At 44.1% G+C, this 60,948-nt stretch overlaps 6 protein-coding genes across 10 annotated transcripts; all 6 read right to left on the reverse strand.

Moving 5' to 3' along the window:
* Positions 1 to 1,916: 1,916 nt before the first annotated feature.
* Positions 1,917 to 13,709, reverse strand: LOC124016088 (ribonucleoprotein PTB-binding 1-like). 2 transcript variants are annotated; one of them, XM_046331615.1, is made up of 15 exons: positions 13,356 to 13,709; positions 11,936 to 12,002; positions 11,320 to 11,789; positions 7,951 to 8,142; positions 7,721 to 7,841; positions 7,009 to 7,109; positions 6,817 to 6,888; positions 6,437 to 6,515; positions 5,906 to 6,093; positions 5,678 to 5,759; positions 5,427 to 5,566; positions 4,922 to 4,993; positions 4,633 to 4,764; positions 3,991 to 4,050; positions 1,917 to 3,888 (listed from the first exon to the last, which is right to left on the reverse strand). In XM_046331615.1, exons 1-15 carry the CDS (start codon positions 13,668 to 13,670, stop codon positions 3,754 to 3,756), a joined length of 2,226 nt encoding a protein of 741 aa, XP_046187571.1. In that variant the 5' UTR covers positions 13,671 to 13,709; the 3' UTR covers positions 1,917 to 3,753. The 2 variants fall into 2 exon arrangements, with proteins under 2 accessions (XP_046187571.1, XP_046187572.1); XM_046331616.1 differs by lacking the exon at positions 6,817 to 6,888.
* A 544-nt stretch (positions 13,710 to 14,253) lies between these two features.
* Positions 14,254 to 30,239, reverse strand: LOC124015684 (non-receptor tyrosine-protein kinase TYK2-like). Of its 3 annotated transcripts, none has more exons than XM_046331086.1 (25): positions 30,085 to 30,239; positions 29,290 to 29,498; positions 24,405 to 24,528; positions 22,100 to 22,232; positions 21,762 to 21,925; positions 21,170 to 21,554; positions 20,857 to 21,042; positions 20,437 to 20,594; positions 20,143 to 20,260; positions 19,822 to 20,005; positions 19,553 to 19,671; positions 18,901 to 19,074; positions 18,542 to 18,629; positions 18,147 to 18,274; positions 17,786 to 17,921; positions 17,258 to 17,409; positions 16,985 to 17,135; positions 16,763 to 16,854; positions 16,411 to 16,603; positions 16,059 to 16,177; positions 15,639 to 15,811; positions 15,412 to 15,529; positions 15,149 to 15,259; positions 14,896 to 15,055; positions 14,254 to 14,566 (listed from the first exon to the last, which is right to left on the reverse strand). In XM_046331086.1, the coding sequence occupies exons 2-24, from the start codon at positions 29,471 to 29,473 to the stop codon at positions 14,915 to 14,917; spliced, it is 3,531 nt and encodes a 1,176-aa protein (XP_046187042.1). In that variant the 5' UTR covers positions 29,474 to 29,498; positions 30,085 to 30,239; the 3' UTR covers positions 14,254 to 14,566; positions 14,896 to 14,914. The 3 variants fall into 3 exon arrangements, with proteins under 3 accessions (XP_046187042.1, XP_046187041.1, XP_046187040.1); XM_046331085.1 differs by having other exon boundaries at positions 14,254 to 14,660; XM_046331084.1 differs by having other exon boundaries at positions 14,254 to 15,055.
* Positions 30,240 to 34,208: 3,969 nt separating this feature from the next.
* Positions 34,209 to 41,091, reverse strand: LOC124016477 (hsp90 co-chaperone Cdc37-like). The gene is made up of 8 exons (XM_046332052.1): positions 40,763 to 41,091; positions 40,239 to 40,520; positions 39,974 to 40,079; positions 39,776 to 39,891; positions 39,260 to 39,382; positions 37,367 to 37,549; positions 35,195 to 35,266; positions 34,209 to 35,011 (listed from the first exon to the last, which is right to left on the reverse strand). Exons 1-8 carry the CDS (start codon positions 40,871 to 40,873, stop codon positions 34,871 to 34,873), a joined length of 1,134 nt encoding a protein of 377 aa, XP_046188008.1. The 5' UTR covers positions 40,874 to 41,091; the 3' UTR covers positions 34,209 to 34,870.
* A 144-nt stretch (positions 41,092 to 41,235) lies between these two features.
* LOC124016479 (hemicentin-1-like) lies at positions 41,236 to 43,750 on the reverse strand. Its single transcript, XM_046332055.1, has 5 exons — positions 43,538 to 43,750; positions 42,715 to 42,981; positions 42,205 to 42,537; positions 41,833 to 42,084; positions 41,236 to 41,563 (listed from the first exon to the last, which is right to left on the reverse strand). The coding sequence occupies exons 1-4, from the start codon at positions 43,587 to 43,589 to the stop codon at positions 41,834 to 41,836; spliced, it is 903 nt and encodes a 300-aa protein (XP_046188011.1). The 5' UTR covers positions 43,590 to 43,750; the 3' UTR covers positions 41,236 to 41,563; position 41,833.
* A 972-nt stretch (positions 43,751 to 44,722) lies between these two features.
* Positions 44,723 to 53,435, reverse strand: LOC124016478 (intercellular adhesion molecule 2-like). 2 transcript variants are annotated; one of them, XM_046332054.1, is made up of 5 exons: positions 53,292 to 53,435; positions 48,051 to 48,326; positions 47,625 to 47,954; positions 47,179 to 47,415; positions 44,723 to 46,648 (listed from the first exon to the last, which is right to left on the reverse strand). In XM_046332054.1, exons 2-5 carry the CDS (start codon positions 48,211 to 48,213, stop codon positions 46,536 to 46,538), a joined length of 843 nt encoding a protein of 280 aa, XP_046188010.1. In that variant the 5' UTR covers positions 48,214 to 48,326; positions 53,292 to 53,435; the 3' UTR covers positions 44,723 to 46,535. The 2 variants fall into 2 exon arrangements, with proteins under 2 accessions (XP_046188010.1, XP_046188009.1); XM_046332053.1 differs by lacking the exon at positions 53,292 to 53,435 and adding an exon at positions 50,023 to 50,480.
* Positions 53,436 to 54,177: 742 nt separating this feature from the next.
* Positions 54,178 to 60,520, reverse strand: LOC124016476 (vascular cell adhesion protein 1-like). The gene is made up of 8 exons (XM_046332051.1): positions 60,208 to 60,520; positions 59,384 to 59,659; positions 58,954 to 59,283; positions 58,497 to 58,847; positions 58,110 to 58,373; positions 57,684 to 58,013; positions 57,183 to 57,425; positions 54,178 to 56,332 (listed from the first exon to the last, which is right to left on the reverse strand). Exons 1-8 carry the CDS (start codon positions 60,269 to 60,271, stop codon positions 56,106 to 56,108), a joined length of 2,085 nt encoding a protein of 694 aa, XP_046188007.1. The 5' UTR covers positions 60,272 to 60,520; the 3' UTR covers positions 54,178 to 56,105.
* Between the last annotated feature and the right edge of the window lie 428 nt (positions 60,521 to 60,948).

Here is a 60,948-nt window from a genome sequence, read left to right on the forward strand (position 1 = left end):
ATCTAAATATTTTAAGGGGGGGGGTGAGAAGGATTACTTTATCTTATCCTAGGTATTCCTTAAAGAGGTGGGGTTTCAGGTGTCTCCGGAAGGTGGTGATTGACTCCGCTGTCCTGGCGTCGTGAGGGAGTTTGTTCCGCCATTGGGGAGCCAGAGCAGCGAACAGTTTTGACTGGGCTGAACGGGAACTGTACTTCCTCAGTGGTAGGGAGGCGAGCAGGCCAGAGGTGGATGAACGCAGTGCCCTTATTTGGGTGTAGGGCCTGATCAGAGCCTGGAGGTACTGAGGTGCCGTTCCCCTCACAGCTCCGTAGGCAAGCACCATGGTCTTGTAGCGGATGCGAGCTTCAACTGGAAGCCAGTAGAGAGACCCTAACCTACCCTAACCCAAAGGTTTGCCCTAAGGCCACAGTGTGCCCTAACCCAACGGTTTGCTAAGACCACAGTGTGCCCTAACCCAACGGTGTGCCCCAACCCAACAGTGTGCCCCTAACCCAACGGTGTACCCCTAACCCAACGGTGTGCCCCTAACCCAACGGTGTGCCCCTAACCCAACGGTGTACCCCTAACCCAACGGTGTGCCCCTAACCCAACGGTGTGCCCCTAACCCAACGGTGTGCCCCAACCCAACAGTGTGCCCCTAACCCAACGGTGTACCCCTAACCCAACGGTGTGCCCCTAACCCAACGGTGTGCCCCAACCCAACGGTGTGCCCCTAACCCAACGGTGTGCCCCTAACCCAACGGTGTGCCCCAACCCAACGGTGTACCCCTAACCCAACGGTTTTCACAAGTATCCCAGTGCTGATGCCCTTAACCTCATCAGAGCCTTTTCTGCTGTAAGACAAAGAAGCAGTAAAACAATTTTATTGGACAAGCTCAGGTAGTGGTACTTCCATGTCAAAACATTTTCACCCAACTGGACAACCATGTCCACAATACAATGTACCCTAAACACCAGTCATAACTCCCCCTCCTATTACCCAGACTAGTCAGAGGGAGAACTGGGCAAAACTAAGAGTTAACATTTCCACACATGTCAGGTTCTCCATTGGGATTTCTCTCCATTTCATATTGACATTTATCCTCACCACAAATCTCACTGGTTTTGTGTTTATTGATAAGTCCTATTTAAATCTTAACCTTTGGAGTTGACAAACACAGCCATGGTTTTGGGAGGCTTTGGGAGTCAGGCTGCGTCAACCAGTGTGATTTTCCAGAGTCACATTCACAGAGTAAAGAGGACTAACATCTGAGTGTCTGCAACTCCAGGACTGTAATGTGCATGTCGGAGAGATTCTCTGTGGCCCAACTGCACAACAGACCCAGAAACAAGAACATAACTATCCTCACAGCCATCCTACACAGAAGTCATGACAGAAGCCATACTTGGTCAGTTTGTATCTGTATTCTGAAGCCATCTATTGGATCATTGATTTACCTCAGTGATTTCAAGGTAGTCAATGAAAACATCAGTTGATGAATAGCAGAATTAGTGGTTTATGAAAGATTGAAAAGCAGTCCTTGTGCATAGGGTAGACCTACAAGCAAAAATGAGTGCATGTCTGCATGCCAACCATCTGGTATTTGGAATTATGGGGTTGCTTTAAGACTGTTATTATAACCCAGTAGCGTTCAGGACTCTAATATGTATTCATTTGACAGTTAAGGATTATGGAGGTAATGTTATTTATAACATAACCAAAACAGGGACTAGAGCCATAGGGGTAACAAGCATTTATTTACAAGTTTGACTTGTGTTCCTCACTTGAGAAGTAGGGGGGGGCTCAGGTGTGGTGGCTGCATCCATGGCAACGCTTGTCAACCAAACTTTGCAAGTCAGTGTTTTCCTGAGTTAACTGAGCATAAAAACGTAACACAAGTGCTGTCTAACAGCCAGCCTATTGACCATGGAAATTAACTGACGACAAAAAGTTTAATTAAATAACATTTACTTGCGCCAAAACAGACACATATGGCAGTACAGATGACAGACAGCATGTATGAGGAAAAACAAAAGCAATCTTGATTCATATCATCGAGCAGCACCTGTTGGTCTATACAAAACATGGGGAAATCTACCACCAGACAGGTGGCTGCACTTGGTAATGGTCACTAAAAAAAAAACACAAAATATTGAGCAGCAGTTTCAATCTTAAAACAGACCAGAGGCCAAAGATATGATTGAGAAAACAAGAGTTTAGGACTCAGAGGAAATGATCAAGCTTTAAAGTATGTACACGGCAAAAACAAAGGGATGTCGTCAGAAAGCCCACAGAGGGGAAGATTAGATGACAGAGGGGTACTGTTAAGGCTCAAGTGTAATTGCAGTTCCCATCAGAAGTCAAGAGGTAATGGTGATCACAATCAAAATGTCAACCAGATTATTCTTCACAGACTAAGAACTCAATCACTGACCACCAATCATAAGCTTAATTTCCATGCAAACCTTCCAAGGCCGACCTAGTAAACACCTGTTAAGAGTCATTGGACACTCCCATCGTATTAACACTTCAGATTGGAAGTCAACTTCTCCTGGACTGGAAAACTGGATGGAAATTCTACCACGTTTCAGTTTGTCAGCCATCAGTGTGAAACTGTCAAGCTTGATTTAATTTCAGTATAGCCTGAGGATCAACAGCGCCCACTGCTGGTCTACAGGGGAGGGACAGCCACAGGGGAGCCAACCTAGCCATGGCTCATTAATAAATGATAGTACAGTTAATTAATGTTTAGGCTCTGGGTGGACAGAGGCCACAGATGTCTCGGCTTACTGTCATAATCTGTAGATATTAAAGTCTGGATAAGGCACAGCTACCATCCCCTCCGAACGAACAAGAGCAAATCAGGTGCCATGGTGGTTGAGATGCAAATACTCAGCCGACAAAGAGCTCACGTCAACACAGAATATACAAGATTCTGCAGAGAACAGAATGGGGGGGGAGAACGAGTGAGAACCGTAGAAATTCAACAAACCTGGAGAATTGTGATCTGCCCGTGTCCTCCAAGTGCAACAACAAAACATTCAGTGCAGAGAACAGGCTCCCAAATGAGACAGAGGGGTAGAAGAGTGAAGGGTTGAAAACAGCATATTCCAGACTAGTTGTGTAAGGGGACAGTTTTTCCAAAGGACAAAAGACAGAAAGGCAGTACTGCTACACAGATCTACGCGAATCAAGGCCTGAATCCTGTCCAGACATAATCCCTGTAGGAGGAAGGCGCGGGGAAAAAATTAAAACATCCCATCAAACAAACTAATGAACTATATACAAAAATATCGGGAGGCAACACTTTTTAAAATAGAAACCCGTTGACACCATCACAACAGGAAGAAAAAAACTAATACAATATAAAAATTAAAATAAAAAGTGCTTAGCCAATCAATGAAGGGAATACGCAGAAGGAAAAAAAAGACCTGAAATCAGATGTTAAGTCTTTTCTTACAGCACAAGGTAACTCCCAGTAAACAAAGGGATTTCCTGATAGAAAAAAAATAAGACATAAAAGGATAAAACTTCATTTACAAGCACTGAAATCATATATTTACAAAAAAAACTTCAAAACTCCCATACACTGGCACGCATTGTTATGTCCCGATTAGCGACAGGCTGCAACCCCAGCGCGCTCCAGGGGGTCGCTGGCAGGAACACAAGTGAGAGACCACTGGACCGCCAAGCCCAAACCTAAAAGCTGATTGGAGGCATCTCCTGGCTGTTAACTGGCATCTCGTACAAGAAGCGCTGATTGGTTTCCATTAGAAGATACGCTTGCGTTTCAGGTAGGAGTCAGCATAGTGGCCCCCAAGGCCCTGGGAGTGTTGTCCCACGTAGCCCCCTTCTGGGCTGGGCTCTGGAGACGGAATCAGACGCTTGTGACCACCAATGGGAGTCTAGAGGGGGCAGAGACATAACCACTGTAAATGTCATGGTGAAAAATGGAGACAGAACAGGAAATGGCAGACCAACCGACAATGACAAAGAGGCACACTGACCTTCATCCCCAGACCAGATGGGTACATGTTCGAGTGGCTCACAGGAGGCATGCCCACAGCCTGAACAGACAAACAGTGTTCAGGGATAAAAACAGCACCACAATGCATTGGTCTCATCTAAAAAAAAGGCACAATGTACGTTTTGATCTTCAGTAAAGACGGGCGGCTTGAGTCTGTGCGCAAAACTAAGAGGAACAACCAGGTACAGTAAAGCCCAATTGATCCCTTCAGCTTCTACACAGTCCACTCAAACAGAAAGATGCAATATCGAACAGCCGCGTGGGACTTCGAAGGATTCTGCAAGACACTCCTCCGCCATTGAGTTTGTCATCGTTCCGCCAGCATGGCTACTGTGGTTATGCAACCACGTACGGCTTCAAGCATATCAGATAATGTGTTGTCCACATTCGTCTGAGTGGACCAAGGACACACAGATTAAGCCAATAATTTCACTTAACATTTTCAGCCCTACTGTTTCATAACTTAGATTGTCCCCAACATGGGTGCTAGGCTAGCCAACAGATGTAAAGACCTCGCCGCTAAGTCTAAATAACAGAGGGCAGCCTTTATATTTTGAGCAGACACTCAACCCTCATTCGATCTGTTGATTACATTGGGAAGGGAAAGTTTGTGTGACCCTACCTTGTTGAGATGGCTGGAGGAGAGGCTGCCGGGGCCAGGTGCCACCGAGCTGTAGTAGGAAGATGAGGGCGGGCTGGGGGGGTAACTATAGCGGGAGGAGGCCTGCTCACTGTAGCCGGGGTGACCAAACCACTAGAGACATTCATCATGTTATTCTATGCTGCATGTACAGTTATACATGTATATATTAAAAAGTCAAAGACGACAAAGTGGAGTGGAAATTGAAAAGGCAAAAGGTAACACAGCTTGAAGCCTGGATGTGAATAGTGGAGATGGTTTAGTGTCTTACCTGCTGCCCGAACCCTGCCAGAGCTCCAGTGTCCAGAGCCTCCTGCTGTTCGTACAGACGGCCCAGAGGATCCTGGGAAGAGAGGAGCCAGACACCATTAAACCTGCTGCTCATGTAACCAAGTTAAGGTCGTACCGTACTCTTACTCCACAGCTGCAAGCTTTTTGGTGGCACATCTGGCTAGTACGTTGTCAAGCGGGCAGTCCCGTGTTTGCGAGGCGAGGACCCTAGGTTCAAACCATTGTGAGGACACGGTGGCCAGACAGGAAGTGGTGCTGATAAGCAGGCCCACTGTTCCGTCACACTAGAAAAAAGTCCATGCACTGAATGGGCAGCCAGGGAGGTAAAAAAAAAAAAAAAACACCAGTTGCCACAATGACCTTAACCAAGACAGCAGTGTCCACGGATATCAAATAAACATCAATGAGCAGGCATTCTATCAAAACATCAGATAAGCCAGGCAGTAGGACTGGACATTAAAGGTTAGAGGATAAGGGGGACCTACCTGGTGTATTGGGGGGTAGTCTGGGGTGTAGGACTCCTGGTAGCGCAGCCTGTAGTTGCAGTGGTTGTTCTGTGTGCGCTGGTTGGAGGAGTTGCCTAGCGCTGGTCTCTTCCTGTAAGGGTGGGGCCTGCAGTTGGCGCCTGGGTGAAGGACGGCAGGAATGGAAAAGGAGAAAAAACCTACGGATCAATACTGGGAAGGAATCGGAGCCAAACTTCACAGGCTGCAGACAGTTGGAAGGGGCAGCTCACCTGGGGATGGGAACAGGCTGTGGACATTGAAGGGGTTCTGGGGAAGATTCCCATCATTGGGAGGGTGTCCTAGTATGGACACCTATTGGAGAAGAAATTTAAAAAAATGTTTACAATGTTTTTAATCTGGGGACTTGATGTTATGTAATGAGGCACAATGAATTGAGCATCCCTGCTAGTAGGGACAATATTAGCAAAGTATACAGAGCATTTCAATCATCATCATACCCCAGGTGCTGTAGGCCCCTCTGCCCCCATCACACCACCCAGGTGGGAGATGGACATGCCCTGGAGAGTGGGGGAGGGGTTCTGGGAGAAGCTGGTAGGGGACTCTCTGCCCAGGGGGTGACCCATAGAGTGGGGGTTTAAGGGACCCATAGGGTCTGACTGGAGGCCCAGGGATGGAACCACACCGCCTGGGGACACGAGACAAACTTATTAATATAACACCCCATCACTGCAATGTAGAGAACCCTGAGATCACACTGAAAATCAATACAACACCACCACAGTAAATAACCTAGATGTAATAAGTACTGCCCAAATCCATGGCACATGGACAGAACCTGCAAAGGAATCAGCAACAGAGCAGCAGGGCTAGCATAGCATGCATATGCTCAGCATCAATGTAGAGCATTGCTCTATGTGATAAATAAGCCAAACTAGAGAAACGGACACTAGGGAGTTGTATAGGCAATACAAATAGACTTTAGACATGCCAATAAAGAATTGTGAATTGCGATGAATGGAAGGCCAAACCTTGAGGCTGGTCTCCCAGCAGATTGACTCCCTGCTGGAGAGGCATAGCAGCCAGAAGGGTGTCCCCCATCAGTCCTGCCTGTAGGAGACACGAGTTAAACACACGCTTCAGTGACCCACAAGATGCTAAAATAGTCTACATACCAGATATTTACTGAACCAAAATGTCACATTAAAGAATTATGTCAATCAGAATTCACAGCAAAACACTTCAAAAACAAACCAGTTGCATATTAATATTACTAGAAAACCACCTCAAAAAGAACACAGCAGAAAGAAACGCTTTCCCGAGGGAGAGCATTTACCAGCTTTGGTTTAGGGGGCAGTCCCTTCACGACAAACCTATATCTACCACACACAAACGCTCAGTGATCACTCACACAGGGAAGTAGTCGATTCTCTTTATTGTGCAGCACCTGAGCCCAGAGAAGATGATTTCCCAATAAGGCTTGCTGATAGTAGAGGAGAGAATAAAGTAGGAGAAGTGTGGTTGAGAGACTAATGAACCAACAAGAGAGGGGAGAGGAGCTAGAGGAGAGTGGTTAGTATGCAGGGCATGGTATGCAGGGTACCTGTTGAACTTGAGCCTGGTTCTGGAGGAGGAGCTGGAGCAGAGCAGCAGAGAGGGCGGGGTTAGCCAGCAGCGGCATGGTGGGAGCAGCACCAAGAAGACCTGCAGAGAGACCACTTGACCGTAAGACCTGACAACCTATTCATTCACCACGCATTTAAGGGTGCGATATGCATCCTTGTTGCTAAAAGTCTTAACAGTTTGCCTAATTTCAGTTTGTGACAAAACAAGCAAGTGTAAAGAATCATTGTGTGATCTTAACTGATGTGAAATATATTTTCAGCTGTTGTACAAAACCAAAAGAAAGAAATAAACACAAAATCCATAGAAATTGCGCACAGAAAATATCTACCACTTCTTAGACTTCCTTACAATGAGAATAACAGAGCTATAACTCACATTTCTATGTGAATTTGGTCAGGTCGCCGAGAAAGATAACTATTGTAGCTTAAAAGCACGTGTCAAACTCATTCCACAGAATTGACGGGTTTTGGCTCCTGCTTTGTACTTGATTGATGAATTAAGGTCTAATTCGTAAGGAACTCACCTCATCTGGTTGTCTAGGTCTTACTTGAAAGGGGGAAAAAAAAACCAGCAGACACTAGGTCCACCATGGAATGAGTTTGACACACCTGCTTTAAAGCATTAACACCAGGGTAAGAGACTCATACCATACATCGTCTTCCTTTAGGAAATGGCATGATCTTACTCACCTTGTTTCCTGCCCTGGGTGAGGGGGTTGAGCAGCATCTTGAGGGTGGCAGGGTTACTGAGGCCTGTGAGGATCTGCATGGCTGTGGGCTCAGGGAGGAGACCTTTACCTCGGTTCAGGGCCTGTGGAGAGAGAAGAGGAGAACCATTCAGAACAGTTGTTTTACCAAAGTAACATAAGGGAGTAATAGTTCAAACATATGGTCTGGTGTTGCAACCAATAAGTCTTTACCATGGTCTGGGCAGCGATGAGGGCAGCCAGCATGCTCCTTCCCGGGGGTCCAGGGGCACAGAAGGAGACGCGGATGTGGGTCCCACCTAGCGCCCTGCCGTCAGCCTCTCTCTGCACCTGCTCAGCCATCTCTGCCGAGGAGAACTCCAACATGGCAAACCGCCGGAAACTGTCATCCTGGCCCTGAGCCAACTGAAAAGGAATATTAAGTTAAATATGCATTCCTTATGCAATCAGTCCAAAACATATGACTACATTTGCCATTTAAAAATGTTTACACATAATTCAGTAATATTAAACAGCTTGACATTTTAAAAAACACCATCCACACCACAATTAGTAGAAAGGAGTATTTGATACAATGGTAGAGACTAGAGGTCGACCGATTATGATTTTTCAACGCCGATACAGATTATTGGAGGACACAAAAAGCAGATGCAGATTAAGCGGACGATTAAAAAAAAAAAAAATTGTAATAATGACAATTACAACAATACTGAACTAACACTTTTTAACTTAATATAATACATCAATAAAATCAATTTAGCCACAAATTAATAATGAAACATGTTCAATTTGGTTTAAATAATGCAAAAACAAAGCGTGGAGCAGTAAAAGTGCAATATGTGCCATGAAAGAAATCTAACGTCGTTCCTTGCTCAGAACAGGAGAATATATATTTTTTAAACCTTTATTTAACTAGGCAAGTCTGTTAAGAACATATTCTTATTTTCAATGTCAGCCTAGGAACAGTGGGTTAACAGCCTGTTGCACGCAGAGTCAGGGTATATGCAACAGTGTGGGTCGCCTGAAAGTTGGTGGTTCCTTTAACATGAGACTTCAATATTCCAAGGTAAGAGGTTTTAGGTTGTAGTTAGTATTTTATAGAACTATTTCTCTATACCATTTGTATTTCATATACCTTTGACTATTGGATGTTCTTATAAAGACTTTAATATTGCCAGTGTAAGAGTATAGCTTCCGTCCCTCTCCTCGCTCCTCCCTGGGCTCGAACCAGGAAAACATCGACAACAGCCACCCTCGAAACAAAGTTACCCATGCAGAGCAAGGGGAACAACTACTCCAAGTCCCAGAGCGAGTGACGTTTAAAACGCTATTAGCGCGCAGCCCGCTAACTAGCTAGCCATTTCACATCGGTTACATCAGCCTAATCTCGGGAGTTGATAGGCTTGAAGTCATAAACAGCAGAGCTGCTGGCAAAACACAGGAAAGTGCTGTTTGAATTAATGCTGATGAGTCCGCTGCTGCCTACCATCACTCAGTCAGACTGCTCTATCAAATCATAGACTTAATGATAACACAGAAATAGGAGCCGTAGGTCATTAATGTGGTCGAATTCAGAAACAATCTCGAAAACAAAACGTTTATTCTTTCAGTGAAATACAGAACCGTTATGCATTTTATCTAACATTGCACAACCTTCAATGTTGTCATAATTACGTAAAATTCTGGCAAATTAGTTTGCAACGAGACAGGCGACCCACACTGTTGGACTAGTTAACTGTAAGGTTGCAAGATTGAATCCCTGAGCTGACAAGGTACAAATCTGTCATTCTTCCCCTGAACAAGAATGTGTTCTTAACAGACATGCCTAGTTAAAAAGATTAAATAAAGGTTTAAAAAAAGCCAAAATCATCCAAAATTACAAATTTCCAATTGTTATGAACACTTGAAATTGGCCCTAATTAATTGGCCGTTCCGATTAATCGGTCGACCTCTACTAGAGACAGTAGGTGGGATTAAACTTAATGATGCCCAGCGGCATTCTGTAATATAAAGTAGAGAAAAACACTTGGGACTTCATGTTCCCAAATCTTCTCTCCAGTTTTCCACAGCTACAACTTGAGTCTCAACGTTTAAAAGCAATTACCAATTAATTATTTCCAGTTTGTCGATCTACAAAAGGCAATAAACAATGTAAGACCAAGTGAGCTATGAAAAAAAAATGAGCTTCATATTCCTGAGTGAACCTGTCCCAATAGTTAAATTGCCTCACTCGCACTATTGCACAACAGTGTTCTGCCAGACCTCAAACTACCGTGCTCTAATGGTATATGAATGACTGTGTGCTTATGGTGCCAAAAGAACACCCCTGTCTCATTCCAGAAAGGCCTGTAGGGCCAGAGGCCTGCTGACTGACACCACCTGGGAGTCAGATGGTCATCTCCATAGAAACCAGCAATGCTCATTGCTATAGAAACCAGCAATGCTCATTGCTATAGAAACAAGTGGCCACAGGAAAAGCAGGTCAAAGGTGAGGACTCGAAAGCCAGATTCATACAAAAATACTCCCACCTATAGCGACCTCCTTTATGTGAACTGCCCAAGACCCTGCCATCACTATAGATGACCCATGTTACATAACACAACCATCTGAACCTTTTAGCACAGCTACCTCAAACACACTTGCTCAGTGTAAACAAAAGCAGTTGCAGTGTTTCCCCTACATGCACTTAGCAGCAGTCCACCACTGTTTTTAAATCATGGCCACCCCTGAAAAATTGTAATTAACGTAATAAAAAATATTTCAGAATGGTCAAACAGTCAGTTTCAACCAGATATAAAGTATGTAGACAAGACAATGGAGCTCTGATCTTTAAGAAATAACAAAAGTAGCCTAGTGGTTAGAGCGTTGGACTAGGAACCGGAAGGTTGCGAGTTCAAACCCCCGAGCTGACAAGGTACAAATCTGTCGTTCTGCCCCTGAACAGGCATTTAACCCACTGTTCCTAGGCCGTCATTGAAAATAAGAATGTGTTCTTAACTGACTTGCCTGGTTAAATAAAGATAAAAAAATATATAAACAGTCCGGGACAGTCACATTTAAAAATGTCATTGCATTGGCACTCCGTTGATTTTGTTATAAGTTTGAGTCACCCAGATAGCATAAGAAAAGGGTATAAGCAATGGCAAAATGTATAATTGCAAGCAATTCTCTAAAACTGCTAATTTCCTCTGCACAACGACAAAATGTGTAGAACTGCAAGAACTTAGATTTAAAACAAAATGGTGTTTAAGTAAAGTAAAGAGGGCCTCTAATACCGTGCCATTAGCCATGTACACACTAACTCTGCCACCGCTGCTTCAACAAAAAACCTAGGGGGAAACAGTTGGAACAGCTTTCATGACTAACAAAGTATAAAGGTGTGCCAAAAGCACAAGCAGGTATGTTCTGCTTGCTACTAGAGTATACTGGAGTCACTCCGATACAAATTGAACTGAGAAAAGCTACTAGATATATACTCTTCATGAGAGCCAGATACACATATTAAATCCTCTGAAAATATCAGTGCAAGTTTGTGTGAGAGGTCGTTGGAGTTCCTGCGCGCATGTTCACATGTGACCGACCTGGCAGAAGATGGGTGCGTGCGTGTCGGCCAGGGCATTGCTGAGGTCCTGGGCGGTCAGCAGGCTGGGGGGCAGACGGTCCACACAGAGACACCTGGAGTGCAGCAGGGGGTAGGTGAGGGAGCCCACCTCAGTCCAGTGGACGTACAGCATCCTGGAGCCCAGCTGCTTCCCCAGCAGCTCAGACTTAGCCCTAGCCGCAGAGTCCTTCTTCATGTACTCCACGAAGCCGTAGCCCTTGGAGTGGCCAGTGGAGGCGCTGTGGACCAGGAAGCAGCGCTCTAGGTTGCCGAAGGGTCTCACCAGCTCCTCAAACTGCTGCTGGGAGAAAGCATGGGGCAGGTTGGCGATGCAGAGCAGCGCGTCGGTGGGCTGCAGCTGCACAGAGATCTCCCGCTCCCGCAGCATGTGCTGGTGGAACTCTTTGATAGCACATTGTGCCTGCTCCCCATGGAGCAGTGTGACAAAAGCTGAGGGGAGAAGAGAGAATATGAGCTAAGACTTTGTGAAGAACTATGTGGAAGGTTACATTGCTCAAAATAGGAAGAGTGTTGAGAAATATGTTTGTCTAGCTCTGTCAGAGCCTGCTGCATCCAATTAGTCTTATTTTACCTACCGGTTCCCTTGTATTTGTCCACAAAGCAGTACTTCAAGTCATAGCTGCGCAACAGCTCATGTACCTCCTGAAAGGGGGAAAGTATGGTGAGCTACAATCAGTGTTTCCCTACAATGTTTTCCACAGAACTCTCCAGACAATATTTTTAAACGCCTTCCTTGGCCAGAGATGCCCTACCAACGGTGTAGTATTGTAGGCATAAATTCTGCTTTCAACTAAGTGTTAGAGACTACAATCACTTGAAAACATGACAAACTAATGTGGTGTGAACATCCCTAATCTAAAGCCATCTGTTGTGTAGCTCCATCTATAAGTCTAGTTTTATTCACTGACCTGCTTTTCCATTCATTTGGCTTTTTTGGGGGGGGGGTCGAAGCATGTTGCTATCAGTTTAAGTGTCCAATTAGCAAGTGCTTTCCATAACAATATTTGAGTATAGACCATCTGTAGTACCTACATGCTCAGAAGTATTGATCAAAACAATTTAGGATGATTGTTTACAGCAGGTGTCTTTGCCAATATGAAACAAAAGCAAAGTCATCCACAGCTATCGGGTAATGGTGTAAAAAAGTTGCCTATTCACTGTGCTAGGAGAAATGTTGTTCCACAATGCTTTGCCTGTTCCACAAACGAATCGCAATGTTGTCTAGCATTTTCTGAAAGCGGCTACGTTGCCTCTACACCTTCAACCCTTTGTCACTGCTACTCACGTTCCCATCTCGAACTCCCAATATGCACCCAGGCAAACAATGAAACGCGCACAGGCCACAGTTCCCCACGAGTCAAGCATGTTCCAACTTTTTTTTTTTACAAAATGTTCCAGGGCCATGAAGTTTGTTTCAATGAGGGACAGTACCTGAAAATAATTTAACGACAGACTTTTGAACCAGTCACATACAATGTATGTCAATCTATAGCCTGACAATTACTGGTCAAAACAAAACAAAACAAAAAGTTTTGCTAACGTTAGCAATTAGCATTGCCTTTCCGCACGAGGATTTTAATTCTGCACTTTCAACTTGTCTATCAACCACGCGTGATGCTGGAATGGGCAATTACAGCCAGGCCGTGAATAACCACCAAACATCACCTACCAAGTAGCAATACTTTGAGAGCGCAAATAGAAGTTTATTGGCGACATAATTAGGAACTACGATTAGTTCGCAAGTCATTGTTACGGTGCTAGCTAACGTTAAAATAAGATAACTAGAATAAAAAGACATCACTAAAAGTCAGCGAACTCCATTAAATTACTGGTATTATAGGTAGATGTCAATTTCATGGCACGGGTGTAGTTATTTATCTTTTACATAACGTTACTAGATTAACGAGCTGCATCCTGGGCTTGATCTGACGAAATTACTGACCCGCGTTAGCTTTTTAACGTTACTGAAAACTAAAAAAAGTTTAGGAAACGTACCTGATTGCTAACATCGGATGGCAGGTTTTTAATTATGATTTTCCGGCGATTGTAAAACTCTCGACGAGTTCTGTCCAAGCGCCTCTCAATCTCTTCAGGGCTAAGCGTCGTCAACTCTTCATCGACCCTTCGCTGACACTCGTTGTCCGATGATGCACCCCCATCACTGGGCTCGAGTTCGGGATCCCTGGACACCCAATTCTCGTGTTCGACAGCGGGGTCATAGTTTTCGTGAAGTGGACGGCTAGCGAAATTGGGCCCTGCATTTGGATTTTCTTCTCTGCCAGCTGCGCTAACGGACACCGCGGCCGCCATCACCTTCGCCTGAAAGTTTTCTGAAACTGACAACACCGTCAGATTTGAGCAGTTTAAACAATACACACATGGGCGGAACTCGGCTTCTAATTGGACGAGAAGATGCATTTTTTTATACCACGTCACGTCATGAGCGGGGCGGGTAGATGTAGCTTGCCTGTCATAAATCAAAACCAGTTACGCCCACTACAAATTCAACAAACCCACATGACCCAGTACATTGAATTGAATTACCGGTATGAACATATTGATAAAATCACTATATAATTTCTGATTCAATAGAAGTTGAGGTGTTTGCATTACATTCAGCTGTGTATGTCCCTGATTGACAGGAAATTTAATTTTATTTAGGAAAAGCTCAACTAATAGGGAAATTATTTAGGCATAAAATCAAATTAGCTTTCGCCTCTAGGCACACTGGACCTTAGCATGTTTATCATACCACATCTGAGTAGAAAGTTTGCTCAAGTTGGCAAACAGAAGTGCTTTGCACTCAACTCTCCTTTTTTAAATAAATACACAATTGATCATTTACATTCGGTTAAAGTGTTACAAATGATGAACTAACAATTCACAACCTGGATTTTTTGGGGCTTTGGTCAAATTTATTAAAACACCGTCAAGGGATACAAATGCTTCATTTTCAACATTCGCCCACTCAAACATTTAATACATACAAACATAGGGAAAAACATGATATGATACAATAAAATCAGTAAATGTTTTATATTTACACCAATACAGAAATAAAGAGAAACGGTTGGTAATATACATGCCTCAATTGAAGTGTTATATTAATCATGTGAACATTATGAGTGACAAATCATGTGGAACGACAGCTCCTCTCCTCTTCTGGATAGTAAATATTTCATATGAATGGGATCCTCCAACTCGGGCTAAAATGTAGAACTTTATTGGATCAGTCATGGAACATGGACCCGGTTCTCCACCCGAGACAGCACTATAGCTGCCATTCAGGGAATTTCACACCTAAAAAAATAATATCTGTCACATCAAAATAAAACAAGTGCCATCACTAAGGGCTCAACTCTATATTAATGAATGGATGAGAATGACTAAAAACCTGAGTTCCTATTTATTAATACAAAGAGCAGTCTACTCCTTCAGAACAGACAGAGGGCACTGTGGTGCAGGGTGTGGTGTAGACTCTAGAGTAGACTTATGTAGCAAAGTGTTGAGGTATACAGGAGTAAGGCCAGCTGACCTGTGAAAAAGTAAGGTTCTCATTGGCTAATTTGGGCCAGCCGCACATTGGGTTGCCGTTCGTATGTCTTGCGAATCGCTTCGATGGACTCGATGAGGGATTTGAAAGATGGCCGTCTCGCGGGGTCAAAGTCCCAACAATGCTGCATCAACATGCGGACCTGTTCAAAACAAAGACAGGTTTGTTTCCCTAGGTGCATCTGGCTTACAGAAATAATGAAGACTGTGTGAGAGTGTTTAGCTGTATGCTTTACCTCGCTAGGACAGTCTCGGGGGCAGGGCAACCTATTGTGTTTCTCCAGCAGCTTGATCAGCACCATCACAGTCATCTGACCCTTCACTATACCCATCATCTGAAAGAACTTCTATTAAAAAAAACACACATACAAAACGCACACGTCACAATTAATACACTCAGCAAACCGCACAGACTGCATCACAATTATGTAAAGGGTTGGTGGCCTTGGATAAATGGATCATGCGGATTTAGACGGAGACAGAGGGTGTCTTTTCGTACCACTGGAGGGCTCTGACGATATTCACAGTGGGTCAGGACCTCATAGAGCGTCACGCCAAAGGACCAAATGTCTGACGAGAAGGAAAATTTGCTCTCCTTCAGACACTCAATTGCATACCTGTAAAATAAAGTCAAAGGTTACCGTAAGATACCTTTTAAAGCACACATCTGGACTCTAAATTAGCAGCGCAGAAGGGAAGTAATTGTTCAATGGCTCCAGGACTCACCAGAACACAGGACTGTCTCCATTCTCACGCACACGGTAGTAAACATCTCCCTCTGGGATGTATTTGGTAAGGCCAAAGTCCCCGATCTTCACCAGATGCTCATTCTCCACCAGTACGTTCCGGGCAGCCAAGTCCCGGTGGATGTATCGCTTCGAGTGCAGGTAATCCATCCCCTTAAAAAGGAAAAAAAGCCAAAAGAGCGGGAGGAGAGATGAGGGAGACCAAGGTGAAAGAGTAGCAGTTAGAGAAGAAAATAGAGTACTTTAATCTATTGTTGTATAAAACAATACTCCAATATTGGATAGCAAATCTTCAACTTGAACCTAAACAGTGTACCTGCTACAGAACTAAACAGAACCCTAGAAGGAATCTAGATTACATATATCTTTATATTACCCCCCAGTGCAGTGCTCATCTCACCTGGCAGATCTGCTGTGCAAAGAGGAGGCTGTGAGCCACGCCCAGGCGGTGTTTGGCTAGGTACTCTCTGAGGCTGCCCAGAGGAAGGAACTCCATAATCAGCTGCACAGTCTGCCCTCCTGTGGAGACAACGAAACAGGCATTTACAGCAGTCACTCATACATACAGACGCTACCCTACACATGTAAATGTGAACAGATGCTGGAAACCACCCACACATGAACATGTCACCTGTAGGAAGGAGCCAAGCAAGAAATGTAATAAACAAGCATCGTATGAAAATGAGACTGCCAGTCATATACAGCAGGTGGATGACAGACAGGTGAGCTTGACTGAATCACATGCCACTCACCCAGCTCAGAGCAGCAGCCCTTGTACTTGACTATGTTGCTGTGGTAAAGAGACTTGAGGATCTCAATCTCCTTCATCCAGCCTTCACGGAGATGGCTGCCTCCCTCATGCTTCAGGGCCTTCACTGCTACATAGTCCCCTGTCCCGTCGTTGGCTGGGTCATACACATAGAGAATCACCTTCCCAAAGTGACCCTGGAGACAAAGGGAGAGAGCACAAAGAATTCTCTCAGTTAGAGGGAGGCCAGGGAATAATGTTTTACATAACGCCAGTAGATCACAAAGCACAACAGAAGATCAAGAGCACAGAGGGGTTTATAAGAGTCATGTTGTCCTGCGGAGAAATTAACTCACCTCTCCTAAGTCCCGGATCTTTTTCAAGTAGCGTTTGAGGAAAACGTTGGGGTCAGCGTCCGGGAGAGACTCCAGGGGGGATATGTCAGGATCTGATCAGAAATCAGGAGAGCAACATTAAAGCAACACTAATCAATAACGAAACTGTGGTCAATCTAAATGCTAGAAGAGGAAACGGAGAAAAACAGACTGTGATTCAAATGATAAAAGGAGAGGACATACTCTTGATCTGTAGTTCAGTGAGGTCTCGAAGCACAGTGCGGAAGGACGGCCTCTCCCGGGGTTCGTAGGTCAAACACATGCTAATGAAGCTGGCCAGTTCCTGCGACGAGGGCTCGGTGAGGCGACTCCGCGTCTCGTAGAAACGCTCTTTCTGTTGGCAGGAGAGAGGTCAGGGGTCAGTATGAATCACAGGCATGGTAAGAGGATGGCAGATAATGAGTTATGATTAGAGGGAGGAGAATTGAAGGACAGTGACAATAGGGCTGTAGGTACCTCAGTGAGCGTGCTGCCACTCATGGGCAAATCTCCATTGTTGCAGATCTCCAGCAGTGTGGCTCCAAAGCTCCACTGGTCGGCAGCGCTGCTGAATGGGGCACCGCTTGGCACACACTCCGGGGCGATCCATGGGATTCGCTCGACACGCTCTGTAGGGCATTGAGACAGTCTAAGTCAGACCAGGCTATATAATACCACTACATTCAGTAGGTTCATGAATCACATGGTCTCACAACACAAACTAAATAACCTCTAAAGCCTTCCTGCTAAGTGTCAATATGATGGCAAGTGCAAGACAACCAGGAAGTGGGCCGCACAGCAACCAGGAAGTGGTTTGCACAGGGCTTCTTGTGACTCAATCTGATCTAAAAGAATGAAGACCAAGAAAAACCACCAGAGACTAAAATTGAGGGTTGACAAAATAACTCACTGTAGAGAGATTCTATGTATCATGTAGTGGGTGTTGCCCAACATGGAAGTGGTCTGGTAGGAACTAACTGTTTTATTGTTCAAGTAGGAACTAACCTTCTCTGGACAGCACGTTGAGGGCAATGCCTGGGTCGCTCAGCTTGACGAAGGGAAAGGTGCCCTCCTCCAGACCACGGCGAGCCACCAGAATGTTTTTGGCACAGACGTTACCATGTACCAGTTGTTTAGTCTCCTGTAGTAACCAGGTGGTATAGGTAACAACATAAAGTACATTCAGGACACTCAATAGTGGGAGATGAGGGTTGGCAATACATTAATTATGGACACAAGGATTTAGAGTTTGAAACGGGACTATCACAGAGGACAGGAGATCAACATCCTAAAAGATAATTGTTTCATACAATGAGTGAGGAGTAATCTTAGTTTGTTGTGATGTGAGGGTATCAGGCTGACTTACGAGGTAGCTCAGGGCACTGGCCAGCTGTTTGGCTACAGTAAATTTCCACTGAGGGGTGACCAGCGCCCTTTCCCTTCGCAGGAATACATCCAGAGGCCCAAACTCCACAAACTCCTCCACCATGATGTCTGCAGACAGGTCAAATACAAGGATTATTATCTAGGATCACACCACTTACTGTTAGAGATGACCGACACTTCACTGTATTGAGTCTAATTTAAAGGCTACAGTTTGGCTGGGAGTCAGGCTTGTGGTTGTACTGTACACCAGTCCTGTTGCCTAGTAATTCAAACAACCAATACAATTAACCTTCTGGGAGGGAAGTGTCAGTGCTGAAGAAGGAAGTTGCACAGCTGAATGAGGAAGTGAGGTTGAGTAGTGCCATGGTGACTTACTCTCAGATCCTTTGACAGACACTCCGTGCACAAAGACCAGGTGACTGTGAGATACTTGGCTCATCAGACTGGCTGTTTCGAAGAACGCCTACGAGAGGACAGGAAAGAGGAAGGATTATCAGGACATTGTAAACAAAGGTTCACATTTAACAGAGTCTACCGTGAAAACGGTAGCTTCGAACCAACAAGGTAACCGTCGTGTGATTGAGGCAAACTGGGTTGGAACCTGGGATGGTGTTATCGCACAGAGCTAAAGTCCAGGCATTATCACACCGAGCCAGTGTTCAGGTCACAGGTAAGGTTACTCATCACGCAATCAATTCCTGTAAGAGGATAATGATACATTAATGGTAACTCACTAACGCTATGTCCTTGTGGCTCTGGTCCAAGATCTTAAGAACCACTCGGATCTCTTTGCGATCAGTAAGATTGTTGTTCCACTTGTCCTCCTCATCCTCCTCCTCGACTCCACCCCACACCAACAGACTGCCAGAGTAGATGTTGGTCCTGGTCCCACGGCCCAGATGCTGCTCCTAAGCACAGGGACAACAAGACATACAGCCATTTTAGAAGTACTTGGGTACAAACCGGACAAAGATAGAGAAGAGCATCAGTGTTCAGTAGGGAAATATGTATTGGAATTTAGTGAAACTGGGAGGTACTGTTGCAAAGGTGTGTCCTACTGAAAATAACCCAGGTGAAACATACACAAAGAAGGGCGCTGACAGAGAGATATATAGAAGAGAATCAAATCAAATGGATTTATATAGCCCTTCGTACATCAGCTGATATCTCAAAGTGCTGTACAGAAACCCAGCCTAAAACCCCAAACAGAGAAACCTAGAGAGGAACCATGCTATGAGGGGTGGCCAGTCCTCTTCTGGCTGTGCCGGGTGGAGATTACAACAGAACATGGCCAAGATGTTCAAATGTTCATAAATGACCAGCATGGTCAAATAATAATAATCACAGTAGTTGTCGAGGGTGCAGCAAGAATGCCCTCTCTCTCACCTGGGTGATCTCCTTGTCTTTGATCTGATGGAACCTCAGCTGAGTCAGACAGAGGGCCACAGAGTCAGGCTGAACACACTGGTCCGCACCCTGCCTCATCACCAAGAGGTTGGACAGTTCTGCAGCACACAAACACTCATTTAAATACAGTATAGGAAAACATGGACACACAACACATCCTTAGAGAATAACATCTCTGTACATATGTTGAGCTGTGGTATGTTAGGGGCAGAACAACACCAATGCACATCTATGAAAAACACACTAACCTGCAGGTCGGGGTTGGCAGCATTTCTTCACAGTGAAATTGTCCGTGCCAGACTTGAGCACAAAGGTCTTGAGGCTGTCGGTGAGCTCCTTGACACTGCAGAACTCCCGGTCCCAGCCTTCCAGAGAAAACACTGAACCACTATGCAGGATCCTGAACTGCTTGTGGATTGCAGCTTGTCCATTCTATAGGAAGCCAGCAAAGACACACACATGCATCCAAATATATAACTACTAATGACATTGTATTGCTTTTCACATTTTCAGACTCTACATTTTCCATGTGCCTCGTCCTTCAGGGCTTGGCGCGGAGGCGCGTTTACCTGACTCTTGTTTAGAACAGCTAATATGATGCGGTGGTAGTCGAGGACGCTCCAGCGCACAAGAAAGGCTCCCTCTTCAACTGCTTCCTTCCTCAGTCTCTGCAGCACAAAGTCATCACTGAAAAAGACAGTCAGAATTGTAGTGGGAGCCAGGGCAGTGTGTGTGTGTGTGTGTGTGTGTGTGTGTGTGTGTGTGTGTGTGTGTGTGTGTGTGTGTGTGTGTGTGTGTGTGTGTGTGTGTGTGTGTGTGTGTGTGTGTGTGTGTGTGTGTGTGTGTGTGTGTGTGTTACTCACTTCATTGGTCCATGGAGACCATTGGTGGCACTGAGCACTACTCTGGGCGGAGCCACCTCGTGACACAGGTAGTGGTGTGCGTCTGCAGTAAGCCGGAAGTACCCGTCCAGCAGGGAGACGAAAGACAGAGCCTCAAGGCTGGAATTCATTTGAACCTCCTGCACACATAAACATATCATCCTCAGACAACACCACCTACACACATTTCAGTCAGATACTCCGCGTCCGTACAGACATCATATAGTAAGATGCAACTTCACACACAAACTTAACTTGAGATCTGCACACTTGACTTAGGTTTTTGCATAAATCATGCAATGTTGTCAATGGGGGATTTGCACAAAACATGGAGCTACGTGTGTGTATCTCAAGATAAGTTTGGGGCCCAACAGAAAGCAGTTGAGAGGCAGGTGCTCGAACCATAGAGAAGTTGTCCTGTTTAATGATGCTGACGTTGGCTCCAGTGATGGTGATGTGGGAGATTTCCGGGAAGTCGCAGAAAGACGTCCATGTGTCAGAGGATTTAGGTTCTTGCTGGAGGGGTGATTGCTTCACACTTTTCCGATTCCCTAAGTAATCGTTCCCAAAGTAACTGTTGGCCTGGGCCTAGAATGGATAGACACAACTTACAGAGCATCCCACAGAAGGCACACTACGCGAAACACACAAAGGCAACTCACAGTTCTAACTAGCAGTCAAAGAGCCTGATAAACATCCAATGGGACAGAAATACCTTCTGCACTGTGATCTTCCTCCACTGAATCCCCTTGGTACCAGACACCATGACCTCATGCATGATCTGAGGGCCAAAGTTCTCAGGGTCAGAGGCCCCGTGGGCGTGGCTGGTGTTGAGGTAGGAGCCGCTCCCGTCGCCCCCGTCCTTCCTCAGCTCCAGTTGGGCCGCGAGGAAGGTCTCGGTACCGAAGCGGGGGGCTAGGTGCTCCAGAGTAGACAGGTATTTATACATGACCTCCTGGGAGCCCAGGCGTCCTAAGTCCACAGTGTGCTCCTGGAAGGTCCTCACGAAGTCAGCAAACACACGCCGGATACGGATCTTGGTCAGGAAGTTGTCCCTCGCTATATGTTTGGAGAAGGATCTCGGAATGCAGCGCAGGAAGCTACAGTATGGCAAGGGGAATATGGAAGTCAATCAAAACATTACGGCTGCGTTTGTAAAGGCACTAGTTTCCCTCTATAATGCACTAGTTTTGATAGTGAGTGAATAAGGTGCCATTTTCAACACAGCCTCAGACTATAGTAATGTCTGAAACCTTGTCAAAGCCCTTCCTAAACAATGCACCCATCCCCTCTGACTCATGGCTTACCTGACAGACTTGGCCACTTCCTGTAGCGTGCAGCCTGAGCACAGGGCCTGGTGAGAGAGGTGCAGCACAGCCATCCCCAGACTCTCATTCTTAAAGCGACTCAACTCTTCTTTTCCTTGAGCATCCTCCATCGGCGTGATGTCATTCACAAAATCAAACTTTGCCTAAGAGAAACAAAAGGGAAATGAGTTTTTTCACAATATGAAAATGTCTGTGTGACACAGGAATATTATGTTAATGCACACTTCCACAGGAATATTATGTTAATGCACACTTCCACAGGAATATATGAATACAAACACATTTTGGATAAAAACACACCTCTTTCTGAAACTCACCTGGCAGAAGAGGTATTCCAGGGAGGTCATTTCTAGTAGAGGTGAGCCCTCGTGCTCTGTCCCTGACCGTGGGGCATGTCGCGACACTGACGGCTCCTTCTCACTCAACCCATGCCAATTCCGAAAGTAAAACCTGGGAACAGAAAGAGAAAATTCCCTATATAAATATGCCTGTACATAAAAGCATACAGTGCATAATCTCTCTCTCACACACACACACACCACACACACATTGTGTTAGGTTAGATTACTCGTTGGTTATTACTGCACTGTCGGACCTAGAAGCATTTTGCTACACTCGCATTAACATCTGCTAACCATATGTATGTGACAAATAAAATTTGATTTGACACACACTATAAAAACAGTTGGCTGGTATGCCCTCGCCCTTCTGAGCAGTCAGCTGTGAATGCCCTCACCTGCTAGTACAATTATGCTGACTGGGATTTGGGTTCTGACCTTCCACAGGGTGTCGGTACAGAACAATGCTGATGCTTCTCTGGGTTCTGATGCCCCACAGGAAGTCCGCTCAGAACGATGCTGATGCTTCTCTGGGTTCTGATGCTCCGCAGGATGTCCGCTCAGAACAATGCTGATGCTTCTCTGGGTTCTGATGCTCCGCAGGATGTCCGCTCAGAACAATGCTGATGCTTCTCTGGGTTCTGATGCTCCGCAGGATGTCCGCTCAGAACAATGCTGATGCTTCTCTGGGTTCTGATGCTCCGCAGGATGTCCGCTCAGAACAATGCTGATGCTTCTCTGGGTTCTGATGCTCGCAGGATGTCCGCTCAGAACAATGCTGATGCTTCTCTGGGTTCTGATGCTCCGCAGGATGTCCGCTCAGAACAATGCTGATGCTTCTCTGGGTTCTGATGCTCCGCAGGATGTCCGCTCAGAACAATGCTGATGCTTCTCTGGGTTCTGATGCTCCGCAGGATGTCCTCTCAGAACAATGCTGATGCTTCTCTGGGTTCTGATGCTCCGCAGGATGTCCGCTCAGAACAATGCTGATGCTTCTCTGGGTTCTGATGCTCCGCAGGATGTCCGCTCAGAACAATGCTGATGCTTCTCTGGGTTCTGATGCTCCGCAGGATGTCCGCTCAGAACAATGCTGATGCTTCTCTGGGTTCTGATGCTCCGTCCGCTCAGAACAATGCTGATGCTTCTCTGGGTTCTGATGCTCCGCAGGATGTCCGCTCAGAACAATGCTGATGCTTCTTTGGGTTCTGATGCTCCGCAGGATGTCCGCTCAGAACAATGCTGATGCTTCTCTGGGTTCTGATGCTCCAAAGGATGTCCGCTCAGAACAATGCTGATGCTTCTCTGGGTTCTGACCTTCCACAGGATGTCCGGTCAGAATAATTTTGAGGTAGTCGGGTGTGCTATTTACAGATTGGCTGTGTACAGGTGCAGTGATCAGTAAGCTGATGCTTAAAGTTAGAGAGGGAGATATAAGACTCCAGCTTCAGAGATTTTTGCAATTCGTTCCAGTCATTGGCAGCAGGGAACTGGAAGGAAAGGCGGCCAAAGTAAGTGTTGGCTTTGGGGATGACCAGTGCAATATACCCGCTGGAGTGCGTGCTATGGGTGGGTGTTGCTATGGTGACCAGTGAGCTGAGATAAGGCGGGGCTTTACCTAGCAAAGACTTATAGATGACCTTGCGCCAGTGGGTTTGGCGATGGATATGTAGTGAGGGCCAGCCAACGAGAGCATACAGCATACATATACATATAGAGCATACATGTTCGCAGTGGTGGGTAGTATATGGGGCTTTGGTGATAAAACGGATGGCACTGTGATAGACTACATCCATCACAGAATGCTGATGCTTCTCTGGGTTCTGACTCTCCACAGGATGTCCGGTCAGAACAATGACGATGCTTCTCTTTTCAGGGTTTTAATTTCCTTTTCCTCTCTCTTCACACACTTCTGGTCATACAACATGAATCTTGACTGGGAGTGAATCTTGGTGGAATAGTACTCGTGTTACTCAGAATGATTTGTGATTATTTTGATGCACGCACCACATTCAGGTATTCTTGTTGCTGTCCACAATAAAAAAATTGACCTCAGAAATGTGCGTCTTCTTTCTTCGGACAAAGATAACACTCTGACCTGAGTGGGTGCAGTGTCCAGTTGCGCCTTTCTAAGAGCTCTGATTGGTTGGGAACGGCAGGGCTAACTAAGGTAGGCTGAACAGCCAAACTAACGGGACTCAAGGGAAAATGAAGGGAGTGTGATGGAAATCTAGGTAGAAAGGAGGGGACGGGGTGGCCTTTTTTAAACACCCACACACACACTAACCTCATGCGATAATGGAGTGTCAGGCTTGTCTGCTCTTCTGGGTTGAAGAAATGGTTGGGACTGTACCAACAGTGGGATTCAGGGTCATACAGGGAAAACAGGACATGGCACAGTGGAGTGATTCCTAGGGGGACAGATATATAGGTTAAGTACACCTTGGATACACCCTTTCAATGACATACAGTGCATTCGGAAAGTACACAGACCCCTTCACTTTTTCCACATTTTGTTACGGTACAGCTTTATTCTAAAGTGGATTAAATTTAAAAAATGTCATCAATCTACACACAAAACCCCATAATGACAAAGTGAAAATAGTTTTTTAAACCTTTTTGCAAATGTAAAAAGAAAAAAAAACGAATACCTTATTTACATAAGAATTCAGACCATTTGCTATGAGACTCGAAATTGAGCTCAGGTGCATCCTGTTTCCATTGATCATCTTTGATCAATTTTATACAACTTGATTAGAGTCCACCTGTGGTAAATTCAATTGATTGGACATGATTTGGAAATGCACACACCTGCCTATACAAGGTTGCACAGTTGACAGTGCACGTCAGAGCAAAAAACCAAGCCATGAGGTCAAAGGAATTGTACATAGAGCTCTGAGACAGGATTGTGTCAAGGCACAGATCTGGGGAAGGGTACCAAAACATTTCTGCAGCTTTGAAGGTTCCCAAGAACACAGTGGCCTCCATCATTCTTAAATGGAAGAAGTTTGGAAACAGGACTCTAGGACTCTTCCTCGAGCTGGCTGCCCAGCCAATCTGAGAAATCGGGGGAGTAGGGCATTGGTCAGGGAGGTGACCAAGAACCCGATGGTCACTCTGACAGAGCTCTAGAGTTCCTCTGTGGAGATGGGAGAAACTTCCAGAAGGACAACTCTCTCTGCAGCAATCCATCAATCAGGCCTTTGTGGTAGAGTGGCCAGATGGAAGCCACTCCTCAGTAGAAGGCACATGAAATCCTGCTTGGAGTTTGCCAAAAGACACCTAAAGACTCTCAGACAATGAGAAACCAGATCCTCTGGTCTGATGAAACCAAGATTGAACTCTTTGGCCTGAATGCCAAGCATCGCGTTTGGAAGAAACCTGGCACCCTCCCTACGGTGAAGCATGGTGGTGGCAGCATTATGCTGTAGGGATGTTCTTCAGCAGTAGGGACTGGGAGACTAGTCAGGATCAAAGGAAAGATGAACGGAGCAAAGTACATTGTTGATGAAAACCTGCTCCAGAGCACTCAGGACCTCAGACTGGGGCAAAGGTTCACCTTCCAACAGGACAACGACTAAGCACACAGCCAAGACAATGCAAGAGTAACTTCCAGGTCTCCGGTAGCCTCTGGAACTGCCAATCTGCGGTCAACAAGGCAGAGTTCATCTCAGCCCATGCCTCCCTCCAGTCCCTCGACTTCTTGGCCCTGACGGAAACATGGATCACCACAGACAACACTGCTACTCCTACTGCTCTCTCTTCGTCCGCCCACGTGTTCTCGCACACCCCGAGAGCGTCTGGTCAGCGGGGTGGTGGCACCGGGATCCTCATCTCTCCCAAGTGGTCATTCTCTCTTTCTCCCCCTTACCCATCTGTCTATCGCCTCCTTTGAATTCCATGCTGTCACAGTTACTAGCCCTTTCAAGCTTAACATCCTTATCATTTATCGCCCTCCAGGTTCCCTCGGAGAGTTCATCAATGAGCTTGATGCCTTGATAAGCTCCTTTCCTGAGGACGGCTCACCTCTCACAGTTCTGGGCGACTTTAACCTCCCCACGTCTACCTTTGACTCTTTCCTCTCTGCCTCCTTCTTTCCACTCCTCTCCTCTTTTGACCTCACCCTCTCACCTTCCCCCTACTCACAAGGCAGGCAATACGCTCGACCTCATCTTTACTAGATGCTGTTCTTCCACTAACCTCATTGCAACTCCCCTCCAAGTCTCAGACCACTGCCTTGTATCCTTTTCCCTCTCGCTCTCATCCAACACCTCCCACACTGCCCCTACTCGGATGGTATCGCGCCGTCCCAACCTTCGCTCTCTCTCCCCCGCTACTCTCTCCTCTTCCATCCTATCATCTCTTCCCTCCGCTCAAACCTTCTCCCACCTATCTCCTGATTCTGCCTCCTCAACCCTCCTCTCCTCCCTCTCTGCATCCCTTGACTCTCTATGTCCCCTATCCTCCAGGCCGGCTCGGTCCTCCCCTCCCGCTCCGTGGCTCGATGACTCATTGCGAGCTCACAGAACAGGGCTCCGGGCAGCCGAGCGGAAATGGAGGAAAACTCGCCTCCCTGCGGACCTGGCATCCTTTCACTCCCTCCTCTCTACATTTTCCTCCTCTGTCTCTGCTGCTAAAGCCACTTTCTACCACGCTAAATTCCAAGCTTCTGCCTCCAACCCTAGGAAGCTCTTTGCCACCTTCTCCTCCCTCCTGAATCCTCCGCCCCCTCCCCCCTCCTCCCTCTCTGCAGATGACTTCGTCAACCATTTTGAAAAGAAGGTCGACGACATCCGATCCTCGTTTGCTAAGTCAAACGACACCGCTGGTTCTGCTCACACTGCCCTACCCTGTGCTCTGACCTCTTTCTCCCCTCTCTCTCCAGATGAAATCTCGCGTCTTGTGACGGCCGGCCGCCCAACAACCTGCCCGCTCGACCCTATCCCCTCCTCTCTTCTCCAGACCATTTCCGGAGACCTTCTCCCTTACCTCACCTCGCTCATCAACTCATCCCTGACCGTTGGCTACGTCCCTTCCGTCTTCAAGAGAGCGAGAGTTGCACCCCTTCTGAAAAAACCTACACTCGATCCCTCCGATGTCAACAATTACAGACCAGTATCCCTTCTTTCTTTTCTCTCCAAAACTCTTGAACGTGCCGTCCTTGGCCAGCTCTCCCGCTATCTCTCTCTGAATGACCTTCTTGATCCAAATCAGTCAGGTTTCAAGACTAGTCACTCAACTGAGACTGCTCTCCTCTGTATCACGGAGCGCTCCGCACTGCTAAAGCTAACTCTCTCTCCTCTGCTCTCATCCTTCTAGATCTATCGGCTGCCTTCGATACTGTGAACCATCAGATCCTCCTCTCCACCCTCTCCGAGTTGGGCATCTCCGGCGCGGCCCACGCTTGGATTGCGTCCTACCTGACAGGTCGCTCCTACCAGGTGGCGTGGCGAGAATCTGTCTCCTCACCACGCGCTCTCACCACTGGTGTCCCCCAGGGCTCTGTTCTTGGCCCTCTCCTATTCTCGCTATACACCAAGTCACTTGGCTCTGTCATAACCTCACATGGTCTCTCTTATCATTGCTATGCAGACGACACACAATTAATCTTCTCCTTTCCTCCTTCTGATGACCAGGTGGCGAATCGCATCTCTGCATGTCTGGCAGACATATCAGTGTGGATGACGGATCACCACCTCAAGCTGAACCTCGGCAAGACGGAGCTGCTCTTCCTCCCGGGAAGGACTGCCCGTTCCATGATCTCGCCATCACGGTTGACAACTCCATTGTGTCCTCCTCCCAGAGCGCCAAGAACCTTGGCGTGATCCTGGACAACACCCTGTCGTTCTCAACTAACATCAAGGCGGTGGCCCGTTCCTGTAGGTTCATGCTCTACAACATCCGCAGAGTACGACCCTGCCTCACACAGGAAGCGGCGCAGGTCCTAATCCAGGCACTTGTCATCTCCCGTCTGGATTACTGCAACTCGCTGTTGGCTGGGCTCCCTGCCTGTGCCATTAAACCCTTCAACTCATCCAGAACGCCGCAGCCCGTCTGGTGTTCAACCTTCCCAAGTTCTCTCACGTCACCCCGCTCCTCCGTTCTCTCCACTGGCTTCCAGTTGAAGCTCGCATCCGCTACAAGACCATGGTGCTTGCCTACGGAGCTGTGAGGGGAACGGCACCTCAGTACCTCCAGGCTCTGATCAGGCCCTACACCCAAACAAGGGCACTGCGTTCATCCACCTCTGGCCTGCTCGCCTCCCTACCACTGAGGAAGTACAGCTCCCGCTCAGCCCAGTCAAAACTGTTCGCTGCCCTGGCCCCCAATGGTGGAACAAACTCCCTCACGACGCCAGGACAGCGGAGTCAATCACCACCTTCCGGAGACACCTGAAACCCCACCTCTTTAAGGAATACCTAGGATAGGTTAAGTAATCCCTCTCACCCCACCCCCCCTAAGTTTTAGATGCACTATTGTTAAGTGACTGTCCCACTGGATGTCATAAGGTGATTGCACCAATTTGTAAGTCGCTCTGGATAAGAGCGTCTGCTAAATGACTTAAATGTAAATGTAAATGTAAGTCTCTGAATGTCCCGATTGAACATCTCTGGAGAGACTTGAAAATAGCTGTTGAGCGACGCTCCCCATCCAACCTGACAGAGCTTGAGAGGATCTACAGAGAAGAATGGGAGAAACTCCCCCGATACTGGTGTGCCATGCTTGTAGCATCATACCCAAGAAGACCGAGGCTGTAATTGCTGCCAAAGGTGCTTCAACACCGTACTGAGTAAAGGGTCTGAATACTTATGTAAATGTGATATTTCAGTTGTTTTTTTATACATTTACAAGCATTTCTAAAAACCTGTTTTTGCTTAATCATTATGGGGTAGTGTGTGTAGATTTATGAAGAAAATAAACAATTTAATCCATTTTAGAATAAGGCTGTAACGTAACAAAATGTGGAAATAGGGAAGGGGTCTGAATACTTTCCGAATGCACTGTAAAACCCAGATGCCTGGAGTCATCAACTCAAACACACCCTTGCGTGCCAGGCTGCCAATGTCCTCCAACAACAGAACACCCCACAGCTAACCTGAATGCCCTAAATTATTGCTCAATCAAAATATTGTTTCTGTTTCATTAAAACAATAAATGGCACTTGTTCTTACCCACAGTCTGTGCTGCAGAGATTGAAAGCTCCTCGGCTGTCACTTTGCCCTCTGTGTGGGTCAGATAGCGCTCCCCTCCCTTGGTCCAAAACAGATAGACATGGACGCCTGGTCCTTGAGGAGGCTCACGCTGGCCTGTGGATGACCCTGTCCTGGTACTCTTGGAGCGGCCACTTCGAAACATTATGGACCAGGCTGAGTCACTACACCTGTCACAGGGAGGAAGTAAGAGAAAAGTATTTCCCTGTAATCAATTACATAGTAACAAATCCAGATAACAATTAAGGACATGCGTTTTATACTTTATAGGTGGGTTTTTGTTAATATCAACGACAAAAATATACTCAAATACAATGTAAGCCTTATTGTAGCAAGTAATCACATCTGGATCAAATAGATTTGTTACCATGTAATTGTTCAGCATTATTACCATGTTCTGAGAACTCGCGATATGATCCAATATTTTCTAGTAAGGCCTTCCGGGTATTGCACATGAATATCAGTAAAGACGAACATTTAACGATAACATGACACGAAAATCCGGATTTAATTTATCCAATGTTCCTACATTTTCAAATATATATTCTCACCAATACATTAATCACTTCGTCATCGACCTGATTGCTCACGGAGATGGTGGAATATAGCCTACTGTGTACTGTAAACAATTGTAAACCAGAGGCATAAAGCCCACTTCCTATAATACTGATATAGTATGCTTTATCCGCCAATGCTGGAATAAACCCGGGTATTTGTAAATTGTATTGCACATTTGTCAAACTACAGGTTTCTTACCATTTAGTTGCGTCCCTAAAACGTGTAGTTAGAAAATCCAATGCAGGTTGAACCGAAGTCCACTCTTATGATTTCCTAAAGCGTGTTTCCCCTACTCCTACGCATTCCCGTGAAGCGCACAGATCGAGAAGTCAGCTGCAAGACGAGAACACCGAAAGACACTTTTGGCCACTCCCCTTGAACCAGCTGTACTACAGTAGGCTTGTGGGATAGCTCAAATCAAATCGTATTTGCGTCGAATACAACAGTTGTAGACCTTATTGTGAGATGCTTACTTACAAGCCCTTAACCAACATTGCAGTTCAAGAAATACACTACCGTTCAAAAGTTTGGGGTCACTTATGCATGTATCTGTTTTCCATGAAAACATACATGAAATGAGTTGCAAAATTAATAGGAAAAATAGTCAAGACGTTGACAAAGTTACAAATAATTATTTTTAATTGAAATAATAATTGTGTCCTTCAAACGGCTTTCATTAAAAAATCCTCCATTTGCAGCAATTACCGCTTTGCAGACGTTTGGCATTCTAGTTGAGGTAATCTGTTTGTTGAGATAATCTGAAGAGATTTCACCCCATGCTTCCTGAAGCATCTCCCACAAATTGAATTGGCTTGATGGGCACTTCCTACAGTACCATATGGCCAAGCTGCACCCACAACAGCTCAATAGGGTTGAGATCCGGTGACTGCTGGCCACTCCTTATAGACAAAATACCAACTGACTGCTTCTTCCCTAAATAGTTATTGCATAGTTTGGAGCTGTGCTTTGGGTCATTGTCCTGTTGTGTGAGGAAATTGGCTCCAATTAAGCGCCGTCCACAGGGTGGCACCCCCAGACCATCACATTGCCACCACCATGCTCAACAGATGGCGTCAAGTTCTTCTCCAGAATCTTTTCATTTTTTTCTGCATCTCACAAATGTTCTTCTTTGTGATCCAAACACCTCAAACTTAGATTTGTCTGTCCATCACCTTTTTCCAATCTTCCTCTGCCCAGTGTCTGTGTTTTTTTTTACCCATCTTAATCTTATATATTTTTTGGCTAGTCTGAGATATGGCTTTTTCGTTGCAACTCTGCCTAGAAGGCCAGCATCCCGGAGTCGCGTCTTCACTGTTGACGTTAAGACTGGTGTTTTGCGGGTACTAATTGAATGAAGCTGCCAGTTGAGGACTTGTGAGGCATCTGTTTCTCTAACCAGACTCTAATGTACTTGTCCTCTTGCTCAGTTGTGCACCAGGGCCTCCCACTCTATTCTGGTTAGAGTCAGTTTGCGCTGTTCTGTGAAGGGGGTAGTACATTTACATTTACATTTAAGTCATTTAGCAGACGCTCTTATCCAGAGCGCGTTGTATGAGATTTTCAGGTTCTTGGCAATTTCTCGCATGGAATAGCCTTAATTTCTCAGAACAAGAATAGACTGACGAGTTCCAGAATAAAGTTATTTGTTTCTGGCCATTTTGAGCCTGTAATCTAACCTATAAATGCTGATGCTTCAGATACTCAACTAGTCTAAAGAAGGACAGTTTTATTGCTTCTTTCACCAGGACAACCGTTTTCAGCTGTGCTAACATAATTGCAAAATGGTTTTCTAATGATCAATTAACCGTTTAAAATGATGCACTTGGATTAGCTAACACAACGTGCCATTGGAACAGAGCAGAGATGTTTGCTGATAATGGGCCTCTGTACGCCTATGTAAACTCAGCAAAAAAAGAAACGGCCCTTTTTCAGGACCCTGTCTTTCAAAGATAATTCGTAAAAATCCAAATAACTACACAGATATTCATTGTAAAGGGTGTAAACACTGTTTCCCATGCTTGTTCAATGAACCATAAACAATTAATGAACATGCACCTGTGGAACGGTCGTTAATGACACTAACAGCTTACAGACGGTAGGAAATTAAGGTCACAGATGAAAACGTAGGACACTAAATATGCCTTTCTACTGACTCTGAAAAACACCAAAGGAAAGATGCCCAGGGTCCCTGCTCATCTGCATGAACGTGCCTTAGGCATGCTGCAAGGAGGGATGATGACTGCAGATGTGGCCAGGGCAATAAATTGCAATGTCAGTACCTTGAGACGCCTAAGACCTACAGGGAGACAGGACGGATAGCTGATCGTCCTCGCAGTGGCAGAACACATGTAACAACACCTGCACAGGATCGGTACATCCGAACATCACACCTGCGGGACAGGTACAGGATGGCAACAACAACTGCCCGAGTTACACCAGGAACGCGCAATCCCTCCATCAGTGCTCAGACTGTCCGCAATAGGCTGAGAGAGGCTGGACTGAGGGCTTGTAGGCCTGTTGTAAGGCAGGTCCTCACCAGACATCACCGGCAACGTCGCCTATGGGCACAAACCCAGTCGCTGGACAAGACATGATTGGCAAAAAGTGCTCTTCACTGACGAGTTGCGTTTTTGGCTCATCAGAGGTGATGATCGGATTTGCGTTTATCGTCGAAGGAATGAACGTTACACGAGGCCTGTACTCTGGAGCAGGATTGATTTGGAGGTGGAGGGTCCATCATGGTCTGAGACGGTGTGTCACAGCATCATCGGACTGAGCTCGTTCTAATTGCAGGCAATATCAACGCTGTGCGTTACAGGCAAGACATCCTCCTCCCTCATGTGGTACCCTTCATGCAGGCTCATCCTGACATGACCCTCTAAGCATGACAATTCCACCAGCCATACTACTCGTTATGTGCGTGATTTCCTGCAAGACAGGAATGTCAGTGTTCTGCCATAGCCAGCGAAGAGCCCGGGTCTCAATCCCATTGAGCACGTCTGGGACCTGTTGGATCGGAGGATGAGAGCTAGGGCCATTCCCCCTAGAAATGTCTGGGAACTTTCAGGTGCCTTGGTGGAAGAGTGGGGCAACATCTCACAGCAAGAACTGGCAAATCTGGTGCAGTTCATGAGGAGGAGATGCACTGTAGTACTTAATGTAGCTGGTGGCCACACCAGAAACTGACTGTTACTTAGATTTGAACCCCCCCCCCCCTTCCATTTATGTTAGTCACCCCCCCCTTCCATTTATGTTAGTCACATGTCTGTGGAACTTGTTCAGTTTATGTCTCAGTTGTTGAATCTTATGTTCATACAAATATTTGCACATGTTAAGTTTGCTGAAAATAAATGCAGTATTCCATTTAAAAAATCTGCTGTTTCCAGATACAATAGTAATTTACAACATTAACAATGTCTACACTGTATTTCTGATCAATTTGATGTATTTTTAATGGACAAAAAATGTGATTTTCTTTTTTAAAAACAAGGACATTTCTAAGTGACCCCAAACTTTTGAATGGTAGGGTAGATGTAGACCTTATCGTGAAATGCTTACTTACAAGCTCTTAACCAACAGTGCAGTTCAAGAAAATATTTACTAAATCAAATAGTAAAAATAAAGAAGTAACACAGTAGAATAAACATAACAATAAAGAGGCTATATACAGGAGGCAAGGGTACTGAATAAATGTGTGGGGGTACAGGTTAGTCGAGGTAATTTGTACATGTAGGTAGGGGAAAGTGACTATGCAAAGATGATAAATAGTGAGTAGCAGCAGTCTCAAAACAAAAGCGGGGTCAATGTAAATAGTCCGGGTGGCCATTTGATTAATTGTTCAGAAGTCTTATAGCTTGGGGATAGAAGCTGCTCAGGAGCATTTTGGACCTAGACTTGGCAATCCAGTATGACTTGGGTGACAGAGTCTTTGACAATTTGTTGGGCCTTCCTCTGACACCGCCTGGTATAAAGGTCCTGGACGGCAGGAAGCTTGGCCGCAGTGATGTATTGGGCTGTACGCACTACCCTCTGTAGCGCCTTACGGTCAGATACCGAGCAGTTGCCATACGAGGCCGTGATGCAACCAGTCAGGATGCTCTTGATGGTGCAGCTGTAGAACTTTTTGAGGATTTGGGGACCCATGCCAAACCGTTACAGTCTCCTGAGGAGAAAAAGGTGTTGTCGTGCCCTCTTCACGACTGTCTTGGTGTGTCTGGACCATATTAGTTTGTCGCACTAAGCATTATAATGCAATGAAAGACAGGTGAAACTATCTTACAATGTTTCTAATAAATCTCAATTCAATAACACCCTATCCTGACTCATGTAAACCACATCAGTGATATTTTTAATAGCAAATAATACTCAAAAGTGATTATCCCATCAACTTAAAAGTTGATGTGAGGTGACACCTGCTGGTCAAATTAAGGAGAGAAAACAATGAGCAAAAAGGTCATAAGGGGCCAGTACACTGGATTCAAAATGTCACATGTTGATATGATTCAATTTCAACCTCAGTTACTAGGCTATCCCACATTACATCACTATGTATAATTCTATCACATCAAGAACTAAAATCCTGCCATGCCTTCCCTATACATGTAGAACCAGTAGTGAGACTATTGAATGAAAAAGAGAAACGATGTTCCCCAGCAACTGAAAGCACACAAATACAAGGTAAACAAAAGATTGGCTGGCTGGCTGACACACACACTCAAAGAGACTATGTACAGGCACGCACATGTTTAAGAATACAGCTTCACTAATAAAAGGCCCAAGCAAGAATTATGTTTAAAAAAAGAAAAGCATTCAGCAAGTGATATTGGTGTGATACTGTTGTCCACAGAGAGTGGACATCGCCACAGAGAGGTTACATTGTTCCAAAGCGTTAAGGAGAAATTCATGAAAAAAACATTGGGAGTAGCAATAGAAGTGACGACTACATAGATGAAAATATCATCATCATAAAGTCAATTCATGTCAATCATTCTATCTTCTGTTCGCCCATCTCCTTATTCAGCTCTTCATAAGTAGCGTCTTCCTCCTTGTCGTCTCCCTCGTCTGCCCGTGAGTTAGGGACCCAGAGGCCAGAGTCGATGCATCTCTTCATGTGGACCTTAGCCTCCTGACGGGTGGGAACAATGACATTCAGAGCAACAGTTTGTAACAACTTCAGGAGGTTGTGTGTCACTATTCAGCGTGCCTTTACATTTGTAGAACAATGTATGTTGTCGGTATGCTTGCCCTGAGCACGTGGAAGACAATACAACAAATGAAACACAGGAATGGATTTGGTTTTGTAACCTACCGTTGGGTCCAGCTTCGTGATGACAGTCTGCAACATGGCAATGTCCTTCTCGTCAAAACATTTCTGCATCTCCTACAAAAAGGACAAAATATATTTTTTAAATTTCACCTTTATTTAACCAGGTAGGTTAGTTGAGAACAAGTTCTCATTTACAACTGCAACCTGGCCAAGATAAAGCAAAGCAGTGCGACACAAACAACAACACAGAGTTACACATGGAACAAACAAACATACAGTCAATAATAAAACAGAAAAAGTCTATGTACAGTGAGTGAAAATGAGGTAGGATAAGGGAGGTAAAGGCAATAAATAGGCCATAGAGGCTAAATAATTACAATATAGCAATTAAACACTGGAGTGATAGATGTGCAGAAGATGAGTGTGCAAGTAGAGATACTGGGGTGCAAAGGAGCAAAATAAAATAAATAACAGTATGGGGATTAGGTAGTTGGATGGGCTATTTACAGATGGGCTATGTACAGGTGCAGTGAACTGTGAGCTGCTCTGACAGCTGGTGCTTAAAGTTAATTTTTATTTTTTATTTAAATATTTCACCTTTATTTAACCAGGTAGGCAAGTTGAGAACAAGTTCTCATTTACAACTGCGACCTGGCCAAGATAATGCAAAGCAGTTCAACACATACAACGACACAGTTAGTTACACATGGAGTAAAACAAACATACAGTCAATAATACAGTATAAACAAGTCTATATACGATGTGAGCAAATGAGGGGAGATAAGGGAGGTAAAAGCAAAAAAAAAAAAGATGAGGATGATAATGAGGAGATATGAGTCTCCAGCTTCAGTGATTTTAGAAGTTCGTTCCAGTCATTGGCAGCAGAGAACTGGAAGGAAAGGAGGAAGTCAAAGGAGGAATTGGCTTTGGGGGTGACCAGTGAAATACACCTGCTGGAGCTTGTGCTACGGGTGGGTGCTGCTATGATGACATGTGAGCTGAGATAAGACTGGCTTTACCTAGCAAAGACTTATAGATGACCTGGAGCCAGTGGGTTTGGCGACGAATATGAAAGGCCAGCCAACGAGGGCATAGAGGTCACCGTGGGTAGTATATGGGGCTTTGGTGACAAAACAGATGGCAGTGTGATAGACTGCATGCAATTTGCTGAAGTCAAGGATCGGTAGGATAGTCCGTTTTGTTTTACGAGGGTATGTCTTTCAGCATGAGTGAAGGATGCTTTGTTGCGAAATAGGAAGCCAATTCTAGATTTAACTTTGGATTGGAGATGTTTGATGTGAGTCTGGAAGGAGAGTTTACAGTCTAACCAGACACCTAGGTATTTGTAGTTGTCCACATATTCTAAGTCAGAACCGTCCAGAGTAGTGATGCTGGACGGGCGGGCAGGTGTATGCAGCGATCGGTTGAAGAGCATACATTTAGTTTTACTTGAATTTAAGAGCAGTTGGGAGGCCACGGAAGGAGAGTTGTATAGCATTGAAACTCGTTTGGAGGTTACTTAACACAGTGTCCAAAGAAGGGCCAGAATTATACAGAATGGTGTCATCTGTGTAGAGGTGGATCAGAGAATCACAAGCAGCAAGAGCAACATCATTGATGTATACAGAGAAAAGAGTCGGCCTGAGGATTGAACCCTGTGTCACCCCCATAGAGACTGCCAGAGGTCCGCACAACAGGCCCTCCGACTTGACACACTGAACTCTATCTGAGAAGTAGTTGGTGAACCAGGCGAGGCAGTCATTTGAGAAACCAAGACTTGAGTATGCCGATAAGAACGTGGTGATTGACAGAGTTAAAAGCCTTGGCCAGGTCGATGAGTACAGCTGCACAGTATTGTCTCTTATCGATGGCGGTTATGATATCGTTTAGGACCCGAGCGTGGCTGAGGTGCACCCATGACTAGCTCGGAAACCAGATTGCACAGCTGAGAAGGTAAGGTAGGATTCGAAATGGTCGGTGATCTGTTTATTAACTTGGCTTTCAAAGACCTTAGAAAGGCAGGGTAGGATAGATATAGGTCTGTAGCAGTTTGGGTCTAGAGTGTCTCCCCCTTTGAAGAGGGGGATGACTGCGGCAGCTTTCCAATCTTTGGGTTTGTTAACTTGCAAAACCAAAAACAGAGATAGGGATGATGATTATGATGGAAGGACGGTGCTAAATGAAGGAGGAGGTGCAGCAGTAGATGTCCTGTACCTCAGGTAGGGACTCATACACCTCAGCAGGATCTAGTCCTCCGGGCCCCAGGCGTTTCTGTCTCTCCTCCTCTTCGTACTCCTTCATGGCCCTCTCGATGCGGATCTTGGCCCTGCCGCGCACCCTCCCCTTAAAGGACTCCAGCTCATCATTGAAGGCATCCTGATACTGCTGATCTGCAGTCTGAGAGAGGGAAATATAACTGTCTACAGTGCCTTGAGAAAGTATTCGGCCCCCTTGAACTTTGCGACCTTTTGCCACATTTCAGGCTTCAAACATAAAGATATAAAACTGTATTTTTTTTTGTGAAGAATCAACAACAAGTGGGACACAATCATGAAGTGGAACAACATTTATTGGATATTTCAAACTTTTTTAACAAATCAAAAACTGAAAAATTGGCTGTGCAAAATTATTCAGCCCCTTTACTTTCAGTGCAGCAAACTCTCTCCAGAAGTTCAGTGAGGATCTCTAAAATCCAATGTTGACATAAATGACTAATGATGATAAATACAATCCATCTATGTGTAATCAAGTCTCCGTATAAATGCACCTGCACTGTGATAGTCTCAGAGGTCTGTTAAAAGCGCAGAGAGCATCATGAAGAACAAGGAACACACCAGGCAGGTCCGAGATACTGTTGTGAAGAAGTTTAAAGCCGGATTTGGATACAAAAAGATTTCCCACACTTTAAACATCCCAAGGAGCACTGTGCAAGCGATAATATTGAAATGGAAGGAGTATCAGACCACTGCAAATCTACCAAGACCTGGCCGTCCCTCTAAACTTTCAGCTCATACAAGGAGAAGACTGATCAGAGATGCAGCCAAGAGGCCCATGATCACTCTGGATGAACTGCAGAGATCTACAGCTGAGGTGGGACACTCTGTCCATAGGACAACAATCAGTCGTATATTGCACAAATCTGGCCTTTATGGAAGAGTGGCAAGAAGAAAGCCATTTCTTAAAGATATCCATAAAAAGTGTCGTTTAAAGTTTGCCACAAGCCACCTGAGAGACACACCAAACATGTGGAAGAAGGTGCTCTGGTCAGATGAAACCAAAATTGAACTTTTTGGCATCAATGCAAAACGTTATGTTTGGCGTAAAAGCAACACAGCTCATCACCCTGAACACACATCCCCACTGTCAAACATGGTGGTGGCAGCATCATGGTTTGGGCCTGCTTTTCTTCAGCAGGGACAGGGAAGATGGTTCAAATTGATGGGAAGATGGATGGAGCCAAATACAGGACCATTCTAGAAGAAAACCTGATGGAGTCTGCAAAAGACCTGAGACTGGGATGGAGATTTGTCTTCCAACAAGACAATGATCCAAAACATAAAGCAAAATCTACAATGGAATGGTTCAAAAATAAACGTATCCAGGTGTTAGAATGGCCAAGTCAAAGTCCAGACCTGAATCCAATCGAGAATCTGTGGAAAGAACTGAAAACTGCTGTTCACAAATGCTCTCCATCCAACCTCACTGAGCTCGAGCTGTTTTGCAAGAAGGAGTGGGGAAAAAATTCAGTCTCTCTATGTGCAAAACTGATAGAGACATACCCCAAGCGACTTACAGCTGTAATCGCAGCAAAAGGTGGCGCTACAAAGTATTAACTTAAGGGGGCTGAATAATTTTGCACGACCAATTTTTCAGTTTTTGATTTGTTAAAAAAGTTTGAAATATCCAATAAATGTCATTCCACTTCATGATTGTGTCCCACTTGTTGATTCTTCACAACAAAATACAGTTTTATATCTTTATGTTTGAAGCCTGAAATGTGGCAAAAGGTCGCAAAGTTCAAGGGGGCCAAATACTTTCGCAAGGCACTGTATATGCTTTGCTATTGAGTGCAAGTGGGAAATGTATCACCTTTACACACAAACAAACCTTTATCTTGGCGAAGAACTGACGGAAGCAACCGCGGGGATCCACCTTAAGGCTCTTAGCCAGCTCCAGGACGAACTGCATCACTATAGTCTGGTGGGCCACCTGCTCCATCAGCGCTTTCTTCTACAGGAGGAAAACATCAACAGGACACTGACATTAACCATTGTCTATGCTCATCTGTATCAAGAAAAGGAAACTGCATGTGTACTTCGTACTGAGGCATGTTTGGGCAAATAAAGAGGATAAGACGATCACTTACTAACCTACTTCATAACCATCTCTACACCAGGATTGTGTTCATTATGCACCAAATGTAAGAAGATGGACTGAAACAGGAAGGGTCTACCTGGACTTGTTCAACAAGAAACACTATCGTTTTCTGTTTCAAAACATTTTGCTACCCTGTGCCCTACTGAATATGACCCTGATGAGTGTCCTCTGGAATAATGTATAGTGGATGAAATCCCTCATGGGTTATTAGAGGTGAGGTTTGTCGTATTACGGTTCTGCACTCACCTCCTCCACCTCCAGGTCAATGCACATGATGACTAGGTAGTTGGCCGTCTCCTCACACACCAGGTGAGGGTTGTCTGATAGGTACTTCTGGCTGTCGTCCCAGCGTTTCATCATACCTGACAACAGAGACAGATACCATGGCCATGACAACTACCCACAAAGAATGGGGACAACAAAGAATGGGATAATGACTCTCACCAAAGTGTTTGATCTCTTTCTCATACTTCTCCACAAAGGTCTTGTGTTTCTGCTCTTTCTGCTCCTCGGTGTCCTCCTTCACATCTGGCTTAACGTTCACAACACTCTGAGAGAGGAGAGAGAGAGAGAGAGAGAGAGAGAGAGAGAGAGAGAGAGAGAGAGAGAGAGAGAGAGAGAGAGAGAGATCGGAGTGGGGGCAAGACAAGTGGCATCAGCAAATAACCATCAGCCAGGGTGCACCAGTGGTTCCACACACTAAACCCACCTTGCTGAAGCCCTCCTTGCAGAGTGTGTCTACGCTCCATGGCATCTTCTTCTCTTCCCGCCGGTGGTCCTCCAGTTTCTTCTCCCAGTCCCGCTCCTCCTTCTTCAGCCTCTTCTCCTCGGCCTGTGCCTTGCTCAGCTCGGCTTTGGCATCGTCCGTGACTGAACTGGACAGATTCTTGGTCTTCTTCTGTGCTTCAGTCAACTTGAGCTTAGATTCAGCTAGCCCCTTCTCCAGGTCCTCACCAGCCTTTATGAACTGGTCCATTCGTTCCACACGCGCCTAGGTGATGGTGGGGAGAGGGGTCAGGACAAAGGGATCTCATCGAGGATAACTAGATATACAACACATAACGCCAAATGTTATGTTTATCTTTCCATTGCGTTTATCTGCGAAAGCAGGCTGTTTACATAACGTAGCTGCAGCATCTGCAAATCTAGAAAGCTAGCTAATAATGTGATAATTAGCTAACTTACAGAGACCAAGTAGCTATCAAATGCATCACTCTAATCGAATAACGTTACCTCATGTCTCCATTTGAAAAGGCTGGGTGTATCGATGTTTGGATGAGTGTCATCTTCATCATCTGAAACCTCAATGTGGTCCCACACGCTGTAGTCTATCCTACTTGTCATTCTAGCTACCTAGCTAGCAGGCTACAATTTGCTTGTAGCAAGAGCACGTTAAAAGTGAAAATAATCGATTTTAAATTAGCTAACTTAAAACTTTGTTAGAAATTATATCGGTAGATAATATATTTACTATTGCTAAACAACAATAGTGCACAATGTAGCATTAGCTAGCTAAGGAAGAAACCCTGGAAGTTTCCGTTTAGACGTATCTACGTAAACTCGTCATTGAAGAACGTCAAGGCAAAGGCATGTGGGTGGAGCATAATATTTTTTATAATAAATAATATATATATATATATATATATATATTATTTAGTAGATTTAATAATAATAGCCTACCATCATTGATAATAATACAACAAATATACATTTGTAATTTTATTAGTGTTTTTATGACACATAATAAAGAGAGAAAGAACCAACAACAATAAAGTTAATGGATAGCTAATTAATGGATAAAAGTATTCACACTGCCTCGCGTTCTAGGGTTCTCCACGCTGAAAGTGAACTGTATACCCTACATATATATTTAAACACGTCAAAGTATACTTTATGTTGCAATAACAACAAGAATCAATCATAACACAATAATATGCTACTATAAACTATTACATGACCAAAGTCTTTAAAAATGTAATGCGATTCCTTTTTTTCTGTGCGATGGTCTGGATGACAATGATGACGCTCTCACACCTGTAACAAAACCGTGCAATTGATATTAGAGACAGACAATATCTTCCCTCTGCTAATTCCCCAAACTTGGACTTTTGTTTTGTAAAGCCAACACTCCACTGTGGGAAAAGTCACATACCTCCAACGTGGCCCTTTTTTACCTTCTGACTCCTCAGATTACATACCAAATAAGATCTATGGCTTCTATAGCAAGTATGATGGTAGAGAATGCTAGTTCTATCCTCTAAATGTTTGCATTTAACAATGCCCCCTTCACTGTGTCCTCCTACCTTAAGACCTAGTCTTGATGATGAACTGCTTACTCTTCTTGCCAATCTTATTAGAGGAAATGCAGGTGTAGGTCCCTGGAAGCAAGGAGGAAGAGGTAAAAACAGGTTGGTCCTCCATCTTCTCTTTGGGATCTGAAGACTGCCAGCTGTACACAGGACTGGGGCTTCCTGTAGCCGTGCAGTTTAATGTGATTTCATCCCCCACACTGATGTCCAGGGTCTCAGCCTCAGGACTGAGGAAGGATGGGGGGTCTGAGAAAATAAGTATAAGGGAAAGGGATGGATATTGCATATAAATTAATACACAAACACAATTGGATTTCATTGTTTCTCATGAAACTATTAATGGTTGGGTTGAGTCAATAGACTCACAGTGCACAGAGACGTTGAGAGGCTCTGATGTCACTGAAGGAGGCGGTTGTGGTCCCTCTGGTCCCAAGTCCAGCTGAGCCACGCACTTGTACTGGGCTCCGTTATCAGCTTTGGTTGGGGTGATCAGGAGGATGGAGGATACTTGGACAGGGGAGGCAGGGGTCAGATCAGAGAAAGAGTGGTTGTAAACTTCAGTCTGCCCTCTGTACCACCTCAGGGTGAGGTATTGAACGGGGGCGATGTTCTGGACATCACAGAGCAGCTGGTACTCTTTCCCCTCCAACATGGGACCAGTGTGGTTCGCTGAGCTGATAGTGACACTGTCTGGAGTCTCTGTGAAAGATCAGCTGGTTAGTGTGTCAAGCACAACACGTACATGTAGTAGTAGTTGCCACAAATAGAATTAATCATTATGAAGTATGGCCTGTTGCATGTACTGCAGCCATGCTCTGCCTTAAATTGAGCTAAGACTTTAAAAAAGCCAGCTTTATGTAGGCCAGGTTGACTCACTGTAAAGGATGAGGTTGAGTTTCTCCTCACACTGTCTGGGTGCAGTGAAGAAGACTCCGTAGCAGATAGGCTCCTCGATCCAGTCGATCAGACTGTCCACCTTCCATTGGACAGCACGGTCCTGTTGGGTGTGTGCTGCCCCGATGGCTGACTCCCAGCCTAGGACACGCACCGGGCGAGAGGCCTCACAGCTGACAGACACAGCCTCCCCAAACCCCACCACCACCCTGGAGGGTTTCAGCTCCAGAGAGCATCCTTCACCTGACACTGAGACATGGACAATATCATCATCACCATCATCATCGTTACATTGTGAAAATGATGATGCTGATGAAGACAATCTTTTTCATTATCATCGTGATCATCACATAATCTAGTTAGAAAGTTATATTATTGCTGGCATATCCGAAACATTCATATTTATTGAATAAAATCACATTTACAGATACCAGGAAAATGTTGCTTGCAGTGATTTGATTGTGTGACTTTAGCAGGTGTTTATGATCGGTTTGTATCACTGTGGATATAAGACTGGGTGGGATGCAGGTTTCACTTTGCCATCATCTCTGGGTTGCAAATTTAATTTCAGTGGACAAAGCACAGGTAAATAATTCACACACTCATATACGCAATATTATAAAATAGTATTTCGCCAAAGTGCTTTAAATCCATTTATGACCAATTCTATTGCCAGAAAACGTCTTCAAACTACAAACTTGTCAATACAAAGGGGGCCTCTACTGCAATGTCCCATAACCCTCGACTCCACAGAGAATAAGCAAATCTTATGAATAATAAAATGTTGTATCTTGCAACATCTTACCGGTGCAGAACATGCAAAAGGTTAGGATCCATTTTAGAAAGTAGTTTTCCATCTTTTTGCAGACTTTGATGAGGTCCACTATGGTCGGAGTTGAAAGGCGAGTGGAATTCCGACTTGGTCTTGCTTGGCAACTCCAAAGTGAACTGTGATTACTAACAAAAGCCCTCCCTCACCAAACGAGGGCTCTCATACCGTAGTCTGTGTCTGACTGCAGGGCCCCGAGGGGGAGAAGAGGGGGCTAAGGACGTTTGACAGGCATCAAGGCCAGACCTCAATGGTAACTCATTAGGCCTACATCCCACAGGGGAAATTCTTCCTTTAATCATCTATTTGTGGTTTAGTTAGAATCTGTATTTAATGTTCAATGTGTGTTCCTACTCCTAGAATCTCAGCCTAGATCTTTTGTATTTTTGTTCGCTATCGTGTGTTGTTACAGCAGCACAACCCCAAACTGTTCAGATGACAACTCTTTTCTGTGTTTAGAAAATACCCATACAGAGTTCTAGGACTTCAGAAGGGTGCTACGGTTACAATTTTCAGTTCTTTAATCTGAAATGAAACCCCAATGACCTGTGGTAACTTGCCTCAAACAGTTCCCGTGTGACTGCGGATTCATATACATAGATGGTTTGAGAGAACTCACATTGCAGTTCTACTCTCTTTTCTGCAGGGCATGTTTGATTCCCATGCGCACACTGCTTTGAGACCCCATGCTTTGTCAAGACTCAGCAGGTTGGATTGTTGGACTTGTTGTCCGGTATGTAGTGTGTAGGCCTCACACTGTGATCAGAATGTACCACCACTGCACAACAGCACCAGCCGTGACCAGGCTGCCAGAAACATTGCTCAGTAATTGGATGCTTATTGGGTGTATTTATAGAAGGCTCAACTGCCAATTCTGTGTCTACAGTATGTCGACTCTGTTTTGTGTTTCTATGCTGTGCCCTTGTTTGTTGTGGAAGTACACTATTGTACACTTGTTTCTGAAAATGATAATGTGTGTATAATATAACATGTTTTTGCTCTAGGACTAAATGTGCTGGCAAATTGCCCTTATAAGTCTACACTGCAGCCAGGTTGTTATAGCAACAGTCAGGCTGCACACACACAAAGTGTTTCTTGGCAGGGCAGAAGTCCCCTTCACCAGGATGAAGCAGAACGAGAGACACAAAAAGGACACACTCATTTCTGAAAAAGGAAGTATTTATATGAGCCACTGTAGGCAGGATAACAGATGGACTTCCATGCGTCGCTTTACATGGACCTTAGTTTGTAGTGATTAGTATTGATGTGTCAGTGTTACAGTGATGTATGAGAGAAAGGTTCCCAATGGCATACAAAATACAGTAGAGGAACATGTCACAGTTAAAGACTGATTCTTTCAAAACTTTAACTCTATGAGCATAGCTGGTTGATGTTTGACAGTGAATGCTGTGTAGGCATTGGTAAACATCTCCTGCATTGTCGATGCAGAACTGTCAACCAATTTTGCAGCACTATTGAAATGGAAATGAAAGACAGCATCATTCTAACCTAAATAGGTTGCAGTAGAACACTTCCTGAAACTGAATCTCTGACAATGCTGAGCCTAACAAGTACTGACATTCCGAATAGATAACTAAATGTCTGAACGGAAGGGCAGTCAGATGGAAACACACACATATCACGGGTCATATAAACATAAGCAAGCTGACAAAAAATTTCTAAATAAAGTAGAGAACGAGTGTTAGCGGCTGTTAAAGACGGCATATAACAACATTCAGTGCTGAAATCAAATGGACAATACATACACATAGTTAGTTAGCGACACAACAAACATCACATGTAAAAAGCTAGTTTACATCGTTCAACTCAAATAGTTCTGTGCACCTTACAAGCACCATTTCCAACTGTACCAATGCTATTCCAGCCCTGTACAACGTGAACAGAACATACTTTGCACTCAACACTGTAACCATACCTTGAAATATCTAGCATGAATTTGTTTTAAAATTGTTATACAAAAAAATAAACACAAACCTCTGTGATTCAACAAAAAAAGACAACGATTGAAGGACTGTGCCACTCCACTCGTCAAAACAGAGTATCGTTTCTACTAACACACAGTATAGCAACATCGTAAAGGACCACGTGAGCCACCTATGGTGAGATATGACTGTGTAGACTATTAAAATACCTGAGATAGATAAAACACATCAGTGGCCTTTCTCTCCTCACAGCCCTGAAACTGCGTCCATGGGATTCATGTCAGTATGCATGTTCACTTCCCTATGGTCTGCAGATATAGGTTGAGAAAGTGAAAGACAAACCATTAAAGCCATCATCAAACATGCTGACATTACTGAGAATCAAGGGTGCTGTGACGGTAAAAGAGAGATAGCGGAAGAGTGTGGGCAGAGAACAAAATTAGCAATAGTGAAGAGAAGCTTCCTGTGGCTCTTGGACCAGCAAACTTAAAATCGGTTAAAAGGCTCTGGTAGCACCATTTTAGAGCAACAAGAAAGAAAAAAAAGGCATTAGACAGGAAGTGATGCATTGCATGGCTCATTTCTCACTGTACAGTCACATGAGGTCACTTGGTGCTGTCATCGGACTACAGCGATCTGGCTAGCATGTTTACACAGCCGCTTTACCTGCGTGACAGAGACGCAGTGGCTGTGAGAAGAGACCACATTCAGTTATGCTTGATTATAAAATAAATAATAAAACAGGACACACATGCATGTGAATGAATGATTTGTAGTGTCGCGCAACAGCAACATGCTCACATAGACACAGCCCAAGACACATTCAAAACAAACGCATCACCACATCCAAATGGCACAAAGCTATTGTTTGGAGAAGGCTAATAGAAAGCACTCTTTGGAGTTATAAGCTATGCAGGATTGAAGCGTTCCATCATGGTAATTCAATAAACAACCATTCTTATTCATACAGTGTCTATTGAGGAAGTCCTGCTGGTCACACTGGCGATAGAATTGCTCTTCCTCTGGCCCGGTCAGATGATGGAGTTGGGACCTGCTCTGTATTTGACAACGAAATAGACAATCACCATGGCCAGGCCCAGGCCCAGGCCCGATCCTATGAGAACCCAGAACGTTGTTCTGTCCCCTGTGGGAAGAGGGTGTTGTTAATAAGGGTTTATTTATTTGTTTGTGATGCACCACACAGACAGATACTAGAGCAAAGAAAGCTGGCATGACCACCACTATCCCTGCAGTGGTTCCACGACTGCCTGGAGAAACAGGAGCAATATTAGACATGTAAATATACTGTCAAAGGAGACATTTCTCAGAGCAGTCTATTTGGGAAATATTAAGAAAGTAACACATATTCATGTTACAGGAAAATTGGGTCCCACTTTACATGAAGTGTCCTGAAAAACATATTTCCATGGTAGCTCGTTTCATATGTACAGTGAAGTTACAAGGTAATAATTGCAAAGTAACAGAGTACTTGTGGTCATCTAATGATGTAGCCTTACCAATGGACACAGTCTCATTCTGGTAAAGGGTAACACAAATGCACCTAGTAAGTGAGTGAAGGGGGAACGAGCGGGGAAGAGGGAGGGGTAGTAGGTGAGAATAGAAGCATTTGTGAAAAAGATAAAGACGGGGTACTAATTATAAACATGATCCTACCTTTTGGTTTGAGATTCACAGTGAATGTCTTGCAGATCTTGCCTATCTGATTGTAGGCAGTGCAGGTGTAGGTTCCTGGGACCTCGGACGGGGGGGTGAAAAGAGCTTCTTGGAAATCTGAAGACTGCCACCTGTACAGAGGAGTGGGCCTTCCAGTAGCCGTGCAGTTTAAGGTGATTTCCTCCCCCACTCTGATGTCCAGGGTCTCAGCTTCAGGTCTGGAAAAGGTTGGGGGGTCTGAAGAATGAGGAGAAATAAGATAAACATATAACCAATCAACATGGACTGTTCCCACAAGATTCAGAGTTTGGGGAGGGTGAAACCATGAGAAGATAACAGATTATTGGAAGACTCTGTTAAATATCACAGTAGGGTATCAGATCAAACTAAATGATCAGCTGTAAACATGAATGGAATGATTAAAAATAAGACTAGAGGGAACTCACAGTGCACAGTAATGCTGAGAGGTTCTGATGTCACTGTAGGATGGGGTTGTGGTCCCTCTGGTCCCAGGTCCAGTTCTGCTCTACATCTATACTGATCTCGATCATCATTTCTACTGGGGCTGATCATCAGAGTAGCTGACACATCCACTGGTGTCTTACTGACGTTACTGTAAGTTACATTATCTAATGGTTCATTCCCTTTGTACCACTTCACAACCAGGTTCTGTAGAGGAGCGATGTTCTGAATGTCACACTGCAGCCGGTACTGTGTCCCCTCCACCATGGGACCAGAGTGGTTCAGAACAGAGATGGAGACTCTGTCTGGAGTCTCTGTAGACGAGGTTCAACAATGTAAAAAACCCTCAATGCTGATATACAGTTAAATAGAAACATACCTTTCACATTCACAAGGAGGAAAATACTCACTGTAGAGAATGACTGGAAGTACTTTTGAGGGTTGTTTGCCGTCAATGAGATTGATGTAGCATTTGGGTTCTATTGTCCAATAAGTAAGGTTATCCACAGTCCAGGTGACAAAGGTGACATTTTGTTCTAAACTTGTACCTCCGAATGTGGCCTCCCAGCCCATCCCATCGTGTTCTGTGGATGATGTGCTGCAGTTGACTGAGACTGAATCTCCATATCTCACCACCACTCTGGGAGGGTTGAGCTCAAGAGGAAAGGATGCATGTGTAGGCCCACCTACAGGTCAGACCACATGGCATGTGAACAACATGGCAATGATTACATACAACCAGAAAGTAACACTGACATCACAATACATTGTCTGTCAATAAATACATCTTTGCTAGTATTTTTGCTGGTTCGTATCACAAACTCTGCTGGCCAAGACAACTGGTTTGACTGTGGCCATACCTTTCACTATCAGAGGGTGAGAAAGTTGCCCATTGTTTTTTAACAACTAGCAGAAGCAATGTCACTCAGTCAAGTCAGCAACAAGGGAGTAAATGAATGAAACTTGTTTTAATATTGATAGTGCTCTAAGGCAGGGATTCCCAAACTTCTGCACTCATACCCCCCTTCCAGCATTGGGGAACAATCAGTGCCACCCTGCGCACGAGCCGCGTCTATTTCTATGGGCAAAAGCACTTTTCATGACAAAAACTGTTCACACCCTTCTGGTTGGCGAAGAGAAAATCATGCAGGTTTAAAGCTTATTTTCTGCAATTCTACAATTTTTTTTCATGAAGCACTGAGAAAATGTAGCATTTTTATTCTATACATTTTGCCATGTCTAATGTGTATCTAAGTGACTCAAACATTACAACAAAATCTATGGGTCATTTTTTAAATGTACTTTTTAACGTTTGCTGACATGTGTCCCGACTTAAAAATAATAAAAAATTAAACTCAGGCTTTCACATTATTAATGTGGTTGAGAGCTGTAACAGTAGAATGCACAAGGTGCAATGTTTTACATTTGGTAGTGTATGGGAAGTTTTCCTCTTGTTGTGTCATTCACTGACAGACATTAGAGAGCTATTTCTAATCTGTCAGAAATGTAGAGTTGATCAACTAACCCATGTTAGCTAGGTAGGTATGTTAGACTAATCAGCTATCTACATCTTGTAGTTATCATGGCCATAATGTGTGCCTCGACACCCAGGAGGCCCCCATTGATTTTGTTGACTCACTCAGGTATAATATGAACACATTTAAGACAATGCTAAATTTGTATAATTGCTGGAAATTTGCTTTAAAACCACAAAAAATGATCCCCGTTCATAGCAAAATATGGAGCATTTTGGGGAAATTAGCTTAAATCATGCTAAAATGTTCTTTCTGTCAACAAAAGCATTGTGAACAATTTGAAGTCATATGGGTCGCGACTTGAGGTGGAGGTTTGTTATTACGCAGATAAAGATGATACCAACCCAGAATTTGACCTCCTAGGAAATTTGTGTGACCGGACCTTCTCAAATAGTAGTTGAGTACACCTGGGCTAGTTGATCTGGACATTTCTGACAAGTTATAAATATCTCTAAGGTATACAATGACTGACATGACAAGAGGAACTGATGACACACTACCCAATTTCGAAATTGCACCTTAGGGGGACCGTCCCACAGTTTGGGAAACTGTTCTAAGGGACCAAATTCGAGAGAAAAACAATTGCTTTTCTTCCAAATGAATCGACCACACCCATCAATAGAGCTCTTTCTTGATCATAGACATATTGATTCAGTGGGAGAGATTGGACTTCAAATAGTCAAAAACAAGTTTACTATGACTTCCAGGAAGTTAATCATCATACCCTGAACATACAATTAAATAGTAATTGAGTTGTTTGAACATAATGGGAAATTCATACGGTAACGGGAACAGCAAACATCTGTAGTTTAACAAAAAAGTAGTAACATTGATCTGTAGACCCTACCTGTAAACACCAACACACAGAGTGTCAGAAATCCATAAAATCCTTTCACCATATTTATTTTATCCAGCAAATATATCTCAATGTTGACCGTCACCTTGAAAACGTATAACTATGGTTATCGAAACTAAAAAGAGCACACAAACGCTTTCCCACACGAGTGCACATCCTCTATCCATCCATGGGTTGCCATGTCAGAAAAAATTGCTAGCCCAATCACATTTTTTTAAACCCTCCCCCAATGCCTGAGAGGAGCGGGGACATTTAATCAATATAAACCTTTTCCATAACGTCATCGAGCGAATTAAGAATGAATATCAACGTAACGTGTGATGATGTAAGGAGCCAAATTCGGCTTTCCATCAAAACAATAATTATTGCGAGCGAATTTGACTAAAATGAATTTAAATATGGTGCAAGATAAATTATAATTAGCACTCATTAAACTCGCCAGATATTTTTTTATCATTGGATGTTGATTTAACTTGTTTGACTGCTATGATTAAGCAATAAGGCCTGGAGAGGTGTGGTACCATATATGGCCAATATACCATGGATAAAGGCTACAACGCAGAGTGCCTGGATACCACAAACCCGCAGAGGTGCCTTATTGATATTATAAATTGGTTACCAACATAATTAGAACAGTAAAAAGTATATGGTCTGATATACCACAGCTTTCAGTCAATCAGCATTCAGGGCTCAAACCACACACTTAAAAAATGAATGTTGGGCAATTTTCTGGCATTTGTGACTTTATTATGTACAAGATGTTAAGACTATAAACAGTTATAAATGGCCTATTTGCGAGATTGACTTGTCATTTCAATAGGCATAGGCTAGGCCTACTGACTGAAATCTGGGTTCATGACTGTAAAACTCTGCCATGGTTTGGTTAACTAGATGCAGGTAGCCTATAGCCAGTGATGGGACTACATCTAAATTGAGATGGCCTAAAGTAACCTATGCAAGATGTAGGCAAGATGTAAAATGAACGATTTAGCAGTTTGCTTTGTTCAAATTGACAGACTCATTTATTCAACATGAGTAGCGAGGCGATTTTGAGGTAAGAAGTGTTTCTGTTGCCCTGTTGGAACAGGCTAGTAAGAAAGGGGTCATAATTTTAATCACTGAATCAAATATTAATAATATGCATATGAACTGAATAGGCCTATGCTTGTCATTCAGTGTTTTATTTAGTTTTACCTGTAGCCTAATCTGACTGACTGTTACCTTCAATCGAATGCATTCTAATTACAGCTGATCGGCAATCGCACTAGAACTGTTAACTAAACATGGACATTAATAATGACATAATAACACAAGGCTACAACAACAATACACTGAAGGTATAGGCTATTTATTAAGTTGTGTAACAGTATAACTTTAGACCGTCCCCTCGCCCATACCCGGGCGCCAACTTTGCAGAGCAAGGGGAACCACTACTTCAAGGTCTCAGAGCAAGTGACGTCACCAATTGAAACGCTATTTAGCGCGCGTCACCGCTAACTAGCTAGCCGTTTCACATCCGTTACACTTGCACAAATCGATTTGCAATGACTCCAGTAATATGGTCATTGTATCAAATGCTAGGCTACAGTAGCCGCCATAGACATGGAAATTAATAGGCTACATGATGGCCAACAGATACAAATGTAGGATATCATTTCCACTTTTAATGTCAGTTTCATTCTTTTTCCCTTAACAGAAGCATGCGAGGGAGTTCCATAACTTCAATTTAAAATGTCCACTGAGCATGTGTAAAACACTTGGCTTACTATGGTTTTAAATAAGCAAAGTCGAGATTAGAATGCAGTTTAAACCACCTCGTGAATTTATCTAATGCGCACTAGACCACCTAAAGTTTTGTGCCGTTATTTCGTGATGCGCATCAGTTCTAGCGTGTTAATGTTTTATGGAAAAAGGTTTAGAAATCGAACTCCATAATGACAACCTAAATAGCCTGTGCCTACAACTGCAAAAAATTCAATTTGAAACGCTAAACCGATTGAAACGCTATTCGCGCGCACCATGCTAACGAGCTGGCCATTTCACATCGGTTACACTGGCATGGGAAACATATGTTGACATTGCCAAAGCAAGGGAAGTAAATATTAAACAAAAGTGAAATAAACAATACAAATTAACATAAACATTACACTCACAGAAGTTCCAAAATAATAAAGACATTTCAAATGTCATATTATTTCTATATAGAGTGTTGTAACGATGTGCAAATAGTTCAAGTAAGGGTTGTATTTGGGCCAGTAACCAAAAGGTTGCTAGATTGAATCCTCAAGCTAACAAGGTATAAATATTTTGTTCTGAACAAGGCAGTTAACCTGCTGTTCCAAAGCAGTCTTTGTAAATAATAATCTCAACACACACACACACAACCCCTCTGGCCCTCCCCATCTTCACCCAGAAACAGTCAGCAGCAGGTCATAGTGAATTAGGATACATTTTCATCCGCGACATCGTTTTCAAAGTTGCTCAATTGTACGAAAATCGCGAACATGGCAACCCTGAATCACCGTCCTCATGTTGGTGCTAGCAAGCCATATACTGCTAAGTATCAACAGCCAATCCAGTAGGGTCTGGAAACCATGGTGAGCTTCGATTGGTCAATAGCAACGAATGTCGAGTAAGCGACAAAAGTTCAATAGTTAAACTTTCCCAAATATTATGGATATACGGACTTTCCACAATTTCGGTCCCACCCTTGTTCACGCTCCCTCGCCCCGCACACTTCTCTTCCTTCATAGAAAATGAATGGGCTTCCTTCCGTTGCTTAATCGATGACGGAGGTCCCAAAGCGCGCGTCGCAAAGGAAATGTTGTGCAAGATCAGAATGATGACCCGCTGTTTTGAAATCCTGTAGATTCCTCATATGAGCAACGTATAATAAAAATAAAGTTATGAAAAAAATAAAAATAAATCACACAACAAATCCTATGAGATAGATTCTTTGAAATGAACAAATTAGTGCGTGTTCAGGTCTCTTCAATAATTCATTAGGGCTAACACGAAACCCAAACCGCCTTTGTGCATAAATGTATTTTGTCCCCCTACACCAAACGCGATCACTACACGCAGGTAAACATATCAAAACAAACTCTGAACCAATGACATTCATTTGGGGACAGGTCGAAAAGCATTAAACATGTATGGCAATTTAGCTAGTTACCTTGCTAGCTAATTTGTCCTATTTAACGAGCTTGCTGTTGCTAGCTAATTTGTCCTGGGTTATAAACATTGAGTTGTTAGTTTACCTGAAATGCACAAGGTCCTCTACTCCGACAATTAATCCACACATAAAACGGCCAATCAAATCGTTTCTAGTCATCTCTCCTCCTTCCAGGCTTTTTCATATTTTGAATTTATATGGTGATCCATCTACACTTTTATAGTATTACCACGACAACCGACAAAACTTTTAGTCTTTCAATCACCCACGTGGGTATAACCAATGAGGAGATGGCACGTGGGTACCTGCTTCTATAAACCAACGAGGAGATGGGAGAGGCAGGACTTGCAGCGCGATCTGGGAAAGTATCATGTTGACATGATCAGCCCAATCAAAGCTACTGTACATGTGATTTGACATCATTTTTGTGGCCAATGACCTTGAGCCTTCTTGGAAGGGCACTTCTAATATAAATCTATGGCAGGACCCAAAGGCCTGAAATGTTGGATGTCTACCCTTACTAATGACTGAAGCTTGGCGATTGCATAAGGTCCCCATGAGTGACAGAACACTAAGCCAATCACAGCGAATTGTTCTTATTTTCTGCTGACCCGCCCCACCACCACAGAAAGCATTGAGCTGTGATGAAACACCTGCATTTTGGAGCTGCCTTACTCAAGAAAACAAAGAAAGAGATGTTTGTATTCAGCTTTATTAACCCAATTATATATATATATATATATATATATATATATATATATATATATATATATATATATATATATATATATATATATATATATATATATATTGACACGTATAAATACCAAAATAACATGCAAAACAGGCAAGCACTCCCCCAAATTGTTAATATATATATATATATATATATATATATATATATATATATATCATTGTTTTGCTAAAAATATGGGTCTCAAATGACGGGTCGCCACTGAATACAACAATAATTATCATAATAAAAAAGTAAATATTTTAATGATAACTCAAAGCAATATTATACAAAAGGTTTCTTAATACAGTAGTATTGACATGAGAGGACTGTGAAACAAAAGATCTCCACAGAAGTTTGTGTAGACTACACACACTGCACACCCATCTAGTTCCGGGTCAGACCCCCTTTGTGTCCAGAACAGCCTGAATTATTCGGGACATGGATTCTACAAGTCAAAAACGTTCCACAGGGATGTTGGTCCATGCTGACGCGATGGCATCACGTAGTTGCTGCAGTTTGGACGGTGATACACCACCGCCACCAGCCTGTACCTCCACACATTCTGAACGCACATGCAGTCAGGCATTACAGTGATGCAGTTAAAACACTGAACACTCCAGATGCAGTGGAACAGTGTAGAGTAGTAACAGAGTTGCTCTGACCCCGAAATGAGACATGAGCTCCCCTAAATGAGTTCCCCACTGTTCTTTCAATCGCATTCATTCTCCGCCTGTCTGCCTCTCTGATGTCTGTTTTGAGCTTTGCAACAATGTTTCAACTGGGCCCTCACATGAGCTTGGGACAGACAGCTGTAGTTGCTTCCCGTATTTCAGCCCCTTTTCAGGTGTCAAGATTTTTATATTTTTTTCTGTCAATTTGTCAGCAAGACGCATCAATGAATTCAGGCTACAAGAGTGTAGGCTTCCTGACAATCGCCCAATGTCATCACACTTTTTGGTATTTTGTAACAGATGTCTCTTTCCCTTCATGAAATGGCGGGTGCACTGTTGGAAGCTGGAATTATTTTGTGGACAAAAGTGCACAGGTAGCTTCATTTTTGAAGTGATTTCTTTGAGAATCAGATGAACGCATCATGACTGTTTGTGTTCATGCCACATTAAAAGGTAATAATGTTTACCATTACAATACATCTTTACTATTAGTTCCCCCCCAAAAATGTAGGAAGTCACGTAAAAAAATGGAGACCCCCTTCATGTCACGATATAATCCGTACTCTGGGGAAATAATACTTTTCACATGTCGGCTACATGAATTGGTTTCAGTGATCATTGTGCTCACAACCTAAAGAGGTTGTGTGCATATACTGTAGCACAGGAGGTTGGTAGCACCTTAATTGGGGAGGACGGGCTCGTGGTAATGGCTGGAGTGGAATTAGTGGAATGGTATCAAATACATCAAACATGGTTTCCTTGTGTTTGATGCCATTCCATTCACTCCGTTCCAGCCATTATTATGAGCCGTCTTCCCCTCAGCAGCCTCCATTGTACTGCAGGTTTACACTCCAAGCTTCTTGTCACAAGCAAGACATCACATCCAGGCAAAGGAGACATTCTCACAATTTCAACCATGTGCTGCTCTTCAAGCAATTGCTTAATGTGACAGAAATTACATTGTCATCAGACCAAACTAAAAAAAGACATTCAAAATGACATAACAATTCCCTTGTTAGTGCTTATGTAACACAAACCAGTTTTTCCAAAACCAGTCATATAAAACATATATTCCAATTAAGCCAATTTCCAAAAAGCTTTCACCTTGTCCATTTGCTGCCTCTGTTTGTCCTTCAGAGAAAAGATCAGCTACACTTTGAATGTGTAGAATAGATCGTAAAGCTCACACTAAAAACAGAGGTTATTCTACCTCATCAGGTTCTTCAGTAGAAGGGGAAACAGAGAGACTGATCTGTACTTCAAATCTTAGTGCTAAAGAGGAAAGGGAGTGCATATGAAGCATAGGGAGGTTGGAGGAGAGTCAGGAGACACTCCCAACTATCACAATCCAGACCTGCATCTGACAGCTGAATGAGTTGTGACCAGCCCCTCAACCACCTCAACCATTTGGTCTCTCACTTAGTCACTTCGTCTCTCAGCAGGGAAAGAGGGCTCTTCATTCAGTGGGCCATCCCAATAAAACTCGGTTCTCCTAGAAGTAGATGTTTGGCTGAGACAGTTCAGTCATCGGGAGCGGAGTGTCCCGGCCGCCGTTCTGCGCCACGTTGCCGCTGGGCGTGCTGCTGAGCTTGGCCTTCTTCAGGCTGTAGCGGCCCATCTTGGTGTTCTTGTAGTAGATGGAGTAGATGGCGACGAATATGACCGAGATGACCACGACCATGAAGGCCACGAAGCCCGCTATGAGGGGCAGGTAGTCCTCTGTGACCAGAGAGACATAACAACAAACACCCATTAATCCATCACACTCTGTTAACGTTCTGGCGCCACCTCAGACTGAACCATTTTCACCATCAAATAGAGAAGCATCAATACACTGATTTATTCCTACTTCTTTCAACAGGAAAGAATAAGCACGCATTACTTAACATAATATTACATTTACATTTACATTTAAGTCATTTAGCAGACGCTCTTATCCAGAGCGACTTACAAATTACATGATCCCACCAGTCAGAGTAGATCTACAACATACCGTAAGAGTTGGGACATTGTTCAACTTTACCCTTGAAATAGTCTTCTACAAGGCAACAGTCAGTACTGAGCTAAACTGCCAAATATTCAACAACTTTACCCAGCACTCTTCAATGAATGATGGGTGTTCTACCTAGCCTCACCAGGTGCCCTCCCCAAGGAGTTTGTTTGATGCCTAATCTAATATGTGAACGAAAATATACTGTCCCCTCGTCATCTCCTCATGTTTTTCAGCTTTGGTTCAAACTCCCTCACACAACAGAGATGTACTACATGTATCTGACGACAGAATGTGGCAGGAGGAGAGCAGTTCAGAAACCAGTAACTAAGAGGTATTGGATTAGTCAACGGGTAAAGGACAATGAGGAAAACTGCATAGTGAAAAGTTAATAAGACAATTTGTTCAGAGAACATTAATCCGTCAACCAAAGAATAGCAGACACAAAGAGAGAAAGGAGACCAGAAAGACAGGAGGAGGAAGCAGACCAGCAAGAAGAAAACATCCTACAAGACTTTCATAAACGGTAAATAGTGGGTTAATAAAGGGTTTAATACAGTTTAATAAAGGTTCCATTACCATTTAAAACCACCTCTACCACAATGAAGCTCGTCGCCACGTCGTTGGTGGCGGTGCAGTTGTAGAGCCCTGCCTCAAAGACAGTCAAGTTGCCTCCCGCCTCACGGACATGCTTCGCTGGGTCATAGACCCACTTTATCCTGGGCTGTGGGTAACCCTCAGCCTCACACACTAACTCCTCAGGATAGCCCCTGAACACAGGTATCCTCACTGGCAGTCCAGATGCATTGATGCATGGCTTATCTTAGAGAGAGGGAGAGGGAGGGAGTAAAAAGGCGGGTGGTGAAAATATGACAACACATTTCTTGAATGAATTACTGCAGTGAAGGAAACAAACACAATTGTAAGTTTGATTATTTTCTTCTAACATTAAAAGACAGTGGAGTGAGACTTCACCGTAGAACATGAGGCAATTATGGAATGTGCTTCGAGACAAAATATTATCAAACGTTATACAACGTTAGCGTGGTTTGTATATATGTACAGTTCTCAGCAACTCACAGTGCACAGTAATGCTGAGAGGTTCTGATGTCACTGTAGGATGGGGTTGTGGTCCCTCTGGTCCCAGGTCCAGTTCTGCTCTACATCTATACTGAGTTCCATTATCATCTTTACTGGTGCTGATCATCAGAGTAGCTGACACATCCTCTGGTCTCTTACTGACGTGACTGTAAGTTACATTGTCTAAGGGTTCGTTCCCTTTGTACCACTTCACAACCAGGTTCTGTAGAGGAGCGATGTTCTGAATGTCACACTGCAGCTGGTACTGTGTCCCCTCCACCATGGGCCCAGAGTGGTTTAGAACAGAGATGGAGACTCTGTCTGGAGTCTCTGTAGACAAGGTTCAACAATGTAAAAAACCCTCAATGCTGATATACAGTTAAATAGAAACATACCTTTCACATTCACAAGGAGGAAAATACTCACTGTAGAGAATGACTGGAAGTACTTTTGAGGGTTGTTCGCCATCATTGAGATTGATGTAGCATTTGGGTTCTATTGTCCAATCAGTAAGGTTATCCACAGTCCAGGTGACAACGTTAACATCTTGTTCTACACTTGTACCTCCGAATGTGGCCTCCCAGCCCATCCCATCATGGTCTGTGGATGATGTGCTGCAGTTGACTGAGACTGAGTCTCCATATCTCACCACCACCCTGGGAGGGTTGAGCTCAAGAGGAAAGGTAACTACTGTAAAACATACCAGAATGAAGACATCAATGTGAAATCCACATCAAATATAAACTGTTCTGCCTTGTGAGGTAAGTGAGGGTGAATTAAATAATGTGAGCACAGAGATGAGCTGGAAAATACCTTTTGGCTTGGCTGTTCCTGGAAGGGTGGTCATAGCTTCCGGAGTTGAAGGTGCTGTGGAGAACATCGTTGGGTGTTGTTGTGGAGGTACATCTACTAAGACATGTATCTGCTTGGTGATGGAGCCCAGTCTATTTGTGACTGTGCAGTTGTAAGTTGCATTAGCTGTTACTCTGGAGATATTGAGAGTACGCAGGCGCCCCACAGTGGTCTCATTGGCATTTCCCTCTGCAATGTTGTTGGTCCACCTCAGCTCAGGAGGAGGGTTCCCCTCAGCACTGCAGTCCAGAGACACATCACTGCCTGCACTCACCTCCACTGTGTCATTTCCTGGAAGGAACTCAGGAGCGTCTGAGGAGAAAAGGAGGTGCTTTTAGACAGTTTTAAACGTATACAGTTGTAGAACTTCCCTCCTGGTCAGGGGTACAGAGGTAAGATCGAGTATTGATAAACTCACAGTGCACAGTAATGTTGAGAGGTTCTGATGTCACTGTAGGATGGGGTTGTGGTCCCTCTGGTCCCAGGTCCAGTTCTGCTCTACATCTATACTGAGCTCCATCATCATCTCTACTGGGGCTGATCATCAGAGTAGCTGACACATCCTCTGGTCTCTTACTGACGTGACTGTAAGTTACATTATCTAAGAGTTCATTCCCTTTGTACCACTTCACAACCAGGTTCTGTAGAGGAGCGATGTTCTGAATGTCACACTGCAGCTGGTACTGTGTCCCCTCCACCATGGGACCAGAGTGGTTCAGAACAGAGATGGAGACTCTGTCTGGAGTCTCTGTAGACGAGGTTCAACAATGTAAAAAAACCTCAATGCTGATATACAGTTAAATAGAAACATACCTTTCACATTCATTCACAAGGAGGAAAATACTCACTGTAGAGAATGACTGGAAGTTCTTTTGAGGGTTGTTTGCCGTCAATGAGATTGATGTAGCATTTGGGTTCTATTGTCCAATCAGTAAGGTTATCCACAGTCCAGGTGACAACATTGACATCTTGTTCTAAACTTGTACCTCCGAATGTGGCCTCCCAGCCCATCCCCTCGTGGTCTGTGGATGATGTGCTGCAGTTGACTGAGACTGAGTCTCCATATCTCACCACCACTCTGGGAGGGTTGAGCTCAAGAGGACAGGCGGCATGTGCCAGCCCACCTACAGGTCAGACAACATGGCAGAGACCATAATCAGCTCATTTGCATTCTCAAGCAGACATACTGTAGCTTTAAACAAAAATTATCCTATGTCTAGGCCTAGAATGCAGAATGGTAAACTAACAAGAGGTTCAAATTAGTTGCCTTTTTCAGAAGGCAGTTGCTAATCAGTAATTGAAATATAGGAAATACATTTTAGAACGTTTTATATTGGACAAAGACATAACCATTAAGACACAAAAAGCGTCTGCTAAATGGCATATATTATTATTATTATTACACAAAAAAAAAAAACATTTTGTGTCATATGTCACATCATCTTCACTGCCAGCATACAGATCTTATTCGCTACTACATTGCCCTCTCCTGGTGTTATTGGTTCTTAGTTTATCTCTCTGGGCACTATGAAAGACGATCCAATTATTGCGGATTTGAATTGTTCTTACCCCTCTTAACTGGAATGTCTCGTATAGTTTAGCGTTATCAATGTTCCTATTCTGCTTGAAATTCGTAAATCTTTCAATACCGGTATAACAAAACAAACCGTACCTGCCATCCAGAGGAGAAGTACGGGAAACCCAAGAAAAATCCGACTAAATATTATTTCACACATTTGATATTAAACTAATATTTTATTCCCAGAAAGACGTAGAAAAATTTAGGTATTCCTTGCGGTCAGTGTCTGATGTCCAAGTGTCCAGTCCCCACATGCATACTACAGCCCAACTCTTCAACGGGCGCAGCGGTCAGTTGTCTCACGTTATATTTTGGCTCGGTATTGAATTACAAGAACAGGACCGGGAAAGAGTGAGAAATCACGTGCTCTTTACTGGAAGACCCCTTTGAACGATTTCAGCCATCAAGCGCAAGAAACCTCATATAAACTTGGGGAATTTCCATGGAACAGTACCCGGCACCTCGTTTGGACTTTTTCATTCCGGAACCCATTTTACCATGATGCGGTAGCTCTCTTCGCATGAAAAATGATTTCCACTGTTTGTAATGTAAAAATTATAATAAAAGCAATCAGAGTTCATTCAAGTTGCCTGCTCTGTATTAATTCTCCCTCCTAAAAAACGTAATGTGAAAACGTGCCTGACATTCTACAGTAAGAATTTATTCGAGTTGGGCCCGACACGGTTTATGGTTTGCGAAACATTGTAGGGTCTACAGACCAACGCGTGGCCATTGCTGTGGTCGGAGAGAGAAGCGCGCCTGTATCTCTCATAGAACTAGATTTGACATTCACTTTGTGACCTCTCTCTGCTCTGATAGGAGCCTGCAACTGTC

The sequence above is a fragment of the Oncorhynchus gorbuscha genome, linkage group LG26, assembly GCF_021184085.1.
Source record: "Oncorhynchus gorbuscha isolate QuinsamMale2020 ecotype Even-year linkage group LG26, OgorEven_v1.0, whole genome shotgun sequence".
NCBI lineage: Eukaryota > Metazoa > Chordata > Actinopteri > Salmoniformes > Salmonidae > Oncorhynchus > Oncorhynchus gorbuscha.

Bases quoted from the DNA above. Each gene is read 5' to 3' on its own strand.
- LOC124016479 (XM_046332055.1), bottom strand. From the start codon at position 43,589: ATGGAAAACTACTTTCTAAAATGGATCCTAACCTTTTGCATGTTCTGC. The intron at 42,538-42,714 runs GTGAGTCAACCT...GATCTTTCACAG, and splicing joins ACTCAACCTCATCCTTTACA to AGACTCCAGACAGTGTCACT. The intron at 42,085-42,204 runs GTGAGTCTATTG...TTATTTTCTCAG, and splicing joins TCTCAACGTCTCTGTGCACT to ACCCCCCATCCTTCCTCAGT.
- LOC124016476 (XM_046332051.1), bottom strand. From the start codon at position 60,271: ATGTGTGAAATAATATTTAGTCGGATTTTTCTTGGGTTTCCCGTACTT. The intron at 58,014-58,109 runs GTGAGTATTTTC...CCTTGTCTACAG, and splicing joins ACTTCCAGTCATTCTCTACA to AGACTCCAGACAGAGTCTCC. The intron at 57,426-57,683 runs GTGAGTTGCTGA...CCTCTCTCTAAG, and splicing joins TCTCAGCATTACTGTGCACT to ATAAGCCATGCATCAATGCA.
- LOC124016088 (XM_046331615.1), bottom strand. From the start codon at position 13,670: ATGGCGGCCGCGGTGTCCGTTAGCGCAGCTGGCAGAGAAGAAAATCCA. The intron at 12,003-13,355 runs GTACGTTTCCTA...TCCCCCTTTCAG, and splicing joins CATCCGATGTTAGCAATCAG to GAGGTACATGAGCTGTTGCG. The intron at 3,889-3,990 runs GTCAGTGTGCCT...TGCCCCCTCTAG, and splicing joins CATCTGGTCTGGGGATGAAG to ACTCCCATTGGTGGTCACAA.
- LOC124015684 (XM_046331086.1), bottom strand. From the start codon at position 29,473: ATGTTTCGAAGTGGCCGCTCCAAGAGTACCAGGACAGGGTCATCCACA. The intron at 22,233-24,404 runs GTTAGTGTGTGT...TTCTGTTCCCAG, and splicing joins ACACTCCATTATCGCATGAG to GTTTTACTTTCGGAATTGGC. The intron at 19,075-19,552 runs GTGAGAGAGAGG...CCCTGTGCTTAG, and splicing joins AAGACAAGGAGATCACCCAG to GAGCAGCATCTGGGCCGTGG.
- LOC124016478 (XM_046332053.1), bottom strand. From the start codon at position 50,074: ATGGTGAAAGGATTTTATGGATTTCTGACACTCTGTGTGTTGGTGTTT. The intron at 47,416-47,624 runs GTGAGTTCCCTC...CTCATTCTTCAG, and splicing joins TCTCAGCATTACTGTGCACT to ACCCCCCAACCTTTTCCAGA. The intron at 46,649-47,178 runs GTAGGATCATGT...CTCTTCCCACAG, and splicing joins TGTGAATCTCAAACCAAAAG to GGGACAGAACAACGTTCTGG.
- LOC124016477 (XM_046332052.1), bottom strand. From the start codon at position 40,873: ATGACAAGTAGGATAGACTACAGCGTGTGGGACCACATTGAGGTTTCA. The intron at 39,383-39,775 runs GTGAGTGCAGAA...TTCCTCCTGTAG, and splicing joins TTGACCTGGAGGTGGAGGAG to AAGAAAGCGCTGATGGAGCA. The intron at 35,267-37,366 runs GTACAGGACATC...TCCTTTTTGTAG, and splicing joins TGTATGAGTCCCTACCTGAG to GAGATGCAGAAATGTTTTGA.